Source organism: Hippopotamus amphibius, chromosome X, assembly GCF_030028045.1.
Source record: "Hippopotamus amphibius kiboko isolate mHipAmp2 chromosome X, mHipAmp2.hap2, whole genome shotgun sequence".
NCBI lineage: Eukaryota > Metazoa > Chordata > Mammalia > Artiodactyla > Hippopotamidae > Hippopotamus > Hippopotamus amphibius.
Window position 1 is genome coordinate 52,941,928 of NC_080203.1, and position 72,089 is coordinate 53,014,016.

The window sequence follows — 72,089 nt, forward strand, 5'->3', positions numbered from 1 at the left end:
ACAAAAATTTGATGGCAGTTAAGCATTGATCTTGTTGATTCCATTTTTTTTCCTAGGTAGGATAACTTTGATATATCCTAAGAATAACAGACAATTCCTTATTTGGCAAAACTATGAATAGAAACTGTTAAACTTCTTTTAAAAATGTTGGACTCAAAGAAAACTTAATTAGGGCCGCCATAATAGATGCTATTGCTGTTTTCAATACAAATATATTATCTGCATTTTTCTATCATTTAGGTCAATATGTGTTTAGTCGTGCAGCCAATATACAATGAGGCGGGTAAAAATAATTTAGACACTAGTAACCACCAATTGATTGAGAGACTGAGTGAATGTTTTCTAGCAAAACTAGGCTTGTGGTTCAGCCTAATATTGCCTTTAGTAAATCAAATTCAGCCTAATAGCATAGTTTACTTTTGCTCTTTAAACACTCTCATGCAGGGATTTTTTTTTCTTTAATTTTTTCTTTTTAGATCTATTTATTTACTTATTTACTTATTTTTGGCTGCGTTGGGTCTTCCTTGCTGCGTGAGCTTTCTCTAGTTGCGATGAGTGGGGGCTAGTCTTCGTTGTGGTGTGGGGGCTTCTCACTGCGGTGACTTCTCTTGTTGTGGAGCATGGGCTCTAGGCATGTGGACTTCAGTAGTTGCGGCACATGGGCTCTAGAGCGCAGGTTTGGCAGTTGTGGTGCACAGGCTTAGTTGCTCCACGGCATGTGGGATCTTCCTAGACCAGGGCTTGAACCTGTGTCCCCTGTATTGGCAGGTGAATTCTTAACTACTGAGCCACCAGGGAAGTCCCCTTTAATTTTTTTCTTATTAATTAATTAATTTATTTATGATAGGTAAGAAGTGGATTTATTTAGAGAGATATGCATTCCATAGACATAAAGCAGTCTGTCTCAAAAGGTGAGAATGACCATGGGAGAAACACACTCCACAGACACTGTGGGCCATTTGAGAAGGCAAAAGGCCCTAAAATATGGCATGGTTAGTTTTTATAGGCTGGGCAGTTTCATGGGCTAATGAGTTGCATCTGTTATGTTTGGTAAATTGGTGCAGCCACTGTGAAAAACAATATGTAGTTTCCCAAAAATATTAAAAATAAAATTACCATATGATTCAGCAATTCCACTTCTGGGTATATATCTGAACAGAATGAAAATCACTCTCTCAAAGAGATATCTGTACACTCATATTTATTATTACAGAATTATTTACAATAGCCAAGATATGGAAACAACCTAATAGTTGATTGATGGATGAATGACAAGGAAAATATCACACACACACACACACACACACACACATACACACACACACAGAATGGAATATTATTCAGCCATGAAACAAATCAAATGCTGCTATTTGCCACAACATGGATGAATTTTGAGGGCATTATGCTAAGTGAAATAAATACAGAGGTGAGAGGTGAGAGGTGAGCAAAATGGGTGAAGGTGGTCAGAAGGTACAAACTTCCAGTTATAAGATAAATAAGTTCTGGAGATGTAACGTACATCATGGTGAATATAGTTAACAATACTGTGCTGTACGTATATTTGAGAGTTGCTAAGAGAATAGATCTTAAAAGTTCTTATCACAAGAAAAAATATAACTATGTGGTGATGGATGTTAACTAAAATTACTGTGGTAATCATTTTGCAATATATACATGTATCAAATCATTATGTTGTACACCTTAAAGTAATACAGTGTTATATGCCAATTATATCTCAATAAAACTGGAAAAAATAATTGAATGTAATAAAGTAAAATATAGGAGTTTAAATTTTAAAAAATAAACAATGAGTCTGTTTAGAAAGAAAATCATGTCTTCTTCACATCACACTTTTCAAAATAGGATAGTGAACAAACTCTGGAGCAAACTTTGAGATACCAATTTGAGGCAGACACTATTACTTTTGTCTTCATTTAGGATACATTGGTAAATGTGAGGTTTGAGGGATTTTATTCTTGTTTTGATTTCCTCTTTAATTTCTTCAGTGATCTCTTGGTTATTTAGTAGTGCATTGTTTAGCCTCCATGTGTTTGTATTTTTACAGTTTTTTTTCCTGTAATTGATTTCATAGCATTGTGGTCGGAAAAGGTGCTTGATACGATTTCAATTTTCTTAAATTTACTAGGGCTTAATTTGTGACCCAAGATATGATCTCTCCTGGAGAATGTTCCATGTGCAATTGAGAAGAAAGTGTAACCTGCTGTTTTTGAATGGAATGTACTATAAATATCAATTAAATCTAGCTGGTCTATTGTGTCATTTAAAGCTTGTGTTTCCTTGTTAATTTTCTGTGTCGATGATCTGTCCATTGGTGTAAGTGGGGTGTAAAAGTCCCCCACTATTATTGTGTTACTGTTGATTTCCTCTTTCATAGTTGTTAGCAGTTGCTTATGTATTGAGGTGCTCCTATATTTTGTGCATATATGTTCATTATGGTTATATCCTCTTCTTGGATTGATCCCTTGATCATTATGTACTGTCCTTTTTTGTTTCTTGCAACATTCTTTATTTTAAAGTCTATTTCATCTGATATGAGTATTGCTACTCCAGCTATCTTTTGATTTCCATTTGCATGGAATATCTTCTTCAATCCCCCCACTTTCAGTCTGTATGTGTCCCTAGGTCTGAAGTGGATCTCTTCTAGACAGCATATATAAGGGTCTTGTTTTTGAATCCATTCAGCCAGCCTGTGTCTTTTGGTTGGAGCATTTAGTCCATTTACATTCAAGGTAATAATTGATATGTATGTTCCTATCGCCATTTTCTTAATTGTTTTGGGTTTGTTTTTGTAGGTATTTTTCTTCTCTTGTGTTTCCCACTTATAGAAGTTCCTCTAGCATTTACTGTAGGGCTGGTTTGGTGGTGCTATATTCTCTTAGCTTTTGCTTGTCTGTAAAGCTTTTTTTTTTTAAGTGTACGATTTGATTTTTTTTATTAGTAATGTATATATGGCAATCCCAATGTCCCAATTCATTCCCCCATTTGGTGTCCATATGTTTGTTCTCTACATCTGTGTCTCTATTTCAGCCTTGCAAACCAGTTGATTTGTACCATTTTTCTATATTCCGCATATATGTCTTAATATACGATATTTGTTTTTCTCTTCCTGACTCACTTCACTCTGTATGACAATCTCTAGGTCCATCCATGCCTCTACAAATGTCCCAGTTTCATTTCTTCTTATGGCTGAGTAATATTCCATTGTATATATGTACCACATCTTTTTTATCCATTCATCTGTTTATGGACCATTAGGTTGCTTCCACAACCTGGCTATTGTAAATAGTGCGGCAATGAACATTGGAGTGCATGTGTCTTTTCGAATTATGGTATTCTCTGGGTATATGTCCAGCAGTGGGATTGCTTGGTCATATGGTAACTCTATTTTGAGTTTTTCAAGGAACCTCCATACTGTTTTCCATAGTGGCTGTATCAATTTACACTCCCACCAACAGTGCAAGAGTATTCCCTTTTCTCCACACCCTCTCCAGCATTTACTGTTTGTAGATTTTCTCATGATGCCCATTCTAATCGGGGTGAGATGATACCTCATTGTAGTTTTGAGTTGCATTTCTCTAATAATTAGTGATGTTGAGCAGCTTTTCATGTGCCTTTTGACCATCCATATGTCTTCTTTGGAGAAATGCCTATTTAGGTCTTCTGCCCATTTTTTGATTGGGTTGTTTGTTTTTTTGATATTGAGCTGCATGTACTGTTTACATATTTTGGAGACAGATTAATCCTTTGTCTGTTGACTCATTTGCAAATATTTTTTCCCATTCTGAGGGCTGTCTTTTCGTCTTGCTTATTGTTTCCTTTGCTGTGCAGAAGCTTTGAAGTTTCATTTGGTCCCACTTATTTATTTTTGTTTTTATTTGCATTAGCCTAGAAGGTGGGTCAAAAAAGATCTTGCTGTGATTTATGTCGAAGAGTGTTCTTCCTATGTTTTTCTCCAGGAGTTTTATAGTGTCTGGTCTTACATTTAGGTCTTTAATTCATTTGGAGTTTATTTTTGTGTGTGGTGTTAAGGAGTGTTCTAATTTCATTCTTTTACATGTAACTGCCCAGTTTTCCCAGCACCACTTATTGAAGAGGCTGTCTTTTTTCCATTGTATATTCTTGCCTCATTTGTCATAGATTAGTTGACCATAGTTTATCTCTGGGCTTTCTATCCTGTTCCATTGATCTGTATTTCTGTTCTTGTGCCAGTACCATATTGTCTTGATCACTGTAGACTTGTAGTATAGGTTGAAGTCAGGAAGCCTGATTCCACCAACTCTCTTTCCTTCTCAAGATTGCATTGGCTATTCGGGGTCTTTTGCGTTTCCATACAAATCATAAAATTTCTTGTTCTAGTTCTGTGAAAAATGCCATTGGTAATTTGATGGTGATAGCATTGAATCTGTAAATTGCTTTGGGTAGTATAGTCATTTCCACAATGTTGATTCTTCCAATCCAAGAACATGGTATATCTCTCCATCTGTTTGTGTCATCCTTGATTTCTTTCATTAGTGTCTTATAGTTTTCTGAGAGCAGCTCTTTTATCTCCTTAGATAGGTTTATTGCTAGGTATTTTATTCTTTTTGTTGCAATGGTGAATGGGATTGTTTCCTTAATTTCTCTTTCTGATCTTTCATTGTTAGTGTATAGAAATGCAAGAGATTTCTTTGTGTTAATATTGTATCCTGCAACTTTACCAAATTCATTGATTAGCTCAAGTAGTTTTCTGGTGGCATCTTTAGGATTTTCTATGTATAGTATCATGTCATCTGCAAACAGTGACAATTTTACTTCTTTTCCACTTTGGATTCCTTTTATTTCTTTTTCTTCTCTGATTGTTATGGCAATGATTTCCAAAACTATGTTGATGATTAGTAGTGGTGAGAGTGCATATTCTTGTCTTGTTCTGTATCTTAGAGGGAATTCTTTCAGTTTTTTCACCTTTAAGAATGACGGTTGCTGTGAGTTTGTCATATATGGCCTTTGTTATGTTGAGGTAGATTCTCTCTATGCCCACCTTCTGGAGAGTTTTTATCATAAATGGGTGTTGAATTTTGTCAAAAGCTTTTTCTGCATCTATTGAGATGATCATGTGGTTTTTATGCATCAATTTATTAATATTCTGTATGACATTGATTTGCTTATATTGAATAATCCTTGTATTCCAGGGATAAACCCCACTTGATCATGGTGTATGATCCTTTTAATGTGTTGTTGGATTCTGTTGGTTAGTATTTTGTTGAGGATTTTGGCATCTAAATTCATCAGTGATATTGGTCTGTAATTTTCTTTTTTTGTAGTATCTTTGTCTGGTTTTGATATCAGGGTGATGATGGCCTCATAAAATATGTTTGGGAGTGTTCCTTCCTCTGCAATGTTTTGGAAGAGTTTGAGAAGGATGGGTGTTAGCTCTTCTCTAAATGTTTGATAAAATTCACCTGTGAAGCCATCTTATCCTGGACTGTTGTTTGTTGGAAGATTTTTAATCACAGTTTCAATTTCTTTACTTGTGATTGGTCTGTTCATATTTTCTATTTCTTCCTAATTCAATCTTGGAAGGTTAAATCTTTCTAAGAATCTGTCCATTTCATCCAGGTTGTCCATTTTGTTGGCATATAGATGCTTGTAGTAGTCTCCTATGGTGCTTTTTATTTCTATGTTGTCTGTTGTAACTTCTGTTTCATTTCTAATTTTATTGATTTGAGTCCTCTCCCTCTTTATCTTGATGAGTCTTGCTAGAGATTTATCAATTTTATTTATCTTCTCAAAGAACCAGCTTTAATTTTATTGATTTTTGCTACTGTTTTCTTTGTTTCTCTAAAACTTTTGATTTCTCCATTCAATCTGAATGAGATCCTTGCTGGGTAGGGTATTCTTGGTTGTAGGTTCTCTTCCCTTTCATCACTTATTTTGTCACTATATTTATATTGTGTCACTCCCTTCTGGCTTGCAGAGTTTCTGCTGAGAAATCAGCTGTTACCCTTATGGGAGTTCCCTTGTATGTTATTTGCCGTTTTTCCTTTGTTGCTTTTAATAATTTTTCTTTCTCTTTAATTTTTTGTCAATTTGACTACTGTGTGTCTTGGTGTGTTTCTCCTTGAGTTTATCCTGCCTGGGACTCTCTTTGCTTCCTGGACTTGGGTGGCTATTTCCTTTCCCATTTTAGGGAAGTTTTTAACTATAATCTCTTCCAATATTTTCTCAGGTCCTTTCTCTCTCTCTTCTCCTTCTGGGACCCCTCTAATGTGAATGTTGGTGTGTCTAATGTTGCTCCAGAGGTTTCTTAGGCTGTCTTCATTTCTTTTCACTCTTTTTTCATTATTCTTTTCCACATCAGTGATTTCCACCATTCCGTCTTCCAGGTCACTTATCCGTTCTTCTGCCTCAGTTATTCTGCTATTGGTTCCTTCTAGTGTATTTTTCATTTCTGTTATTGTATTGCTCATATCTGTTTATTTTTTCTTTAATTCTTCTAGGTCTTTATTAAACTTTGCTTGCATCTGTTCTATCTTTGCATCCAATCTTTTTTCGAAGTCCTGGATCATCTTCACTGTCATTATTCTGAATTCTTTTTCTGGAAGGGTGCCTATCTCCACTTCATTTAGTTGTTTTTATGGGGTTTTTTATTGTTCCTTCACCTGGTACAATGTCCTTTGCCTTTTCATTTTCTCTATCTTTCTGTGGCTGTGGTTTTCGTGCCACAGGCTGCAGGAGTATAGTAGTTCTTCTTGATACTGCTGTCTGCCCTCTGGTGGATGAGGCTCTCTAAGAGGCTTGTACACATTTCCTGATGGTAGGGACTGGTGGTGGGTAGGGCTGGGTGTTGCTTTGGTGGGTAGAGCTCAGTAAAACTTTAATCTGCTTGTCTACTGATGGGTGGGCCTGAGTTCCCACCCTGTTGGTTGTTTGGGCTGAGACAACCCAGCACTGGAGCTTTCAGGCTCTTTGGCGGGGCTAATCGTGGACTCTAGGATGGCTCATGCCAATGAGCACTTCCCAGAACCCTTGCTGCCAGCATTCCCATCCCCATGCAGTGAGCCACAGCTGCCCCCCACCTCTGCAGGCTACCATCCAACACCAGCAGGTAGGTCTGATTCAGTCTCCTATGGGGTCACTGCTCCTTCCCCCAGGTCCTGGTGCACACACTACTTTTTGTGTGCCCTCTAAGAGTGGTGTCCCTGTTTCCCCCAGTCCTGTGGACGTCCTGCAGTCAAGTCCCACTGGCCTTGAAAGTCTGATTTTCTGTGGATTCCTCCTCCCTTTGCCAGACCCCCAGGTTGGAAAACCTGACATGCAGCTCCGAAGCCTCACTCCAGTGGGTGGACCTCTGTGGTATAACTGCCCTCCAGTTTGTGAGTCACCCATGCAGCAGTTATGCAACTTGATTTTACCTTAATTGTGCCCCCTCTTCCATCTCACTGTGGCTTCTCCTTTGTATCTGGATGTGGGGTGTCTTATTTGTTAAGATCCAGTGTCTTACTGTCCATGATCCTTCAGCAGTTAGTTATGATTCCAGTGCTCTTGAAAGAGGGAGTGAGTGCATATCCTTCTACTCCACCATCTTGATTGTATTTTGTTCTTGTTTTGATTGTGTCTTTGTTACCTAATTGGTCACTGTGGATGGAATTTGCTCTAACAAGTAACTTATAACTAATCTATCAATTTATACTTGCCCATTCATTCCAAATACTACCCTTTCAGTATAATGGATTTTCCCATCATTACACCCTTGTTCCTAATTTACTTTTGGAAATCATAGTTTGCTGGGGGTGCAAGGAGCTCTGCTATTTTATCATTTCTTCAGTCTTATAGTGTCCAGCCAGCATGCATGTTTCCTTAAGCTATATGGCAAAAAAGAATTCTTTTGCTCTAATCAAGAGGTAGGTGGGAAATTGATGTTTTCCCCCCATTATTTTATCTTTCTTCTGATCTTTGTAGAGTTTTCTTAGTCCAATAATGCTTCATAAAAAAGTGCTTCTATAAAAATTCATCTCAAAATGCTTTTTGAAAGAATTACTTTAGACTAGGTATCTCATCAGTGAACTCTGTTTAACTTTCTTATGTTATAAGTGATATGTACCACTTTGGCTTTCAGAGTTACTCACCAAAATGTTCTGATAGATTTTCTTTTTCAGGTGAAATACTTTTTAGAAAAAAATTAATAGGTTTTGTTGGTGAAAAAAGTGGAGATAGTGGTTCTAGTTATTTGATCTTTGAACACAGATTCTGGCAGCAGAGTTTGGGAGTGTTCAGTCACAATTTAGAAAGTGCTTTTATATCCATTATTGTATTTGACATTACAGATACGTTGTTGAGGTAGGTATTAGTTTTCTACCAATTCTGCAAATAAGGAAGCTAAGACATAGATTAGTGATGTTGAGCACCTTTTCACGTATCTTTTGGCCATTTGTATGTTTTCTTCGGAAAAATGTCTATTCAGATACTTTGCCCATTTTTTATTGAAACTCACTGCTTATTAAGACCATGTCTGCTAATGAATTGGTGGAGATTATATATATATATATATATATATATATATATATATTTATATTTATATGGTTTTATATATGCTTATGTATTTTATATATATGTTTATATATATATATATATATATATATATATATACACATATATCAATTTCATTCTTTGGTCAATCTTCCAGGCATAATAATATTGAAAATATGGGCTAGAAGCTTTACCACTATTGCAGTTGCTTCTCAACCTTAACAGATAGGGAAAGAGGAAAGATAATATTTATTAAACTATTACAATATTCCAGGAATTACACTAAGTACTTTGCATTTTATCTCATTTAATCCTTAGAAAACGCTGAACATAGATTTTATCCAGAGCTTCTGATGAAGAAATTGAGTTTGATTATAGTCTTTCTCAAGACCACGTTGTAAAGATCATGTACACATCTTCTATCAACTTCCAACAAAGGAATTTAAATTTGTGGTAATTTATTACATAGTAATAGAAAACTGGTACAGCATTCTTCCTTGTGTGATCATGGTAGAGATAATAAATGTGTCTGATGAACTTATGGAGAAAGGGATAGGAAATACAGCTTCAGATGGCAGTGAGGAATTCACATTTTAGTCTATTCTTCTTATACGGACATGGTGAGCATATGGTACTGAACTCATTCAGAAAACAGAACAGAAAAAAAATAAAATTCCTGCTTATAATCTAAAATAATCAGCCACATAAATATAATATATATTTTATTAGATTTATGGAGAATTGTCTCTACATTGTAAAACAGTAAATAATCTGAGCTGTGCTGATTATTATGAACACAGCTTTCATGAGGTGACTATCTTTCAGTCATTTATTCTCATGTTTTCTTCCCTGCTTTATTTTTAGAAAGTAATCAAAATCCTGCTCTTATTAACAGACCAGTGACAGTCTTTTCCTTTCTATTACTATGGAGAGGAATCCTAGATAGTAAAAGTAAAGGAAGAAAGCAAGTGTCTTAAAGATCCCAGAGTGACTCATGATAAATATTCCATAAACATAATTGTCTCCATTTATTTTCAATTTTCATCTTTTTCAAAGTTGTTACTTTAATTTGAGCAGTTTGTAGTATTGACTGGACCTCTTATTCTGTTCATTGCATATTGACTAAATGATCAGTGCATATAGAACAGTTGCAAGGGTATCAGTATGAAAACTATTTCTACATTGTTCATAACATTGAACATTGTTCATTATAGTGGTTACAGTTTCTCATTTTTGGGACAAGTTTTCTCACAGATGTAGACACTCCAGGTAATATATGAGATGTATTTGCCACTGGCCTTTCAACTTCCATGAACATGTCACCCTCATTTTCAGGAAATGTTAAAGACCACTTAACTGTTCAAAGAGGGTATTTTGGCTTAGAATGTCCCATACTGAGCAAGAAAGTTGCCAAGGAAGGTGGTGAGGTATCAAATTATATCCTTATATGATAAACAATACTTTTATTGGAAAGAAAAGTAAATACAGAACCATGACTTCTGGCTGGGTGGCAGCTGCTGTATAAACAATCAACTAAAATGGCCACTGGCCATCCTCAGATAAAAATCCCAACAGCCATTAGGTCAAACTATGATCTTCTCAATTTTGCATGTGCAAACTTCAGCAATTTAAAATTAGTACTTTTTGGTAAAAGTGCAATTTATTAGTTTAGTAGGACAGGGTAAGAGGAAGTTACATTGTGTGTCTTCAATAAATGGTGTTGGGAAAACAGGACAGACACATGCAAAAATTGAAATTGAACCACTGTCTTACACCATGCACAAAAATCAACTCAAAGTGAATCAAAAGCTTGAACATAAGACTGGAAACCATAAAACTTGTAGATGAAAACATAGGAAAAAAGTTGCTTCGCATTGGTTTTGATAATAATTTTTTGTCTTTAACTCTAAAAGCAAAGGCGACAAAAGCAAAAGTAAACAAGTGTGACCACATCAAACTAAGGGGTTTTATTGAGGGGTTGATATCCAAAATATATACAGAACTCGTAGAACTCAATAGCCAAAAAAGCAATCAGGTTAAATATGGGCAAGGAAATTTAACAGAAAGCTTTTCAAAGACATACAAACAGACAACAAGTACATGAAAATGTACTCAACATCACTAATCATCAGGGAAATGCAAGACAAGAGTTAAGTGCTGGAGAAGGTGTGGAAAAAAGGGAACCCTTGCACACTGTTGGTGGGAATGTAAATTGCTGCAGACACTATGGAGGTTCCTCAAAAGATTAAAAATAAAACTACCATATGATCTAGCAATTCCACTTCTCGGTATATATCTGAAGAGAACATAATCACTATTCCAAGGAGATATCTGCATCTTTGTGTTCATTGCAGCATTATTTAAGATAACCAAGATATGGAGATAATCTAAACGTCCATTGACCGATGAATGGATCAAAAAAAGAGCTATATGTATTCACAACAGAATATGGTTTATCCATGAGAAAGAAGTTCTTTCTGCCATTTGCAACAATATGGATAAAATATGAAAGCATTAATGCTAAGTGAACTACTCGTAAGTCATACAGAGAGAGACAAATGCCGTATGATCTCACTAATATGTGGAATCTAAAATGAAACAAAACAAAACAAACAAAAACAACAACTAAACTCATAGATACAGAGAACAGATTAATAGTTGCCAGATGTGGAGGGCAGGGATAAGAGGTGGGCAAAATATTTCATTTTTTGTGATTTCCTTTGACAGAATAATTTTTACATCTTTTGAAATTCATATTCTTATTTAATGATTTACAAATGAAGTAAAATACACCTATATGAAACATTATTCCTTTGAATCCAGAATACCTCCCTTGTGTTAAATTTTAGAAAGCGAGACAACATACAAAAGTGACCTCTTCGTATTTCCTGGAATAAACAATGCAATAGAAAGAGAGCTTAGGATCCTTGGCTGAAGTCTTGGTCTTAAATCACTTGTTGAAGGGAATTTGTGTGCTTGAAGCATACTAGGAAAGCTCTTTACCCAAAATACATCCCCACCTGAAGTGGGATGCCATCCTTGACAATTCTTTGTATTAAACATTTTCTTCACCTGTCATTCTTATTTTAAAATTTAATATTCTTGGGATGATTCACACTCTAAACCATCAATATATTCCATTGAGTTTGTCAGCTCACTTTCTTTAAGAATAGTAATCAACCTTGTGAAATTATTAGACACCTGTGAAAAGGGATCTTGTACTTTGGAGGAGAATTATTCAAACAGAGAAGTAAGGAATGCTGAAAACAAGTTTTCCCTGCAATCAACCATGAATGGCTCTATATTTATTATTTCCTACATTAGAATGATTGATATAACTGGCATAAAGCTTATCTCTAGACTTTAAAAAAATTTGTTTCTATGCCTGGTTCTCTCTAAAACTATCTCGATTCAGATCTGTTGTCCTTGATTTTCTCATATTATTCTTTCTCCAATGTTTTCTTTTGGACTACAGGCCTTCTTAGAGATCCTTTACTTGAAATGAAAGAGTATTTCTGGGAAAGTTACAATCCAGAACATTTATAGAATTGTTTTTATCAACCACCTAATCCTAGCTATAGTAATTCACATTATCTACCAACAATACCACATTAATACTACTGATAATAACAATATTAATTATGTATAACAGTTATTGGGATTTATTATGTGTTAGACATTCTTCTGAGCATTTTGCATGGATTATTTTATATAGTTTTCAAAATAACTCTATGAGGTAGATATTATCTTCATTTTTATGGATGATGGAACCAAGGCAAAGAGAATTTCAAAAACTTTCCTAGGGTCACACAAACAATCTGCAATGACAGTGCCAGATTTTGAACTCATATCTTCTAAGAACAGGGCCTATTCACTTTTATACTGTATAATATATCTTATATAGAAAACATTTCAATACTTTTAGCATAGCAATAGTTCTATGAACACAGTGGCCTTGTGTTAATTAGCACATTTACAAAGCATAAATACTACTCAATATAACAGAAACCATTATTATTACAAATTTCCAGCATGCAAAGCTGATAATTCATCTATACACATTTCTTTTATTAAGAATCATTTTTTTCTGTATTAGAAAAATTTGAAATCAACTTACCATTCCAGATTTTCATGCTTAAGTATAAATTACATAATAATATGGTGTAAGTGGTTGGACTCTAACCAGCTTGTAATTTGCCACACGATAGCACAGGTAGTATCACATGAAACCAGCAAGAGAGCTAAAATCTTTGATACGTGTGGATTAGAATAATGAATCTTTTGTCTTGATTCATTTTCAGTACATTTTAATTAGGAGCAAAATGTTGATCACTAGCTTGACTGAATGTCTCTATGAGATCTTATAGTGGAGCAAAAGACAGACTATATGCTTCTTATCTAGATTAAGTGAATTATTCTTAATGGCAAATAATGAAAAGCTTATATCCATTGTTATTGATATGCACAAGATCTTTTTTCCTTGGGCTAGAAAATAATTTCCAGCTAGTAATAAGTTATTTCTGTCTGTCTACATCCCAGGGAGGATTATTTCCCATTAGTTTTGTAGACATGACACATTTCCCCCCAATAGAACACCTAGGCAGCCTTGAATATCTCCACATATGGAAAATGACACTGAAAAATGTTTTGGTATCCTAGGTTGGCTCAAGAATTTGCCAGATGATGAACATATGGCCAAGAAGATTAGAGTTTAATCCAAAGTATTTGAATTATTATAAAGGAGTATACATTACCATTTAAAGAACAGGAGAAATATTTTTTAAATACAATGGAAAATAGGATGTCTATCCTTCATGTCTATCATTCTAATGCAGCTGGAGGAACAATGTATAAAATAAATAACTGGTCATGTCAATCAATAAAACTCTTGGTGAATTGGTGTTCACATCACAAATTATACTAATTGGTACATCAGATTATCCAAAGACAGAATGAGCCATAGAAAGGGAACGCTTTTGTCACTATGAGTAGCAATCCAAATTGCCTCTCCCTGCTTACTTTATTTTTTGTTCTTTTCTCTCTCTGTCCCACTATTCCTTCAATGAAATTTTCCAAAAATATTTACAATTTCTAAAATATCTCAAATAAAGTATACTGAACAAAATATATAAGGACAATAAATTTTGTTGAATTAATATGTTGTTGTGCTGAACTATTGTATTATAAATACTCTATACCTCTATACCTCTTCCCCCAAATTTAAGAGGGGATAATTTTTTAAACTCAGAATTCAATACTTTGATATGCATATTGCCATTGTTATATAAGAGATGGTACAGTGAAACATGTGTTGCATAAATAAACAAAAATGATATCAGGGAAACAGGGAGGGGGAGAAAACTAACAGTGTTGTGGATATGAAGTCAGTAAAATCACATCATGGCAATTTTTTCTAATCACCATTGTATTTAACCTCTTTAGAATTAAGTTGGATGGGGCAATACAATATCATTTGTTCTGCAGAGGTAAATGCAAATGAAGTATAGTGCTTTTAGTAGAACCTAGATACAACCTTGAAGATCAGATGATTCATGCGAGATTGATGAATCGGAAATTTGCTAGGTGTATTAAGGCCCTGACCTTGTGTTTTTGAGAGGGAGACTGAAAGGTAAATCTCTTATTATGACATAAATTTTTAAAACTTTGTGTTCTACTTTTAATAAACTTCAGAGAAATAATGGAAATTAATCAAATGTTTTCTAGATCCATGTGTTTTAATACCCTCACAAAAAAGAAAATGTTATCACTGTACAGTTAGAGAAAAAATAAACACAATTTTTTAACCTAGATATTTAATCTAGATACTTTCAATACAGATTTTCAGAACATAGGTTTTTAGCTATGTTACTGTTATACTGCTTACCATGTTCTTTGGATTTGTCAAATGGATCTGACTGTAGTAAGATATTTTGGTCAAATAGTGAAGGGAGTCTGTATAGTTTTAATTACATAGTTTTCCTTTAGATGCCTGAACTAATTTTTATATTATCAGTTCTCCAAAGGGATACAAGGGATATTCATGGAGGAAGGAGATAAAGATTAGAGGATAGATCAACACAGGCAATGAGCCTGAGAACAGCTTGGATAATGTTAGAAACTGAATGGAAGGAAGGTGGGTAGCAGCAGAAGAAATAGCACCTGTGGCATAATTGGGATGAATTCCTACATGAACCATGTTGAGAATTTCTAATACCTAGGCTTCTGAGGAGTGGGGACAGGCTTGCTCAGGGAAGGGCTGAAGAGGACTGGCCGAGTGTCCTATGATGCTTTTGAAATTTGAATTTGGCAAATACAGGCATCAATGTCCAGGAAAATCTAATGTGCTGAGAAAGATGTGGCACTAGAAGTGCAAGAGACAGACATTACTTGAATGAGTAAACATACATTTACATTATGATCCCTTCAACTGACAAGGGAGATTAACAGTGCAATTGATGTTCATATCCCTTCCCTAGTGTATTTTAAAAAGCATTGTAAATGGTCTGGTAGACTAGGACTTCGTTCCTCTAGAATATTAGAGCACAGGTTAGGTTGAATTGAGGCAGAATCCCAGTTGTGCGGTCTGAACTGAGGTTTGTCTTTGTTTGGGCTGCTATAACAAAACAGTGTAGACTGAGTGACTTATAAACAACATAAATTTATTTCTCAAGTTCTTGTGGAGTCCAAGATCAAGATTCAGGCAAATCCAGTGTCTGGTGAGGTCCTTTTCCCTGGTCCACCTTCTTGCTGTGTTCTCCATGGTGGAAGTGGGGAGCGAGTTCTCTTGGTCCTGTTTCATAATGGCACTAACCTCATTCATGAGGGCTCAGCCCTTATGACCTAATTACCTCCCAAAGGCCATACCTCCTAATACCATCAACTTTAGGGGTTAGGATTTCAAAGTACAAATCTAGGGGTGTCAGCTTAAAGAAAAACACACAATGCAAGAAATGTGAATCTAAGTTTTATTCAGGGTCTTTCTGAGGACTATAGCCTGGGACAGCTACTTAGTTAGCTCTTAGGAAACCGCTGTGAAGAGGTAGGGAAGAAGCCAGTTTAGATATGATTTTTGGCTAGGTAATACATACAGTCAAGCATACATTGTGGTAAAGATTACTGGTAATCTCAAAGAACAGATATCTCAAGTTAATGATTTTAGTGCTTTTTCTATGTATGGGAGGATGCAAGAATCTGGGTTCATTAAAATTCTTCCTGTGATATACATCTAACTATCTAAAGGGCCTGCTTATCCAAAGCACAGAGCACCTCATCCTGTTACTGTCTTAATTTCCACTCAAAGGGCACTTTTGGTCAGTGAATGCAGTGGTTTATGACTTAACCCTTGTAGAACTGGGTGGTGAGCGATGCTCTTTGTTATTCTTTGTTCATGGGGTGGTGGTGGGGACACAAACATTCAGATTATAGTAAGGAAGGTGTATGTGTTTATGCCAGAGACACAAGAGCCCAGGTCTGTGGTAAGAAGGAAAATTCCACTATAAATTACATTGGATTTTCAGTTAAATGAGAGGGATTTCTGGGCTAGGTGGTAACCAAAGAACCAATGGTACAATCAGGCCTCTCTTAGCCACTGAGCAGCTGTAATGCTGTGTTATGAAACGACATTCACCAAAGCCAAAAAATTGTCATCTAAAGCAAAAACCAAGTTTAATCAATTAATGAGCCTAATACGAAAGTGATCCAGCTGGAAGGGGAATACTGTAGGCTGAAAACAGCAAAATCCAAATGAGTACCAGCCAAATAGTCAGTATAGTTAAAAGGTGGGAGAACTGGATAGTGGGTGTACATATTTCCTCAGCTTACGAACATCCAATTTTTATCCTTCATTATTATGGTTAGAGGTCATGGTATAGAACAAGTAAAATGGTCAGGTTTTGATTATTTTGGATTTTTCATCAAGCTTGCTGGTCATAGGCATCAGTGATTCAAGCTGAGACGGGCTGAACTACGTTCTTTGGAAATTGCGAAGAAACTAATAAGGCTTTCTTCCATTCTGTTTAGCATAGACTTCTCAACTCTCTGCATAAACACCCCCAAAAATAAAGTACAAGAAAATACTTTGGTTTTCATTTCAATTCTTTTTTTTTTAAACATGTCTTTCTTTTTAAAGTCTTTATTGAATTTGTAACAATATTGTTTCTGTTTTATGCTTTGTTTTGGCCATAAGGCATGTGGGATCTTAGCTCCCCAACCAGGGATCCAACCCGCATCCCTTGCATTGGTAGGCAAAGTCTTAACCACTGGACTGCCAGGGAAGTCCGCATTTCAATTCTTTTAGTATTGCATACCTTAGAAGTATTAACCACTTTAATAAAGGAAGAATTATGCAGAGCATTATCTTCTTGTGGGGGCTCAAAATGTTAAATAAGTATTACATAGAAGAATATCAGCTTCAGATATACATCACTATGTTTGATTTCTTGAGGTCATAGCTGAGTGTGTTGTATTAACAAAGAAGAGGTTCAGATAAAAGTAGGGTTGGATGTGGTGAATTGTCTCACTTATTTAAAGTTAACTAAAGGTAATATAAGAATTATGTCAGCTGGACAGTGGGTAGGTTTTAGAAGTAGAAAACAGAGAACACTTGACCATAGAGTTTTATTACAAAGGCACTATAAAAAGGGAGATATATTGTCCTATATTCTATGGAGCTATATGCATTTCTGAATAAGATACTCCTGAGGGCACTTAACATAATTTTATTTGGGATTAAATGCAGATTTAAAAAGAAAGTTTAAATCAAACATCTAGCTTAGTACTATAATATGGTTCACAGTAAAATATTCTATCCAAGTTAGGGCTTGGTTAAAGCCATAATTTTTAATTTTACAACTGGTAAAACTGAGTGGAGTTAATTTTTTTTAAAACCTCAGGAATTCAAACTTTTATCATCATCATGCAGATTGAAGTGCTTGAGGGAACCTGAAACCAGAGTCTTCTGAGGAATGCAAGATGAAGAGAATCATTTTGTTAAGTTGAAGCTTAAATTTCCAAGGTAACAACTAGTACTATGCATTTAATTGTACTCTCTCCTAATTCAAATACTCTTAGGAAGTAAGTTTCTCACTGCATATAATTATGTATGTTAACTACACCTTGGGAACATAACATTAATTCTCTGAACCAAAGTATAATTGTTTATCTTCACTAGTTGTATTTGATTCAAGCAAATGGTTGGACATTCTCAGCTTGTTTGCATAAGATTTATCACTCAATCTACATGCTCTCCAAAGAACTTATCAAATTACATAGTTTGAATTGTGGAATTATACAGGCACTTTACTTCAGTTATTTTATCATTGTCAAAATCCACCCTCTCAGAATAGTTTGGCTAAAGGAAGCCAATGATAATAAATTATTTTCCTTGAAATCTGAATGTTTTATTTCCACATTTGGTATTGGGGAGCAACAGGTCTTAATATAGGTCCATGGGCCTATTACCAACCTGGGTTCTTGGACTCTTTAATCAATAGAAATTGATAAGAGGAGAAATTCAGGCAAGGCTTTATTGGGACATGTGCTGCAGCAGCGGGGAGCAAAAATAAGCAACAGGTTCCCTTGCTTGTTCCCCGATGCATTGGGTGGCTAGCTGGTTCCTTAAATGGGGTGAAGGTGGGGGCAGATCAGTGAGTTGGGCCATAGGGGTGGCTTAGGTGGTCTGCCCACCCCCTTGGTGATGCTGTGTGCAGGGATCATGCATGGTACCCTGCTTTTGTTCCCTGCACCTCAGAAGTGGCAGCTGGGCTTTGACCTTTTTGTATCTTGTTGTTCATAATTTGCCCCAACTGTGCACCCGTGCAGTTATTTTTAGTCCCTTATAATTTCTTTGTATTCTGCTGCTGGAGGAGACATTTGTTCGGGTGCAAGCACTATAGTAAAGGGTCCCAGATCCCAGGTCCCAGGCTGTCTCAGACCTAATTGAATACAGGAGGTATTTATATTTGCATTCAATATTTTATGAATTTATGAAACTGTATGATCAAGAGAAAAGATTCAAAATTTTCATGAGATATTCAAAGAGGTCTGTGAACCAAAAATTAATAAGAACACCTTTTTTACAGCAAATGACAAATTTTCATCTCAAGTATTTCTTCAAACTGAAATTTAAGTAACAATATTCAAAGTATGAGTGAGTTAAAGAAATAAAGACTGCTTGGAGAGGGTTTCATTCATTTAAAAGTTCTCAGTAATCCTGCCTCAAGCATAATCCCCAAACAAGTGTCATTCTGAGAGAGAAGAAGAATATCAGGTACCCATGATAGCCTTGATTTGATCTCCGTCAGTTGAGGTGCCTAGTTTACTCCTTTGCATAGAAGTTCACCATCTGAGAGTATTCTTAGTTTTACAGCTGCTACTTGACTTTCATGTGGCAGCTATGGAGAGTTGCCATCCAGTTGTGTTGAGATGAAGGTTACAGTAATTTCTCTTGTGTCTTTCATAGCAACCTACACCATTTTGTCAGACAGGATAGCAGCAGAGTGACCCCATCCTCAAAGGCCACTTGATAGGTCCACCTGAGACAGCCTAAGAGCGTATGATTATGCCTTTTCTTTCTAGCACACACTTGTTTATTCATCGCTTTAAACAATAGTGTATGGATTTGAAGCTATTTCTGAGTACTCCTTTACATCTGCCTAGTAATTAGGATCAGCTGAGATGCCCCTGCTTCTGTTCCTCTGATTTTAATTGGAGGTAAACAAAGGTGGATGTATTCCTGTGAGAGCTGTGCTTTCAGGAGAGTACTTGCGGTTTCAAACTGACAGGAAATTAAGGCTGCATCTTTCAGTCTGTTTTATTCCAATGAGTAGAGTCTTTCTCGATTTCTTTTGCAAGTTTACTGTTACAATGTGCTCAATTTGTATAGTTTGAACTACATCTTATAAATGACCCTTTAATAATTTCTGCTTTAAAGGAAAATAGAGAAATCTTCAAGGGGTTAAATGAATTTTTGGAAGCTATTTTGGTTCAGCATTAAAAATCAGGAAGGATGCTTATTTCTCATTTCTCAAAATGAGTTTTACCAGTAGGACCGGTAGTGAGTGAATTGGGAGTAAGAGATTATCCATTTGCCCCATGAGAAAGAAGAAACAGAGAAAGGGGATAATATAGTGGTCACACTAGGGAAAAGAGATTGGGTCTTTGGGGACATGAGCTCTCTCTGATATATATGTATGGCTTTGTCTAAAAATAATGACATCTCAATGGGAATTAATTATTAATCAATATTCTGATCAGTTTGCATACATCATATCAAAGTATAAAGTTAAGTTTCCCCCTATACTCCCAGTTCTCTTTTCTCTTCACAAGGTGCTTTATCAATAAAAATTACCAGCACCAATACATATGATATTGAGTTTATATTTTATAAATCAGAGACACCTCACTGATTTTCTTTGGATTATATTTACAAATAGAAAAATATGTGCATGTATTAGAGAGGTGGTTTAAATGGGTTAAAATTTATTTGAACCTGATACTTTAGGATTAACACAGTTTTTCTTAGCAGCTGAGGAGGAATTCTGTCTGCTATTTTGGCTGTGTGGCAATCTATTTAGCTTATTCATTTTGAGATTTTTGATCATCAGGGTTTTTGTTTTTTGTTTTTTGTTTTTTGTTTTTTCGGAGTGGGAGTGGAATGTGGAGGAGAGTCACATAAACAGACATAAACATATTCTGACCTGCTGTGATCTATGGACATTTATAGGATACTTTGACTTTTGTATTCTCAAAAATGACAAAATATGAGTTTTCCTGAAAGTGTGACAAATGTTTGAAAACATTTTCTATGTATGGGAATGGGAAAATGGCTAAGGAAGAAAAGATGTGGAAAATCAAATCTATAAATATTTGCTTCTATGTTTTTCTGATTTGCTTAGTGAGTCAGTAATAGTTACAGTCTTTTCCATTCATTAAATTTCCAATGAAGACTAGAGACTAGATTTGAAACAAAACAATGACAAAACAGAACAAAGCAAAAAAAAAAAAAAAAAGAGATTTAAAAAGACTGAAATTGACAAAAACCAGAGTCCAACTCTGTTTTAAGTCCACAATTCTGTTCTAAGTCCACAAAGTAACTTAGAAAAAAAGAGTACAGGTACCCATGGAAAGGTTCCCACTTTGTACCTATCCTCTGTCTCTGAAAAAATCAATCCATTGCCTTCAAATGTGCCCCAATCTTTTTCTTTCTTCCTTGAGCAATAAATGTGTAATGAAAGAAATTATCTCCAACAATTGCACAAATAATATGCTGAAGTAATTAATCCCAATGAAGCTATTTTTGACCAGGTTAGGTTAAATACAATTTTCTGTTAATGGCTGAAGTCCAGAAGAAATAAATAATGAGAGAAGATATTTATTTTTTAATCATAAATCAGCATTAGGTCTGAAAAAATTCAATGTTCCTACAAATGGCAGTGTGGAAGGAAAGGGTAGTTATTTGAAGCACATGAAAAGGAAGTAAAGACTGGGTATCTATAAAGACAATGGCACCATTAATCTTTAGTCCTAAATTTGATTTTCATATTAATTAAAGTTGTGATATTTAGATTTTGTGTGTTTACATTTGCAGCATTGGAAATTCATGTTTGGGGTCAACATTGGTGGATGAATGTAGTTATACTTTCTGTTGACGTAACAGATTTTTAGTCTTGTGGTGTGATTGAGTGTACTACATATCAAATAAAATCTTTTCTATCTATTCCCCTGATAATAATAAAGTAAATCTTAAATAAAAGTTCTCTTTATTTAAGAGTTAAGTGCTTTGTCTCCTAGTATTTAACACATTTATAAAGCATTGTAGAATTTAATGTTTTTAACCACACTCACTATATAAAAATACACCAAACGTAATAAAACAGACTACTATAATTCTACTTTTCTGTGTGTGTGTGTGTGTGTGTGTGTGAGAGAGAGAGAGAGATTACAGGAATGTGCTTCTCTTTTGGAACTGTCCTTCTGGACAATGCAATCCATGAGGCCCTAATGGGAACCAAGGAACATCAATGATTTATGGCTTTATATCACTCTTAGGCATATACATCAATGTGAAACACCTACAAATTATATTGCATGTTGTACAAAGCCATAAATTGTCAATCTTCTTGTTAATTATAAACATTAAATATTTTGTACCTAACTGCAAGTGTGAGTTTCTATAGTTCCATTAATATTCTCTCATGAATAATTTCAGCATCTGTGGAATGGAGAACTGTAGATGTAGTGGCTGATTAGGCAGCACAATTGCCTCAAAGCTGCAAAGTCAGAGGTTAAACTACTTTCCAGTGAAAATATAACAAGCTACCAGCCAACAACTTTGTCAGTGGACATTTCTGAGTAACAATTAAACCGGGTTGCCCTTTTTCATTTATCTTGTTAATATTTGCATAATAGAAATCAATGAAAATTCATCTAAACACAGAATGTTAACTTCCAATCAATTAGACTGAGTCTTGGAGGAAAAGCTTGTAATTTTTCTATAGGTAATCATGTTCAAAATCAGTACATGCTTTTCAAACACATAAATGCTCTCTTTAGCCTTTGAACTATGATAGAAAATCTCTACTTGAAAACCTTTCACTTTCAAAATCTTTGTATCAGTATGACAGAATATAAATAAAAAATCATCCAGATTTTCAGATGCCTGGCCATAAATGGTCAGTGGTTTTTCAAAGGTTTATCTGGTTATATTTGCATTGAATAGTATCTTACAAAATGAAAACGAACAAGCAAACAAAAAAAAAACCTCGTGTACATCTTACCTTAAACTTCTCCAGAAAGCTAGTTTCTATTATTTAGGACTCACACTTAACATGAAACTTACCTTTAGCATATTTTTTCCTTTTTAATTCTACTATCAAATTCCTGTGTTTCTGGCAATCAAATATCACCAACATGAAAATTATAACAAGCATCATGGAAATTAAATTCAAATGGGTCAAAGAATTTATTTTTTACTTTTCTTTCTATGCTCTGTGTAAGATCAATCTTTCCCCTGAAGAGGGGTTCAGCATTGCTAGATTTAGCAAGGATTTGAAAGCTTTCTTGGTATTGCCACACCTTTTATTTTATGCTTTACTTTGGAGATTATCTTCTTTTGCCTTCTCAAATTTAGTATTTTAGAGCTACTTCTCCAAATATCTTGTTAATCTCTTTATCTTAAGCATGATAAAATGATTATGATAAAAATTAATGTTAACATCTTGCTAGTCATTTTTGTCGCATTCTAACAAAAGCGTCTTACATTGTTTCTAAAATGACTTCTGTATTTATGACTAAAGCTTGCCATCTAGTGGGAACACTGTAGCAAATAGTAGAAAACTGTTAGATTTATAAAACCAAGTTTTAAAGGATATGTCTATTTTCACTGGTTTAACCGGATTTATCAGTCAATTTCAATAGCATTTCAATAATTGAATCAACTATCAGATTTAGTCACACTGGCTGCTTTGTGGTTGTGTAGAAACAGCCTGAATGAATTACATATTTTTAAAAAATACTTTTGAAAACAATGGATTTGATTTAATTTGAGAACAGTGTATTTCAAATGTGAAAGTGATTTTATCTTCTCTATTGTGTAAATTTGGTCAGCTTTCAAGGTAATTGTTCACAGGAAGGTCCTTTCTCACTGCCTTCTTCAACAGATAGTTTTAATGAGGGTATATGCAAGGGAAAATTTCTGTGTATATATATATATATATATTTACACCATAAAAATCAACCAATTGAGGAAAAATAAAACTAGATTGTGGTTCTTCATGGTATACCCTAAAGGTCAAGCCATTTCTTTTTAAACAATTGTGGTTTTTAAAAATGATTATGTTATATAAACCAATCTATTCTGCCATATCATATGATGACTCTTCTTCAGGTCAATTGATTAAATGTAATGTGTTCATTAAAAAAGCAAAGTTGTCCTGTTTCTAGGGCTTTAACTACAGTTTTGCCTTAGTATTTTGAATAACAAGTCTGCAATTCTTATCCTTGGGGACTATTAAGAGATGCCATTAGTGATGGTGAGTTTTACAGTACCTGTTGGGGTCTATGGACTGATTGAGGAAGCAAAATAAAGCAGATGACAGGAAGTGGGAAAGTGGCTACAATACTGATCTGAGCACAGTGGTATTAAGGAGAAGAGATAAATTGTCAGGCAATTCTATGACAGTCTCAAGAAAAGGTGGCAAAGGACAAGAAATGTGGAGCGAAAAACTAACTATTCAATAGCGAAAGCAAAGGCAAGATAACATGTCCACATTTTTACTCATTCACACACTAGAGGGTGCTAGGGGGTGGAGGTGGGTTGAATAACATTTTATCTCTGTCTACAAATTCAAATATCAGTGGTACCATTTGGGATAGAAAGATCAGAGTACTTCTTTTTTTAATTAAGATTTTAATTTTTTTAAGTTTCACAGCAAAATTGAGGAGACAGTACAGAGAGTTCCCATATACCTCCTGCCTGCACACATACATAGCCTCCTCCAATAGCAACATCTCCCACCACAGTGGTACATTTGTTACAATTGATGAGTCTACAGTAACACATCATAACACACAAAATCCATAGTTTACAATACAGTATGTTAGGAATTATATATTCTATGGGTTTGGACAAATGTATAATGGCATGTTTTCATCATTATGATAATATATAGAGCATTTTTACTGCTCTAAAAGTCCTCTGTGCACTGCCTATGCATCTTCCCACCACAGGCCTGGAAACCATTGATCTTTTTACTTTCTCCATAGTTCGCCTTTTCAAGAATGTCCTATGGTTGAAATTCTACAGTATGTAGCATTTTCAGATTGGCTTCTTTCACTCAGTAGTATATATTTAAGGGGACTTCATGTCTTTTCATGGTTTGAAAGCTCATATTTTTAGCGTTAAATAATATTTCATTGTCTGGATTGCCACAGTGTATTTATCCATTCACCTTCTGAAGGACATCTTAGATGATTCTAAGGTTCGGCAATTAAACATTCGTGTGCAGATTTTTGTCTGGACATACGTTTTCAATTCCTTCAGGTAAATACTAAGGAGTGTATGGTAAGATTATGTTTAGTTTTATAAGAAAAAGCCAAACTGTCTTCCAAAGTGATTGTACCATCATACATTGCCACCAGTGATAAATTGTACAGTGAATGTACAATATGTATTCCTACCACCTAGTCTTGTTGCTCTACATCTTTACCAGAATTTGCTGTTTCAGAGTTCAGATTTTGGCCATTCTGAAAAATGTGTAGTGGTGTCTCATTGTTATTTTATTTTGCATTTCCTTGTTGACATATGATGTGGAGAATTTTTCGTATGATTTTTTTTGATCTCTATATCTTCTTTGGTGAGGTGTCTGTTAAGGTCTTTGCCCATTTTTAAATTGGGATGTTTGTTTTCTTAAAACTGAGTATTAACAGTCCTTTTTAGATTTTGGATAACTGGCCTTTATCAGATGTATCTTTTGTAAATATTTCCTCCCAGCCTGGGTCTTGTCTTCTAATTCTCTTGATATTATTTATTGCAGAGCCGAAGTTTTAAATTTTAATAAAGTCTAACTTATCCATTATTTCTTTCATGGATTGTGTCTTTGGTATTGTATCTAAAAAATCATGGCCATAATTTAGGTATTCTCCTATTTTATTTTCTAAAGTTTTATACTTTTGCTTTTTACCTATAGGTCTATGATTCATTTTGAGTTGTTATTAGTGAAAAGTAAAGATCTGTATTTAGATTCATTCTTTTGCCTGTGGATGTGCAGTTCTTCCAGCACCAATTGTTGAAAAGACTATCTTGGCTCCATTGTATTGCCTTTGTTCAAAGATCAGTTGACTATATTTACATGGGTTTGTTTCTAGGCTATTTGGTTCCATTGATCTACATGTCTATTCTTTCACCAATATCACATTATCTTATTTACTGCATCTTTACAGTGAAATCAAGTGGGGTCAGTCCTTCAGCTTTTTCTTCTTCAGTATTGTGTTGGACGTTCTGTGTCTTTTACCTCTCCATATACATTTTAGAATCAGTTTGTCCATACTTACAAATTAACTCCCTGGGATTTCAAATCAGATTGCATTGAATCTATAGATCAAGTTGGGAAGGATTGACATTTTGATAATATTGAGTATTTCTACCCATCTACATAGAATGTCTCTCCATTTATTTAGTTCTTATTTGACTTCATTCATCTGAGTTTGGTAGTGTTCCTCATATATACTACATACATTAAAAAATGATTTATACCTAAGTATTTCATTTTGGAGGTACTAATATAAATGGTATTTTGTTTTTAATTGTAAATTCTACTAGTTCATTGGCGGTAGGCGGTATATAAGAAAGTGATTGACTTTTGTATATTAACCTTCTATTCTGCAACCTTGCTTTAATCACTTCTTAATTCCAGGAAGTGTTTTTTTGTTGTTGTTGTTGATTCTTCAGACTTTCTAATAGATGATCATTTTGTCAGTCAATACAGGTAGTTTTATATCTTCCTTCCCAATATGTATTGATATATCTTTTATTTATTTTACTCCCCTTAATGCATTAGCTAGGACTTCCAGTACAATGTTGAAAAGGAGTGATGAGATGGGACAGCTTTACCTTGTCCTTGATCTTAGTGGGGATGCTTCTAGTCTCTCATTCTTAATTATGTTAGTTACAGGTTTTTTTGTAGATATTCTTTATCAAGTTGAGGAAGTTCATCCTCTATTTCTAGATTACTGATAATTTTTATCATGAATGGATATTAGATTTCATCAAAAGCTTTTTCTGAGTCTATCAGTATGATTATGTAATTTTTCTTCTTTAGCCTGTTAATGTGATGGATTACATTAATTGATTTTCAAATGTTGAACCAGACTTTCATATTGGGATAAATCCCAATTAGTTGTGGTGTATAATTCTTTTTGCATATTGTTGAATTTGATTTGATGATATTTTATTGAGGATTTTCACATCTATGTTAATGAGAAATATCTATAGTACTCTTCTCTTGTAACATCTTTTTCTGGCTTTGGTATTAGGGTAATGCTGGCCTCATAGAATGAGTTAGGAAGTGTAACCTCTGCTTTTATCCTCTGAAAGATATTGTAGAGGATTGGCATAATGTCTTCCTTAAATGTTTGGCAGAATTCACTGATTAATCCATGTGGACCTATAGTCCTCTTTGTTTTGAAAGGTTATTAATTATTGATTCAATTTCTTTGACAGATATAGGCCTATTCCAATTGTCTATTTTGTCTTCTGTGAACTTTGGCAAATTATGCCTTTCAAGGAATTGGCTGATTTCATCTAGGTTATCAAATTTGTGGGAATAGAGTTGTCACATAATTCCTTCATTACCCTTTCAATGGCCATAATAATGTCCCCTCTTTCATTTCTGATGTTAGTAATCTGTGTCCTTTCTCTTTTTTCTTATTAGCCTGTGTAGATACATATCAATTTTATTAATATTCTTAAATAACCAACTTGGATCACGGGAGCCCCAGGGCTAATGCCAAATGCTGAGGGATGTCAGCGGCCATGGGTATAGGAAATCTGGCCTTAGTGTGGTTCTTCACTGGTGTCTGTTGCAAGGGGCCTGATGGGCAGCCCTCAGAGGCTTTTTGTATTACTCTGAGACAAGCAGAGCTTCCTTTCTTGTTTGCCTGTAGGCGCTGGTGTGTGGGGAGAGAGAAGGTCCAATAGCGGCTCCTTCCTCTGCATGTGAGCCAGAAGTAGCACCCTGCCTGGGTCGAGGGAGCCCTGGCAGTGGCAGCAGTGCCAATTGCAGAGGGAAGCTGATGGGCTCAGTGTAAGTGGAATGTCTCCAGAGATGTTCCTCTCCATGGCCTTCTTCGGGCTCTCAGCAGCAGGCACACCAGGCCAGCCCCCCACCCCTCCTTGGGGGGATTTTTCTACCCCTTGTTGACTGCAACAGCCAGGCCCAGAGGGGGCCTCCCTTTGTTCATTGCAGGTGCCAAAAGAGAGGATACAACAGTGGCTCCTCCCCTCTGCTGTGAGTCAGCAGTAGCGCCCTGCCACCATGGCTGCCCAGCTTTCTGTGGTAGGCATTCTCCATTGCAGATTTCTTCCCTCCTCTCCCCTCAGTCCATCTCCCCACAGCCAACAGTATTTCTCACCCTGAACTAGCTCTCTGGTTCCCATGTTCTAGCTCCTAGACCCTCTGCACTGCTGTGAACCCACGTCTCAGTCCAGGAAATGCAGAGCTGTGGTACAGACCTTCCGTGTTTTGCTCACTCTTTCCTGTCTGCCACAGATTGGTCGCTTCACCCTCTTTGGACAGTCCCAAATGCCTCCCTTCTGACCCAATCGAATTCCACGTTCGAGAGGGGTTTTCCCCATCATATAAGTGTGTTTCCCTGAATTCAGCAATCTCTCTCTCCTCTGTTTCAGCTCCCCCCACCCCACGGTGTAGGATCCCTCCCTTTTCTTTCTTCTCCTATTCTTTCTTCTTTTATTTATTTATTTTTTCCCTCTGTCCTACCCAGCTATGTTGGGATCTTTGCAGTCCTTTTTGGTGTCCAAGGTCTTCTTCTAGCGTTTAGCTGGTTTTCTGTGGGAATTATTGCATCTTCTGATATATTCCTGATGCATCTGTGGAGAGAGATGCACTTCACGTTCTTCTACTTTACTGCCATCTTTTTCCTCCTCTCAGCAGTTTTTTCCTGAAGTTCCCAGAGAATTGAAACAGCTTTCTCTTTTCCTTTGTGCTTCATCAGGTTTCACTCGCTCAAAGGCTGCAGCATGCAGAAGCCTCTTATGGGGCACTTCAGAGCAGAGTTCCTCATGTTAAATGTCTGCACAGACACTTTAGCTCAGGGCCATCTGCAGAAGCACCAAGCATGACACAGAGATTCAAGATGGTGGCACGTGGAGACACTGCACCCAGCACTGCAACCTCGGGATTGTCAGCTCTTTCTGTAGAACTGACCCCTTTATTCTTATGCAATTCCTTTATTTCTCATTGATAATTTTCCTTGCTTTGTGTCTTCTCTGTCTGAAATTAATATACCTACTCCTGCTTTATTTGATAAATATTACCATGGTAAATTTTCTCCATCTATTTACTTTGATCTATGTGTCTTTATATTTAAAGTGGGTTTCCTATAGACAACCTATAGTTGGTTCTTGCTTTTTTATCCATTCTGACAATTGCTGTCCTTTAATTGTTGCATTTAGACCATTACTGTTTAAAGTGATTGTTGATATTGTTGGGTTAATATCTCCTATATTTGTTATTGTTTCCTATTTGTTGTTCCTGTTCGTTGTTCCTGTTCTTTGTTCCTGTTTTTGTCTCTACACTTTTTCAGCCTTTTGTGGTTTTAATTATTTTATCATTCCTATTTCTCTCCTTTCTTAGCATGTCAGTTATACTTATTTTTTTTAGTGGTTGTCCTAGAGTTTGCAATATATATTTACAGCTAATGCCAATCTACTTTCAAATAACATTATACCATTTCATGGTAGCATGAGTACCTTATAATAACAATATTTCCTGATTCCTCCCTCCTGTCCCTTGTATCATAGCTATCATTCATTTCACTTATATTTAAGTATACATGAGCATATACAAGCATACATAATTGAATAAATTGTTGGCATTATTATTTTGAGTGAAATGTTATCTATGTTAGTTAAAAATAAGAAAAATAAATGTTTTATTTTACCTTAACTTATTCCTTCTTTGATACTCTTCCTTACTTTATATACATCAGTTTCTGACCTACAATCACTTTCTCTCTAAAGATCTTCTTTTAACATTTCTTTAAAAGCAGATCTACTGGCAACAAATGGCCTAGGTTTTTGTTTGTCTAAGAAAGTCTTTATTTCTCTTTCCTTCTTGGAGGATAATTTCACAGACTACAGACTTCTAGGTTGGTGGGTTTTCTTGCTCTCAACACTTTAAATATTTCACTCAACTCCCTTCTTGCTTCCATGGTATAATTCTTAACTTTTTTTCCTCTATAGGTAAGCTGTGTTTTTCCTCAGTTTCTTTCAGGGTTTTACCTTTACCTTTGATTTTCTGTTGTTTGAAAATAATATGTCTAGATGTAGTTTTTTCGCATTTGTCCTGCCTGGTGTTCTGTGAGCTTCCTGCATCAGTGGTTGGTATCTGACATTAATTTGGGGAAATTCTCTGTCATTAGTATTTCAAATATTTCTTCTTTTCTTTCTCTCTTTCGTCTCCTTTGGGTATTCTCATTATGAGTATGCTATATCTTTTGTAGTTATCCCACACTCCTTGGACATTCTGTTCTGTTTTTTCAGTGTTTATTCTCTTTGCTTTTCAGTTTTTGAGGTTTCTCAAGCTCAGATATTCTTTCCTCAATTATGTTAAGTCTAATAATAAGCATATCAAAGGTACTCTTCATTTATGTTGCAGTGTTTTTGATCTCTAGCATTTCTTTTTGATTCTTTCTTAGGACTTCCATATTTCTGCTAATATTGCCTACCTGTTCTTACATGCTACTTTATCCATTAGAGCTCCTAGCATTTTAATAGGAGTTGTTTTAAATTCCCTGTCTGATAATTCCAACATCCTGATATGTCTGGTTATGATTCTTGCTATATTCCTTCAAATTGTGGGCTTTTTTCTTTGTTGTCTTTCTGTATGCCTCGTAACTTTTCTTGATAGCTGGACATAATACACTAGATAAAAGGAACTGCTATAAATAAACCTCAGTAATATATTGGTGTATGGGGGTAGATGAAGTATTCTGTAGTTCTCAATTTTTTCTTCCTCAATTAGGTGGGGCATTACATGGCTAGAGTGGGCTGGAGGTGGATATTTCCCTTCTGCTACTTGTAAGGATAGAGGTAGCAGGAATTGAGTGTTTCCCTTTCCTCAATTAGTCTCTGACAATACCCCAGAGGATTAGGCTCTTATTATCTCTTCTTCTCTGAGAGCAGGCATTGTTAATAAGGATAGAGTTTTCTGGTGTATTTCAAAAATGTTTCTCTTTCTCCTCCCCCTGCCAGAAGCAAAGGGGGATTTTTCTCCAATATTTAGTGTAGGGAACCTGGTCAAGCTCATAGGTAAATCTCATGCTATTGTAGGTGACCCCTTATGACTGAGCTGCCTTGGAAATTTTAGCTCTCTGAATTGTGAACACTGAGCCTCCAGAGATTCATGAATTACAGTTCAGGTTTTCCTACCCCAGCATGGGCTCCTGTGGTTGTTTCCACTTCTGAGTCTGCTCTGGTAAATGGTGGCTCCCTGTATTCACTTGTAGGTCCCTCCAATATTGGGGGTAGTGGCTTGCCCCGTGCCCTCCCTTGCCCTAGGGTCCAAGAATAATTGTTGATTTTTTTGGTCTGTTAAGCTTTTAACTTGTAGTTAGGGTGAAGTGGCCACTTCCAAGTTTCTTATATGGGGAACCAGAAACTGGGGCAGTGTACTCTTAACAGCCATTGTCTCTTCCATGAAAAGACAATAGTATCTCATTTTATTCTCCCAAATCCCATATATTTGCTTTTAAACTGTAAGCATTTATGTGAAAATACATATATCTGTGTGCACATCCATTTGTTATTGCCTTTGATCAATAACGTCTCATTCCGATCACTTTCTCATGTTCTTATGAGAATGTTTCTCTTGAGTTTCATCCAGACTTCCCAAGAAAACACCATATTCAAGGGGAAAAACACAGAAGCAAAAGAAATAAAAATTTTAAAAAGCCATTTAGGTCTTTTTATGTTAGTCAAATAGAGTAATATTTCTACTCCCAATCATAGTCAAAGTTATTTAGACAAAAATAGAAGCTCTAATTCTGGCACTACTATTGATGTTGAATTATTGGATGTAATTGTTCCTAGGGAGCAATTATTTTAAAGCCAAAAGTGAAATATACATGAAATGTTTGGATATTTCTGATTGACTGATTCTTAAGTACATACCATTTTGAAGTGTGCTTTTCCCAGCACATAGGCTGTAATATAAATATTGGATATTATTACTCAGGGTGGGAATATATGATTAGAAAACTGTATATTTGTTTAAGGATACTTATATTGATCATTCTTATCATGGATGGATAGATAGAGGTTGGATAACGTGCATCATAAAATGACATGTTAATACTATACACGAAATTCTTTCTCTCTCTCTCTCTCTCTCTCACACACACACACACACACACACACAATTGTACATGCTCATACACACTAAATGCTCTTTAGTTATAAGACAGGTAGCTGATCCTATAAGAAGAGAAGAAATGGTTGAGTCATTTTTAATTAGTTTTTCCTTTTGCATATTATTAGTTTGCTAATGGTTGCTTCTCTAAAATTTTCATTAAAGTTTGGTTTCAAAGCTAAGGCCCTTTTATGAAAAGCCTAGTCATTCAATGAATTCAAAAGCAAGCATTGTTAAAGTATACCTGGTGGTGTTAGTAGCCATCTGGCTAATCAAATTGGGTCCTCATCATAACACTTTTTCTGAATGAGCTTATGGTTTCTCTCCTGTATGAAGTGTTTAGGCTTGTGCTCTTCAGGGTGTGGAATCTGGATCAAAATCTGGATCCTATGAAAAAATCGTAGGATCAAAAAGATCTGGACTTAAATATGGTGTTCTGATTCATTAGCTGTGTGATATAAGATAAGCCACTAAACCTCTCTGAAATGTCTTATCAGCTGTGAAATATATTAACTTACAAGATTGTTATGAGGATGGAGTAAGATAAGAATGTGGAAGTAGTTTGTAAATAAAGTGCTATACAAATATGAAGTATTAGTTTTTCTTTGTTACATTGAGACATGAGATTAGTCTCTAAAGTTATATGTTTTTGAAATCTTATTAAAAATTTGAGCACTTTTTCAATTTCTCTTTATTGTTGTTATTTGTTTTACTGAGGACTAACATGCTTTATTTCTTAGCAGCCTTGTTTACTCAGTATATGAATTTAGGTTTCTGTATTCTGGAGGAAAGCTCATATATAATAAAAAGGCGGGGATCTTATTTACATGCAAAAATTCTACTATCATTTCTGTCACTCCTTCCTGCTTTGTAGATTCAGAAACATCTACTGAATCTTAGCTATGATTATATTGCTATGATTTAGCATATTTTTTTCTTTATGCTTTGTTGAATGATGCTGAGGTCAGGTTCACAGAGAAAGGCAGGCTTTAAAAGAGCAAATTATCAATTCATTTCCAAGTTGGTGGTAAAACAGGTGATTATAGAAAATGGCACAAAACTATGAGTTTGTATTATGCAGAATATCAGCATTAATATATTGATAGAAACACATTGTACATGCAAACCCTTTACAATTATTAAATCATTCAGTCTTTATGGAAGTAGAGAAATGCTGTCAAACCTATTTTCTCGATAATAACTTGTATCACAGGTAAGGTCCAAAGCAGTGATAGTGACAGAAACCTAAAATTTTTGCTTCTGCTGATTTTTTTCCTTGGCTGTGTTTTCTAACATTTTTCCATTTATTGAAAAAAGAATTCTCATTGCTGCAGGTGGCAAAAACCAAAACCAGTATCAGTAACTAAAGGGCATAATGTAAAAGTTCTGATTGAAGTGCAGTAAATATTTTTGTTAGCAGAATGTTGAGCTCACAGACTCCCAATTTTGGAATGTATGTAAAGTGAGTCATGTGTTGGCTAGGTTTTGAGGCATAGCATTTCCTTAATTATTGCAAAGTAAGATGTTAACAAAAGTGAATTGAAGACAGCATCAATTACTGATATTTTATTTTAGAGATTGTCTCTCAATAAGCATTTTCTTCCTGTGCTAGGCAATGTTGGGTGATATTAGAAGGCAAATCTTGCCTACCTATTATGGAACTAATACTCTCCTTTCTCCTCACATCTTTCTTGTGGACTGTAGCACACTTGTGTGAATCAGACACATATGTGAAGATTAAGAATAATAAAAAGCAAACATTTGTCTATCTACCATATAGGTTTAGAAACAATATCGTAATGGTTTCTTAGAAACAAAGTTCTTATGTGTTCTATTTACACTGCACTCCCTTTCTCCAGAATTAACCACTCCCTGATTTTTCTTATTAATCTTTATCTTGCTTTTTTATAGTTTAACCAATGATGTATTTATCTCTAAATAAAATATTTTTGTTATTGTCAATTCTTAAACTTTAAATAAGTTGAAGCATAATATATGAATGTATGTATTCTTTTGTGACTTGTTTCTTTCTCTGAATGTTTTTTCTTTTGTTTTAGTATCTGGTACTAAAATTGCTATCCAATGCTTTTAACCTTTTTACTGTGGTAAAATTTACCATTTTAAACATTTTTAAGTGTAAAATTTAGTAGCATTAAGTACATTCTCATTGTGCAACAATTACCACTATCCATCTCCAGAACATTTTCATCATCCCAACCTAAAACTCTCTACGCAGTAAGCAACTCCTCATTACTCCCTTCCTCCAACCCCTGGTACCAACTAGACTACTTTCTGTCTCTATGAATTTAACTATCTTTGGTGCATCATATAAGTGGAATCATACAATATTTGTTCTTTTGTGTCTGGCTTGGTTTACTTAGCAAAATGTCTTCAAATTTCATCCATGTTGTAGTATCTATCATAATTTTGTTCCTTTCTAAGGCTGAATAACATCATTTCATTCTGTGTAAGGGTCACATTGTGCACATCCATTCATCCTTGTCCCTGTCTCCTTGAGTTGGTGTCTGATTCCTTTCCTCAGGGCTGGACCTCGAGGAGGAGAGTGGAAGGGAAGGACCTTCTCTGAGAGGTAGCTCCCAGCCCAGTACATTGGGTACTACGAGGGCCGGTGGAGTGGGGTCCCTGCCCCACACAGCTCATGCCCTCCAATCCCCATCCAAGAGACCTTGGGGCCTGTGGTCTCTGATTAGCATGAGTCAATGGATATTTGGATTGTTTTCACCTTTTAGCTATTGTGAATAATGCTGTTGTGAACATTGGCATACAAATATCTGTTCAAGTCCCTACTTTCAATACATTTTGGTGTATACCTAGGATTGGAATTGCTGGATTATACTATTATTCTGTTTACTTCTTTGAAGTGCTATCATACTGTTTTCCAACACAATTTCGCCATTTTAGATTCCCACCAACAATATAAAAGAGTTCCAGTTTATCCACACGCTTGGCAACATTTATTTTCTTTTTTAATAGCCATCCTAATGGGTATACACGGGTGCTTTAGAAAGTCTTAATTTCACAGAGTCGCACTCCAGCTTTTCTCTCTTGATTTACCTGTTCTATTGGTATGTCTCCACCTATACTGTCATGCCTCAAGCATCTATGGGCATGTAGTTCTCCTGCAGCTTTCCCAAAAATGGGGCCCATTTTCCTGCCTGATATCCGAGAAGGGTGAGACATAAACGAGTCCTGCAGGCAGCACTCAAACAGGTTGGAATGTTCCAAAGAAGCTCTGTTATGCTCTCTCTGGGCTGAGGGATCAGAAACGGGGAGATTGCTGCCTCCAGACCAAGACCATTCGACACCACTGGGAAGGGTGTGGGGCAGGGGTGAATAAATATGCCATGAAAATTACTATCTTCTCCCATTCAGTAGGTTGCCTCTTCATATTGATGATGGTATGGGAAAAGATGTTTGCAAAACATGTATCTGTTAAGGGGTTCATCTCCAAAATATATAAAGAACTCAACAACAACAAAACAACCCAATTAAAAAATGGGCAGAGCATCTAAATAGACATTTTTACAAAGGAAACAAACAGATGGCCAACAGACACATGAAAAGATGTTCAACATCATTAATTATTAGAGAAATGCGAATAAAAACCACAATGAGATAGCACCTCACACCTGTCAGAATGGCTATTATCAGGTTGCCTTTTCACATTGATGATGGTTTTCTGCACTGTGCAGAAATTTTTTGTTTGATATGGTCCTATTTGATTATTTTTGCTTTTGTTTCCCTTGTTTTGAAGTCAGATCCATAAGAACATTTGCTAAGACTGATGCAAATGAGGTTATTGCTTATGTTTTCTTCTATGAATTTTATGGCTTCAGGCCTTACATTCAAGTCTTTAATTCATTTTGAGTTAATTTTTGTGTATGGTGTAAGTTAGTGGTTTAACTTCATTCTTTTACATGTGACTATTCAGTTTTCCCAACACCATTTATTGAAGAAACTGTTCTTTCTCCACTGTATGTGTTTTTCACTCCTTAGTTGTAAATTAATTAACCTTATAAGTGTGGGTTTATTTAAGGGCTCTCAATTCTGTTCCAAAGATTTATGTGTCTGTTTTTGTGCCAGTGCTATACTTTTTTGATTACTATAGCATTGTAGCATAGCTTAAAGTTAGACAATATGATATGTCCAGTTAATTTTTCTTTCTCAAGATTGTTTTGGCTATTTAGGATCTTTTGTGGTTTCATATAAATTTTTGAATTACTTGTTCTAGTTCTATAAAATATACCATTGGAATTTTTATAGGGATTTCATTGAACTTGTAGATTGCTTTGGGAAGTATGGACATTTAAACAATATTGACTCTTGTGACCTATGAGCACAGAATATCTTTCCATTTATTTGTGTCTTCTACAATTTCTTCTATCAGTGTCTCATAGCTTTTAGCATATAGGTCTTTAACCTCTTTGGTTACATTTATTCCTTGGTACTTTATTCTTTTTGCTGTAACTGTAAATGGGATTGTTTTTTCAATTTCTCTTGCTGATAGTTCAATATTAGTGTATAGAACTCCACAAATTTATATATTGATTTTGTATCCTGTGACCTTACCAAATTCATTTATTAGCTTTAACATCTTTTTGGTGGAGTCTAGGGTTTTCTAACAATAGTGTCATGTCATCTGCCAATAGTGACAGTTTCAATTCTTCCTTTCTGATTTGGATGTCTTTTATTTCCTTTTCTTGACTAATTGCTGTGGCTAGGACTTTCAATACTGTGTCAAATAGAAGTGATGACAGTGGGCATCCTTGTCTTGTTCCTGTTCTTAGAGGAAAAGCTTTAAGCTATTCACCTTTGAGAATGATGCTTCTTATGGGCTTGACATATATGGCCTTTATGCTAGGTATGTTCTTTCTATACCCACTTTGTTGAGAGTACTTATCATAAATGGATGTTGAGTTTTATCAAATGCTTTTTCTGCATCTATTGAGATGATCATATACTTTTTTAATTCTTCATTTTGTTAATATTCTGTATCATGTTGATTGATCTGCAGATGTTGAATCATCCCATCATCTTTGGAATAAGTCCCACTTGATCATGATGAATGATACTTTAATGTATTTTGGAAATTATTTGCTAATATTTTATTGATGATTTTTGCATGCATGTACATCAGGGATATTGGCCTATAGTTTTCTTCATTTGTGGTGTTCTTGTCTGGTTTTTGTATCAGTGTTATGCTGTCCTCATACAATGGGTTTGTAAAGGTTCCCTTCTCTTTAATTTTCTGGAAGCATTTGAGAAGACTATGTATTAAATCTTGAATATTTGGAAGACTTCACCAGTGAGGCCATCTGGTCCTGGACTTTTGTTTGTTGGGATATTTTTGTTAATGATTTAATATCCCTACTAATAATTGATTTATTCAAGTTTTCTATTTCTTGGGAGATTGTATGTTTTTAAGAATTTGTTCATTTCTTTCATATTCTCCAGTTTGTTGATGTACAATTGTTCATACTTTTTTCTTATGATTCTTTGTATTTCTGTGGTATCAGTTAGAACTTCTCTCTCTCTCTTTTATTTATTTGAGCCCTCTCACTTTTTTTTCTTAGTTAGTCTAGCTAACGACTTGCATGTTTTGTTTATATTCTCAAAGAACCAGCTTTTAATTGTATTGATAGTTTTATTTTCTTGTTAATCTCTATTTCATTTATTTAAGCTCTGATCTTATTATTTCCTTCTTTCTGCTAGCATTGGTATTAATTTGTTCTTCTTTTTCTAGTTCCCTTAGGTTTACAGTTAGATAGTTTGAGATTTTTCTTGTTTCTTGAAGTAGGCCTGTATTACTATGAACTTCCCTCTTAGAATTGCTTTTGCCACACCCCATAGATTTTGGTATGTCATGTTTCTGTTTTCATTTCTCTGTAGGTATTTTTTTATTTCTCCTCTGATTTCTTCAGTGACCCTTTGGTTATTCAGTAACATATTGTTTAATCTCCATATTTTTTTCCCCATTTTCTCTTATAATTGACTTCTAGTTTCATACCACCATGGTTGGAAAAGGTACTTGAGATATTTCAATATTTTTGAATTTATTGAGGATTTTTTTGTGGCTTCACATGTGATCTATCCTGGAAAATGTTCCATGTGCACTTGAGAAGAATATGTATTCTGCTATTTTTGGATGGCGTATTCTATCTATATCTATTAAGTCTATCTAGTCTAGTATGTTGCTTAAAGCTGATGTTTCCATATTGATTTTGAAATCTGAATAATCTATCTGTTGCTGTAAGTGGAGTGTTAAAGTCCCCTACTCTTATTGTATTGCTTTGACTTTCTCTCTTTAGATTGATTAATATTGATATTTGCTTTATATATTTCAATGTTCCTATATTGAGTACATATGTATTTATAAATATATCTTCTTGCTGGTTTGACCTCTTTATTGTTATGTAGTGCCCTTCTTTGCCTTTCATTACAGTCTTTGTTTGAAAATCTATTTTATATGATATGAGTATAGCTTCACCAGCTTTCTTTTTATCTCCATTTGCATGGAATATCTTTTTCCATTCCTTTACATTTAGTCTGTGTGTATCCTTACTTCTTTTCTTGTTTTTTTAAATAAATTTATTTATGTATTTATTTATGTATTTATTTATTTATTTATTTAATTTTTATTTGTTGGCTGCATTGTGTCTTCGTTGCTGCACATGGGCTTTCTGTACTTGGGGAGAGTGAGGGCTACTCTTCATTGTGGTGTGCAGGCTTCTCATTATGGTGGCTTCTCTTTGCGGACCATGGGCTCTAGGTGCGTGGGCTTCAGTAGTTCTGGAGCATGGGCTCAGCAGTTGTGGCTCACAGGCTTAGTTGCTCTGTGGCATGTGGGATCTTCCCAGACCAGGGATCCAACCTGTGTCCCCTGCATTGGCAGGTGGATTCTTAACCACTGTGCCACCAAGGAAGCCCTGTATCTATCCTTACTTCTGAAGTGAGTCTCTTGTTTTTTTAATCTATTCAGCCTCTCCATGTCTTTAGACTGGCAAATTAAGTTCATTTGCATTTAAAGTAATCATTGCTATGTTTATACTTATTCTCAATATGTAAGTTGTTTCTGGCTGATTTTGCAGTTCATCTCTGTTCCTTTTATCTTCTCTTTCTTCTCTTGTGGTTTCCAGGCTTTTTTTTTTTTTTATTGTTGTGTTATTCCTTTTTCATTTTCACTCATATTTACTACATGTTGTTTTTTTGTGGTTACCATGAAGTTCATGTATAATATGCTATGTATATGGTAGTCTCTTTTAAGTTGAGGGCAACTTAATTTTGAACACATTCCCAAACATTACATTTTTATCCCCCCCTTTATATTTTACATTTTTTGTTAAAAGTTTTACATCTTGTTAATGTATTCTATGCTTCCCTTAAATAAATATTTTAATTTCAGTTAATTTTACTACTTTTGTCTTTTAACCTTCACACTTGCTTTATAAGTGATTGATCCACTATCCTTGTTATATATTTACCTTTTCTAGTGAAAGTTTTACTTTTGTATGTTTTCTTTTTATTAACTAGTGCCTTTTCTTTTCATCTTAGAGAACTAAATTTAAATTTTAAAGATTTAAAGTAAATCTTTAAAATTTCTTGTAAGGCTGGTTTAATCACGATGAACTCCTTTAGCTTTTACTTATCTATAAAACTCTTAATCTATTCTTAAATTTTGAATAATAGTCTTGTTGGGTAGAGAATTCTTGATTGAATTTTTTTCCTTTCATTGCTTTGAATATGTCATGCCACTCACTTTTGTCTTATAAAGTTTCTCCTGAAAAATCTGCCAATAGCTTTATATGGTTTTCTTTGTACTTATACCCTTATATGTGATAAGTTGTTTTTCTTTTGCTGCTTTTCAGATTCTCTGTTTATCCTTAAAACTTTTATAATTTTAATTAAATATAATGTGTCTTGGCATGGTTCTCTTTGGGTTCATCTGGAACTCCCTGGACTTCCTGGACCTGTATGTTTGTTTCTCCAAATTTCAGACATTATTTCTTCACATAATTTTTCTGGCTCTTTCTTTCTCTCTTCTTCTTGGATCCCTATAATATGAATGTATTTTTCTTGATGTTATACCAGAGGTCCATTAAGGTATCTTCTCTTTTTTTAAATTCTCTTTTCATTTTATTGCTCTGTCTGGGTAATTTCCATTGCTCTGTCTTCCAGCTTACTGATACGTTTTTCTGCTTCATGAAGTCTGCTGTTGAACCCCTCGAATGTATTTTTTAGTTCAATTATAACTTCCATTTAGCACTTTCTTATTTTTCTTTCTGTTAAAGTTATCACTGTGTTCATCCATTCTTGTCCCAAGTTCAGTGGGCCTCTTTCATAATCATTACTTTGAAGTATTCCTCTGGTTGGTTGCTTATCTCCATTTCATTAAGGTCTTTTTCTGGGGATTTGTCTTGTTCTTTGGTTTGGAACATATTTTTCTGTCTCTTCATTTTGCCTCTGTGTTTGTCTATATATATTTGGTGAAACAACTATCTGTCTTAGACTTGAAGGAGTGTTCTTATGTAGGAGATGATCTGTGGGGCCCAGAAGCATAACCTCCCTTGGCCACCAGACACTTGCACTCAAAGGGTGTCCCTTGTTTGGGCTGCATGCATCCATTAGCTGTGATGGGGCTGCGGATGTTGCACAGGGAGGTCAGCGTATGATGACTTGCCCAGCTCTACTGTGGCATGGCTCATATAGCATGGGGTAGATGAGGATCAGGGTGTTTCCCAGCCTGGTTGCAGAATGGCTGTTCTGTTGAGAGGACAGGGCATGACAAAATTTACTGGCTTAGTTGTGGTACAGCTGCTGCTTTAGGGTGGGTAGGGCTCAGAGCAGTCTTATGACCTTGTGGCAGTGCAGCTGCTGTGCAGGGAGGGTGGGATGCAGTGTGCTCACACAACCTAGTTTTGGCATGGCTTCTGCAGTTGGTGGGCAGGGGCTCAGGTTGCTCATCTGTCCTGGTTACCAAGCAGCTTCTGTGCACAGAGGGCATGGCAGGTAAGCTTGCCCAGCCTGCTTGTGGTGCTGCTGCTATCCAGGATGGATAGGAACTCCAGGGACCTTCCTGTGCCAGTTGTGGCATGGCTGTTGTGTGGGGAGAGTGGGGCACATAGTGCTTGCCTGTGTTGTTGTGGTATGGCTGCTGCACAAGGTGGGTGGAGGTTGTGGGTGCTTGCCTAGCCAGGTTGTGGTGTGGAGTGGGCAAAAACACATTGACTGGTGTTAGTAGGCTAGTAGGAGGGCACCAAAAATGGTACTGGCCAGCTACACCAGCAAATTAGAATAGGATATAAAGATGGTGCCCACTAGTGCTTCCATCCATCCCTGGAGAAAGTTGAGAAAGTTCCAAGAGGTGCCTGCCTCTTTAGCAGCTGCTTTAAGTTTAGTGAGTGGGTCTCCCTCACTTATTGTCTGGGTGCTTTTAAACTGTTGCTTTAGCTCTGGATCTCAGGGTGAATGGGTCTGTGCATGAGCCATTTAAAAGCAGGTGCTCTGTTCCCTATGTTTCTGTGGTTCTCATGGACTCAATCCCCACTGATTTTCAAAATGAGAATATTTGGGGCCTCTCTTTCTGGTGCCAGATACAAGGGTCAGTGTGCTTGCTGTAGGGTTCAATCCCTTCACTCCTGGAGGGAAAGTTTTGTATTTTGGGAGATCCCTCCCTATCGTGGATCATTGCTTTTAGGGGAGGGGTTCCTGGGTGAGACTAAGTCTATGCCTCTCCTACTCATCTCAATGTGTCTCTTTTATCTTTTGTCATGGAGGCGCTGTTCATCTCGTTATTGGATCCTTTTCAGAGGAAAATTACTCCATATGTAGCTGTAAATTTGTTGTGTCCATGGGAGGATGTGAGTTCATGGTCTTCATACTGCCATCTTGAAGCAGTTTTCTGGGATTCTGTACTTTGAGTTGATACTGAATGAGATCAGACATTTGGGGACCTTAGGATGTGATGACTGTATTTTGCATTTGGTAAAGACGTGCACTTTTGGAGGCCAGAGGGAAGACTGTGGTAGGCAGAATGATCTCCCAAAGATGTCTGTGCTCTAAACCCTGAAGTCTCTAAATATGTATGTTCCATTGCAAAAGGGACTTTGCAGATATTCTCTGAGGTTTCAGACCTTAAAATAAGGAAATTACCCTGGATTAACTTGGTGGATCCACTCTAATGATGTAAGATATTAGAAGCACAGAAATTTCTCTGGCTGGAGTCAAAGGTAAGACAGGCTCCTGTGTAAGAGGGATTTGACTCCCTGTTGCTAGAGAGAGCACATGGAATTCTTGGGAATGAATGCAAATAGCTTCTAGGAACAAGACTGGCCCACAGCTATCAACTTGCCAGTATACAGGTTCAGTTCTACAACCACAAGGAACTGAAACCTGCCAACAGTATGAATGATCCTGGAAGTTCATTCTTCCCCATGTCCTTCGGAAAGGAACACAGTCTTACCAATACCTTGATTTCAGCACTGTGAGGCTCTGAGCTAAGGACCTATGTTCACTTACCCAGGCTTCTGACATATAGAAACTTTAAGATTTTAATTTATTTTGTTTTAAGTTATTAATATTTTGGTACTTTGTTATGGTAGTAACAGAAAACTTATACACTTTGTGTAGGTCACCACTTCCCACAGTGTGGTCTGGGGAGCCCTGGGTGTTACTGAGATTCTTTCAGGGCTCTGCAAGGTCAAAACAATATTCATAATAATATTAAGACACTATTTTACTTTTTACTTTCTACTGCGTTGACATTTGCACTGATAGTGCAATACTAATGTTGAATATAACTCTTTTTTTTTCCTTAGCAAAACACATTTATTTATTTATTTATTTATTTATTTATTTATTTATTTTATTTATTTATTATTTTTTGGGGGGTACACCAAGTTCAATCATCTGTTTTTATACACATATCCCCGTATTCCCTCCCTCCCTCGACTCCCCCCCCACCCTCCTGAATATAACTCTTGGTGGTCTAGGCAGTTAAGTATAACTCTTGGTGCCTTAGGGGGAAAAAAACCAAAAATAACAAATAGATTCACTTAAGAATTTCCTTGATTAAGAAGTAAAAAATATTAATTAAAAAAACTCAACCATAGAATACCTTTCTTTTTAATATTCTGTGTGACAAAATTAGAAGATTGTAAAACCCCTAGTTTTCAATATTGAAATTAGATAGTTGTTTTGAGGAAAAGTAATTATGCAATTGTTATTGTCATGAGCTTAACTAGTGACTTTCTCAAGGATCACTATTTTTACTTCAGCAACTGACAGAAAAACTATGCTTATTCAAACATGGGTATTTGACAGGCATTTTGTTAAAAATGAACAGAATAAACCTGTGGTTTTAAGAAAAGCAACTTAAATTATTTTTTCCAATGATAAAATTTGAGCTTTCAAGTGAAAATTAGACTTTTGGAAAATATATGCACCACTGTGAGATTGAAAGCTTCTAAATATATAAAGACTTTTCTTATGATATTGGTGATGGTGTGCCTGAATATGACTGGCAACTGCCAGCGCTGGATACCTCACACCAAACTACAAACAATACAGGAAAACAAACCCACCCATCAGTACACAGACTACCTAAAGCCATAGTAAGCACAGAGATACCCTAAAACACACCCCGTGACATGGCTCTGCTCATCAGAGGGAAAAGACTCAGATCCACACACCAGAAAACAGGCACCAAACCTTCCCATGAGGAAGCCTACTCAAGAAGCTGGATGAACCCCACCATAGGGGGCAGAGGAGAGAAACAAGAGGAATTACTATTAGGCAGCCTAGGGGAAGGAAACAACAAATACTATAAATTAGACAAAATGAGAAAACAAAGAAACAGTTTGCAGGCAAAGGAGCAATATAAAAATGCACAAGACCAAATAACTGAAGAGGAAATAGGCAAATTGCCTGAAAAAGAATTCACGGTAATGATAGTAAAGATGATCCAAAATCTCAAAGACAAAATAGACAAAATACAAGAAACATTTAATAAGGACCTAGAAGAACTAAAGAGCAAACAAACAGTAATGAACAACAGGATAATTGAAATTAAAAATACTCTAGATGGAATCAACAGCAGAATAACTGAGGCAGAAGACAGCGAGTTGGATGATAGAATGGTGGAAAAACTGCCACAGAGCAGGAAAAAGAATAAAGAATAAAAAGAATGGAAGACAGTCTCAGAGATCTCAGGGACAACATTAAGCTCACCAACATCTGAAGCATAGGCATTCCAGAAAAAAGCAGAGAAAAAGAAAAGGTCTGAGAAAATATTTGAAGATATTATAGTGGAAAGGAAATAGTTAAGTCCAAGAAGCACAGCGTGTCCCATACAGAAGAAACACAAAGAGAAACACACCAAGGCACATATTAATCAAACTAACAAAAATTAAACACAGAGAAAAATATTAAAAGCAGCAAGAGAAAAGCAAGAAATAACATATAAGTGACAATCCTTAAGTATAAAAGCTGATCTCTCTGCAGAAACTCTGCAGTCCAGAAGGGAGTGGCAGGAGATAATTAAAGTCTTGAAAGAAAAAAACATACAGCCAAGAATACTCTACGCAGCAAGAATCTCATTCAGATTTGAGGGAGAAATCAAAAGCTTTACAGACAAGCCTTACAACAGCACCACCAAACCAGCCTTACAACAATTGCTAAAGGAACTTCTCTAGGCAGGAAACATAAGAGAAGGAAAAGACCTGCAAAAACAAACTGAAAACAATTAAGAAAATGGTAATAGGAACACACATGTCAATAATTACTTTAAATGTAAATGGATTAAATGCTCCAACCAAAAGACACAGACTGGTTGAATGGATACAAAACCAAGATACTTATATATTCTGTCTACAAGAAAGCCACTTCAGACCTAGGGACACATATAGACTGAAAGTTAGTGGATGGAAAAAGATATTCCATGCAAATGGAAGTCAAAGGAAAGCTGGAGTAGCAATACTCATATCAGACAAATTAGACTTTAAAGTAAAAACTGTTACAAGAGACAAGGAAGGACACCACATAATGATCAAGGGATCAATCCAAGAAGAAGATAGAACAATTGTAAATATCAAGGCACCCAACATAAGAGCCCCTCAGTACATAAGGCAAATGCTAACAGCCATAAAAGGGGAAATCAACAGTAACACAATACTAGTAGGAGACTTTAATACCCACTTACACCAATGGACAGATCTTCCAAAAGGAAAACAAAAAAGGAAACACAAGCTTTAAATGACAGATTAGACCATGTCAACTTAATTGAAATTTATAGGACATTACATCCAAAAAGTACAGAATAAACATTCTTCTCAAGTGCCCACAGAACATTCTCCAGGGTAGATCACATCTTGCATTGCAATTCAAGCCTTGGTAAATTCAAGAAAATTGAAATCATATCAAACATCTTCTCCATACACAATGCCATGAGACTAGATATCAAATACAGGAAAAATTTATTTTAAAAAATACAAACACATGGAGGCTAAATCATACGCTATTAAACAACCAGGAAATCACTAAAGAAATCAAAGAGGAAATGAAAAAATACCTAGAAACAAATGACAGTGAAAACACAATGACCGAAAACCTATGGCACACAGCAAAAGCAGTTCTAAAAGGGAAGTTCACAGCAATATTATCCTAACTCAAGAAGCAAGAGAAATCTCAAATAAACAACATAACTTTACATCTAAAACAATTAGAGAGAAAAGAACAAAAAAACCCAAAATGAGCAAAAGGAAAGAAATCATAAAGATCAGATCAGAAATAAACAAAAAAGAAATGAAGGAAACAATAGCAAAGATGAATAAAACTAAAAGCTGGTTCTTTGAGAAGATAAACACAAATGATAAACCATTAGCCAGACTCATCAGGAAGAAAAGGGAGAAGACACAAATCAACAGAATTAGAAATGAAAAAGGAGAAGTAATAGCTGCAGAATACAAAAGATCATGAGAGACTACTACAAGCAACCATTTGTCAGTAAATTGGATAACCTTGAAGAAAAAGATAAATTCTTAGAAAAGTATAATCTTCCAAGACTGAACTAGGAAGAAATAGAAAATATGAACAGACCTATCACAAGTACTGAAATTGAGACTGTGATTAAATATCTCCCAACAAATAAAAGCCCAGGGCCAGCTGGCTTCACAGGTGAATTCTATCAAACATTTCAAGAAGAGCTACCACCTATCCTTCTCAAACCCTTCCAAAATATAGCAGAAGGAGGAATGAGAACACAAACTCATTCTACCAAGCCACCATCACCCTGATACCAAAACTAGACAAAGATGTAACAAAAAAAGAAAATTACATGCCAATATCACTGATGAATATAGATGCAAAAATCCTCAACAAAATACTAGCAAACAGAATCCAACAGCACATTAAAAAGATCATACACCATAATCAGGTGGCATTTATCCCTGGAATGCAAGGATTCTTCAATATATGCATCAGTCATTGTGATACATCATATTAAGAAAATGAAGGATAAAAACCATAAGATCATCTCAATAGATGCAGAAAAAGATTTGACAGAATTCAACATCCGTTTATGCTAAAAACTCTCCATTAAACGGGCATAGAAGGAAATCACCTCAACATAATAAAAGCCATATATGACAAACCAACAGCCAACATCGTTCTAAATGGTGAAAAACTGAAAGCATTCCCTCTAAGAAGAGGAAGATGACAAGGGTGTCCACTCTCACCAGTATTATTCAACATAGTTTTGGAAGGGTTAGCAACAGCAATCAGAGAAGAAAATGAAATAAAAGGAATTCAAATTGGAAAAGAAGTAAAATTGTCACTCTTTGCAGATGACATGATATTATATATAGAAAACCCTAAAGATGCCACCAGAAAACTGCTAGCACTAATTGATAAATGTAGTAAAGTAGCAGGATACGAAATTAATGCACAGAAATCTCTTGCATTCCTATACACTAACAACAAAAGAGAAGAAAGAGAAATTAAGGAAACAATCCCATTCATCATTGCAACCAAAAGAATAAAATACCTAGGAATAAACCTGCCTAAGGAGGCAAAAGACCTGTATGCAGAAAACGATAAGACACTGATGAAAGAAATCAAAGATGATACAAACAGATGGAGAGATACACCATGTTCTTGGATTGGAAGAATCAACATTGTGAAAATGACTATCCTACCCAAAGCAATTTACAGATTCAACACAATCCCTCTCAAATTACCAATGGTATTTTTCACAGAAATAATGCAAGAAATCTTACGATTTCTATAGAAACGCAAAAGACCCCAAATAGCCAAAGCAATGTTGAGAAGGAAAGACTGAGCTGGTGGAATCAGTCTCCCTGACTTCAAGCTATACTACAAGGCTGCAGTAAATAAGGCAGTATGGTACTGGCACAAAAACAGAAAGGAATATCAATGGAACAGAAAAGAGAGCCCAGAGATAAACCCACTCTCATATGGGCCCCTTATCTTTGACAAAGGTGGCAAAAATATACAATGGAAAGAAGACAGTCTCTTCCATAAGTGGTGCTGGGAAAATTGGGCAGCTGCATGTCAAAGAATGAAATTAGAACACTTCCTAACACCATACACAAAGATAAACTCAAAATGGATTAAAAACCTAAATGTAAGACTGGGCACTATAAAACTCTTAGAGGAAAACATAGGCAGAGCACTCTATGACAAAATCAAAGCAAGATCCTTTTTGACCCACCTCCTAGAATAATGGAAATAAAATAAAAAATAAACAAATGGGACCTAATGAAACTTAAAAGCTTTTGCACAGCAAAAGAAACCATCAGCAAGACAAGAAGACAACCCTGAGAATCAGAGAAAATATTTGCCAATGATGCAACTGACAAAGGATTAATCTCCAAAATATACAAGCAGCTCATGCAGCTCAACATCAAAAAAGCAAATAATCAAATCCACAATGGGCCGAAGACCTAAATAGTCATTTCTCCAAAGAAGATATGCAGATGGCTAACAAAGACATGAAAAGATGCTCAACACCACCAATCATTAGAGAAATGCAAGTCAAAGCCTCAGTGAGGTATCACCTCACTCTGATCAGAATGGCCATCTGCAAAAATCTAGGAACATTAAATACTGGAGAGGGTGTTGGGAAAAAGAAACCTCTTGCACTGTTGGTGGGAATGTACATCGGTACAGCCACTGTGGAAAACAGTATGAAGGTTCCTTAAAAAACTAAAAATAGGACTACCATATGATCCAGCAATCCCACTACTGGGCCTATACCCTGAGAAAACCATAATCCAAAAAGAAATATGTACCATAATGTTCATTGCAGCACTATTTACAATAGCCAGGATATGGAAGCAACCTAAATGCCCATCAACAAATGAATGGGTAAAGAAGATGTGGCACATATATACAATGAAATATTACTCATCCATAAAAAGGAATGAAATTGAGCTATGTATAGTAAGGTGGATGGACCTAGAGTCTGTCATACAGAGCGAAGTAAGTCAGAAATAGAAAAAAAAAATACCGTATGCTAACTCATATATATGGAATCTAAAAAAATGGTACTGATGAACCCAGTGATAGGGCAAGAATAAAGATGCAGATGTAGAGAAAGGACTTGAGAACACAGTGGGGAGGGGGCGAAGGGGAAGCTGGGACGAATTGAGAGAGTAACATTGACATATATACACTACCAAATGTAAAATAGATAGCTAGTTGGAAGATGCTGCATAACACAGGAAGATCAACTCAAGGTTGGATGAGGACTGAGAGGGCTGGGCAAGGGAGGGTGGGAGGGAGTCGTGGGAGGGAAGGGATATGGTGATATATGTATAAATACAGCTGATTCACTTTGGTGTACAGCAAAAACTGGCACAGCAGTATAAAGCAATCATATTCCAATAAAGAGCTTAAAAAAATGCTCCTTCTTTTTTTAAATAAAAATCTCTATGAGGTCATCTTTTCTACAGGTGCTTCAACCAAAGCAGCTAATCCAACAGAATGAATGAAGAAGCAAGTATAAATTCTAGGTAAATTCTATTAAGCCAGACATAAAGTATTTTGCAAAATATTTTTATAATGATAAATATAGTTTTTATAAAACATGTCCTTTATAAATTGGGTAATGGGTTTATTATTATTTTAAATGAACTAATAAATGTTTGCATTTTTAAATTAAGAATTTTTATTTCTAATATTACATATAGCAATAAGGAAATACTATGTAAACAAAGGCACTTTGAGTTCCTCAGTAATTTTAAGAGCTAAAAGGTTTGAGAATTATTGGTGTAGACTATAAATTGGGTGCTCAGGTTTCAATCCTAATTAGAATTTAACTAAATACACTAGTCATGTAGCCATTGGTGAATACTTAGATAACATTTGTGTTAAATGACCCCACAAGGGTTTTTAAAATCTCTTAGTTACTGCAAAGCTGGCTTCTACAGTTTCTTTAAGATTTACTTCTCAAGTGATTTGTAAAATGTGAACGTTAAAGACACCCAGATGCCTTGATTAAATGTATAGAAATGAAAATGTAACTAGCAAATTCATGCATAAATAACAGTTTCTTCTTGAATTGCTTTACCCAGAGATTCTTGCCTTAACTACTCATTGAATACCTTGTTTTTGACATATTCTAATTCTGCTGGAACCAATTGTATTAGAGATTAGCAGGCAGGGAGGAAATTTGAACTTCAGTCACTTGATGGTCTTTGTCTTTTTGGCCCATAATTTAACGCTTATGTTCCAGAATGGTGTTGCTAGTGTACCCTACTCTGAGAAGCCAGTGCAAGATACAGCAATGAGATTCTTACAGGAAATAAGGAGTTTGAGGCAGTTGGTTTCTGAAAGCTTCAGTGTACTAACTTAAAATAGAAACTAAGTGCTGAAATCATGAACTACCACTTTAATTCCTTTCCCTGAAATTTGTATTTGTACTTTTATCTGAGTCTGAAATGATGTGGGTGGCTTCTTAGTTCAGTTATTTGATGTGCTTTTTGGTGAATGTATTCTCTTTATTGTATTTAGGTTCAAAAGTTTAAGATGATTTGAACTTGATAATGTTTACCAATGTATAGCAACACATCAACACTTTCCAAAGAGAAGAAAATATTTACATATTCTCTGGTAGTTGTAACAGTATGACTGATTTACATGGGGAATTAATTTATGAATTATCTTGATGTAAGGAGTGATAAAATTGAAAATGAATGGCAAGGCAAATTATCTTTTTTACTGTAACCTTGTTTCTGGCTGTCACTACAATATAATATTTTCTTATTATAAACTATGAATGTTCAGATTCTAATAGGTTGAGTTATTCAATATGTATATCCTTCCCTGTCTTCCTTAGTCAGTTCTGAACTTCTTGCCCATGCAACTGTACTTCAATACATTATTATATTTATAGGAACTAAAGGCTGAAATTGAGACTTGCTCCTGTGTTTAATTCAGGCTGATATTAATATGAATTCTCTTTGTTCCTAAATGTTGCAGGGGCATATTATACAAATCTTGTTCATAATAAAGTAAGACTTAACTTCCTCTTTAGTAACTACCATTTCAATTATTCATGATATCTCTAATTCATATTCAGTCAGGAAAATAAGTAAGACTGTATTGTGTAGTTAAGAAAATTGTTTTACATTGTTCTTCATTCCATTGGCAATAACATTCTTACGTACTATGGTACCCACTGTTGCTTCTTAAGGACAATACACTATGGTACCCACTGTTGTCCTGTGAAGATGACATTATACTTGTTGCTGGCCTTAGGTTTCTAAGATGATTCTGAATGATCTAATTTGATTCCTGAGTGCAGAAAGTGGAATTTTCTATTAGTTCAAATGTACATAAATGCACATAAGTATTAACATGTATGCATATATGCATGTGATATACAAAGAAATGTTGAATTTTAGAATCTCAGTGAAATTTGCATTTCCAAGTTAGTTTACCTGGAGATGACAATTGAATTTAATTTGCATTCCTAAGAATATGAATGTTTTAAAAATGATGTTTTTGCATGTTTTATTGTAGTTATCTCTGGTTTGTCCTCATAATGAAGTAGAGTTTTACACATTGTTTCCTCTAAAATTTAGCTGCAGGTTTTTGGTGATCCATTATAAAGTGTACTGCTCTATTATCCTAACCAGTTATGAATTATTTTGAAGTGTATTTGGGGATTGTTAGGGGAATGTGTTATAGGTGTGAAATTATGATATTTAATATGCTTAGTGTTTTATAGACTCACATTAGGCAAATATCCCATCAGTTGAAGTTGTATAGCAGAAGTGAGGTTAGAAGAAAAAAGAAATTTGCATACTCTAATATACCTGGAGGCAGAATTGAGTTCTTTGTTTTAATTAAAGCAACGATTAATGCACAATAGATTTTCTTATGCTACATGATTTGACTGGTTGGCTTAACTAGATAGGAAATTATATGCTTCACTTACATACAGACTGGCTTTGCTTAAATGATGAAATGCTCCATGGTTTCTAAAAGGTCTTCTCTTGAAGATTTTTGGATTGACACAACATGGGGCTGAATAATCTTGACAGAAGTTTATCTTTTCCCTCCTATTTTGTGTCTGGTTCCCCTAAGAAGGCGGTGCTATATTCCATACTAGAAGGAACTCAGACTTTTGAGTCAAGCAGGTATAAGTTTGAATTCTAACTCTTTTTCATTCATTAATTTATCTATTCATTCAGTGAGTGCTTTTTGAACTGGCATTGGCCTCTCTACTCTGAAGGTAGTGAAGGGGAAGGCAAACATATCTCTTGCCCTCTTAGGATTTATAATTTATTGAGATAGACAGCCAAGAAATAAAATATTAAGGGTTTTAAATTGTGTCCTTCAAAAGAGACCCTGAGGTGTCAATATACATGCCTGAATTGGGGGGGGGGGTGCATATTCTCAGGATCAACACCTGTGAAGGAGAGAAGGCAGTAAGGTTGGGCAGAGATGAGATGAAGTGTAAACAAAGACCTCAGAAGGTCACTCTGAATGTTCTAGAGTTGAGATGACCTTCAGTTGTATCATTCTGAAGCAAGGACCCTGGACCTTTATACACCTGCATGTACCAGTCACTGGAGATGGCCTACTTCAAGGAAGGGAGTGTGACCTTAAGGTAAGGGCACACTCTTTGTTAAAGGGTGATTCTTTGTGAAGGGTAATTCTGGAAAAGGGACTCAGCTTAGAACCATCAGTTATCAATATTCTGAAGCAGCTGGGGTAATGAGAACCTCAGTTCTGAAAGAGAGCTGGCAGGCAGTTCAATACAGCATCCGTGACCCATTCTGATATGTGCTTTAGTAGGGGCTATGCAAGTATAATTTAAGATCACACAGAATTATTTAACCTCCATTGAGAAGGGTCAGGGAAGACCCTGTAATTATCTGTAAAATAATTACCTATAAAATGAAACCTGTAGAGTGAAGAGTTTGGGGAATGGATATCAGGAGCTTTCATAGGTAGTTTCAAATGCAAATGGTCAAGGAAAAAGAGACCATTGAGTATCGAGAAGACTCAAAAGAAAAATGTGGTTGGATTCAGAGTTAGGAAATGTGTGGGAGATGAGTACAAAGAGTAAACGGACTTGGTCATGTCTTCTCTACTATGTTGAGAACTTATTCCTAAGGACTATGTGACCTTGAGCAAATGACTTCACCTTACTATGTCTTACTTTCCTAATCTGTATAATATGAAGAAAATATTACCCACTTCCAAGGATTATGCTGAGGATTAAGTGAGGTAACATAATGATCCCAACATGGGGCCTAGCAAGTGGTAAGTACTCACCCTTCCATGTAGAAGTATACAAGGCAAGCTTTAACCTTAGGCAAAGAAATGATAGCTTAGATAGTTGCAATTTGGGTATACATCAGAGAGGCCTCATACCAAATATTCTCTCTCCTTCATTAATGACAAGAATTTTAGCACTCTTGCATATTATGCATCAGAATTTACCTCTCTAAAGATAGTAAGAAGACTGCAGTATAATGAGACAACTCAATTGATTTGGGGAAAATAGGGGATGTAATTCTGCATGCAGAAGAAAAAGTGGCAGAAAGAGGGATGATGGCATCATTAAAGACACAGAATGTTTTAGAATTTAACATCCCATCAGCACTGGAGGTGGATGATTTTGACAATATGTTTTATATATTTACACAAATAAGAAAGTAATCTTGTTTTTTCTTATCAGTTTGGCAGGAATGTAAATAATCATCTTACTCAGGATACGTTTTAGAGAGATGGGCCCTCTGCTCTTGGGCTGGTGGGAGTTTAAGCTGGGACAACATTTCTAGAGAGCTGTTTGGCAGTATATGTAAGGATCCAAAGATGTTTATACCCTTTGACCCATAAATCACATATAGAAATTCATGCTCAGGATATACACAATGGCATATTACTCAGCCACAAAAAGGAATGAAATTGAGATATTTGTAGTGAGGTGGATGGACCTAGAGTCTGTCATACAGAGCGAAGTAAGCCAGAAAGAGAAAAACAAATACCGTATGCTAACTCATATATATGGAATCTAAAAAGATGGTACTGATGAACCCAGTGACAGGGCAAGAATAAAGATGCAGATGTAGAAATTGGACTTGAGGACATGGCTGGGGGGGGGCGGGGAGGGGAAACTAGGACGAACTGAGAGAGTAGCATTGACATATATACACTACCAAATGTAAAATAATGAGTGGGAAGTTGCTGCATAACATAAGGAAACATTTTACTTTTATGCCAGTAAATCTCTTTCTCCCCCACCGTAGTAGGAGAAATTAAGTTGTCATAAACTCTCAGAGACTTGTATATTAGAGATAATTTTTTAGTACAGTCTGAAGAAATGCATGAGGCTATAGAAGGGAGACTATCACCCTTCTTGTCAGCTGGTCCCAATGGTTTGGATATTATGAACTGGGGCTGTGAAGTCTAGATAAGGAGGATTTATCTGGATCTGAGGAAGAACTGTGTAACATCTATCTAATAATGATGATGATGACAATGACATTTGAGTGCTTTACCATTTACGAAGCATTTTCATATGCATGGTCTGTTTCTATCCTCACAGCATATCTAAAAGGCAATTAGGGCAAATAAACTAGTCCCACCTTAGAGATAAGTAAACAGAGTGGGTCAATGATTTGTGCAAGGTCACAAAAGAATTGTAACTTTTGTCTGCCAAATTTATATCCAGTGTTGGAAGCAGGGAAACTTTTTTTTAATAAATTTATTTTTATTTACTTATTTAATTTATTTATTGGCTGTGTTGGGTCTTCGTTCCTGCACACAGGCTTTCTCTAGCTGTTGCGAGCGGGGGCTCTTCATTGCAGTGCACAGGCTCCTCACCGTAGTGGCTTCTCTTGTTGTGGAGCACAGGCCCTAGGCGCGTGGGCTTCAATAGTTGTGGCACATGGGCTCAGCAGTTGTGGCTCATGGGCTCCAGAGCACAGGCTCAATAGTTGTGGCACACAGGCCTAGTCACTCCATGGCACGTGGAATCTTCCCAGGGCAGGGCTCGAACCCATGTCCCCTGCATTGGCAGGCAGACTCCTCACCACTGCACCACCTAGGAAGTCTGGAAGCAGGGGATTTTTTAACAGAACTGTTCGTTATAAATATTTCAGCTAGACTCTAGGGGTTTAAAAGATATTTCACATATGGTTGGCAATGAGTTCAATCTAGTTCTGAACTTAAAGAGATCTGAGTTTGAATTACAGCACTGCTGACATAGTAGAATATCCTTGGCACATGATTTTACTTCTCTGAACTTCAGTTTCTCTATCTCTAAAGTGAACAAAATATTATCCATTTCTTGAAGTGTGATTGCGAGGATAAAATGAGATAAAATTTGTGAAAGTGCCTTGAAAAAAAAAATTAGTTCCATTTCCTTCCTCACTCAGTGAGAGGTGAGACTAGAAAGTTCAGATACAGATTGGCCATAGATTGAGCTCAGAGAATCATTCAGGTCTGGATGATTTTATCAGATCTCAGAGATGAGGTTCAAAGTTTAGGGACATCTGAGACAGGGGTGCTAAACAACAGGACACACTAATATAAGTGTGGCGCTAAGGGACAAGTGTTCTCAGCTCTGCCTTCTTTTATATACCCTCCTGCATTTGGGCACAGGAAAAAAATTGGCAGCAGAATGCTTAAAATGAGAGAGAAAATGCATATACTGCAGATGCAGAAAGATCCTGATCCATACAGGAAAAATGATGCCAGGTCTTCCTGTTTTCTAACAGTTTTGCCACAAAGAGTCAATGAATATGTACTCAGTAGCAGCCAACTAATACAGGATACTGCAATTTCAGAGTGTGAGCCAAGCGGGTTTTTCTCTGTCAATTCATGTTTGGTGCTCCTCTGCATCTGATAATGTGAGTTAAACTTAATACACTACATTGTTGCATGTATGTCAAATGTTCCTTTTAGAGTAAGCTCCTGAAAGGCAAGGACAAGGTATAGCATAGTTGTTTTATATACGATAGCATAGAAATAACAATTCATTAAATATTCTGATACATTAATTTTTTTTTTGGAGAGCTGTAGACCTGCAGACCTGTATCGTAGTACTAGATTTGGCTATGATTTTTTATACAAATATTTAATATTAGTTATTGGTTGCATATCAGGTATGTTGAGGCTGTTTTCTGGGAAACTAATAACTTTATTTTTTGTTGTTATGGTATATCTTTAATATTGGAATTCACAGAGGAGGTGCAAAGGCCAACATTATTACCACAAAGTGAGAGGCAGGGTGTATGGAGGACTATTTTCATAAATTCATCTACAAAAAGCAAGCTTTGGCATCATATAGAATAATAATATGGTTCTAAACAAAGCCTTCACCAGATTATCGATCTTTAGAAGAGAAATATCGCAAACCATATGCAGATTTAATAAAACCATGAAAATTTTGTACATATTGTGTTAATGCAATGTGTGAAAATAAATCATCATCATCATCATCATCATCATCATCATCATCATCATCACCCAGTACATTTTGCTTTGGTGTTCACATTTTGACACCCTGCTAACTTCTAGCTACTTTAACTTTCTACACCTCTGTCAAAAAGTAGCTCATTATGCAGGCTTCAAATACAGGATAAAAATGAGATTTATTTTTTATTAGGAATGGAAGGAGTCTTTATGCCATGTATGTCTCTGTTTTAGGAAAAGTGTGCAGTTAGGAATAGAAGAAAAGGGGTGACTGAAATTGTAATATCAAATGTGCAGTAATTTAGAGTTAACATATTTGATATAGATATCATTTAAAAGGGAAGGATAAAGCCTCATTGTTCCACATGAATTATTTTTTTTTCACTTATTTGTTTGGTGCTTCTATATGGAGACAGTTGAGTTTTGGTAAAGTCTTAGCCAGTGGCTCTAACTAAATATTGTGTTAAGTTATGGGACTTAGAAGAAAGAGGAGAAAGATTGACCAGAAAATATTTGTGCTTCAGACTAAGTAGAGTTGATGAGGGAGCCTAGAAAATTCAGCAGTAGTGGCAGTGAATAAACTTTTTTATCCTCTTACAGTTCACATGGATCAAGATGTATTATTGTCAATAATATATGTCAACAATGACCCATCTCATTTGCTCTTATCACTAGTAGATTTGTACCAAATGTCCAGCATTTTAGTCAGTTCAGGACTGTCAGTGAAAACCAAATGAACTGCATATAGGTGAAGATTTCACATTGCAGCATCATATTAACACTGCAATTATTCTTTGCTAAAATTCACATGCAATAGAAAGAATGGCTCTCAAATTCAAGTATGGAAAGATGCTTTTTAATGTTTGCCTTATTGTAGACTCTCTATATGACCCAGTTTTTCTGGAAAATGCCAAGTTGTTCAATAAAAAAGGATAACAGAAGAATGCTATTTATTTTTAACTGTAATTATAAATCTACAATAAAATCAACAAATTGTTAATCATTTTTACTATTTTTGTAAAGTTCCTACAGCTTTTGAAAAGCTGAGGAAGGCAACTAAATATAATGTAAACATAAAGTTTAAAACAAAGTTAAACATAAAGATTAAAAAGATTTAAACCTCAATGTTTATATAGAAAATTCAGAGTTCTAATATATATACTTGTGTATTCCAATGAAGAATGGAATTTATTTTGTCTACAAATGTTAACTTCATGGATATAGCATACAGCTTCAAAATGGACTTATGCAGAATGATAAAGGAAAAAAAAAAGCACATTGCCTACCTAATCAGGGAAGCCAATCAACTTTAGTGATTAAAACATTTAACTAAACTAACAAAAGAGAGTTTTAAGAATGATCTCAGTATTTCATAAAAATGTGTGCTGGAACTTCCTAGGTGGTGCAGTAGTTAGGAATCCACCTGCCAATGCAGGGGACATGGGTTCCATCCTTGCTCCAGGAAGATCCCACATGCCCTGGAGCAACTTAGCCTGTGCACCACAACTATTGAGCCTGCTCTCTAGAGCCCATGAGCGACAACAATTGAGCCTATGTGCCAACTACTGAAGCCCACGCACCTGGAGTCTGTGCTCCACAACAAGAGAAGCCACCACAATGAGGAGCCTGTGCACCACAATGAAGAGTAGCCTCCGCTTGCCACAACTAGAGAAAGCCTGTGTGCAGCAATGAAGACCCAATGCAGCCAATAAATAAATAAGTAAGTAAATAAATAAATAAATAAATAAATAAAATTTATAACAAAAATGTGTACCTAAGAAGCTAGATTTAAAATACTTTGTTTAAAATACTTTGTTGGCAGCTCCATGTGTCCATACTCATAAATCTTTTACTCATATATATCTTGAATGTTGAATGAATTATTTCTCAAAGCAGTATAATAAGTGGAATTACCTTTTTATCCAATATATGGTATTTAGACAAAGTGATTAAAAATTAATAGCAAAGCAAGAATTTTTGGCTATTGTTTAATATGCTCAATTTTTGCATAAGAAATTGTTCTTATGAATTATAATCAATCTGTGTGTGAATGTCCATATTACACTGTATATATTTTTTATTATATTCCTAGGACTTATTTAGTAACTGAAAGTTTATGCTTTTTGACAAAAACTTTCATCCATTTTACCCACCCCCAACTCACTGCCTCTGGCAACCACCAATCTGTTCTCTGTATCTCTCAGTTTTTAAAATTTTTTTCACATATAATTGAGATTATATGGTATTTGTCTTTTTCTGTCTGATTTATCTCACTTAGCAAAATGACCTCAAGATCCATTCATGTTGTCACAGATGGCAAGGTTTCATAGTTTTTTATGGCCGAGTAGTATTCCATTGTATTTCTATACCACATCTTCTTTATCCATTCATCCATTTATGGACAGTTAAATTGTTTCCATGTCTTGGGTTGTGTAAATAATGCTGTGATGAACATGGAGGTGTAAATACCTTTTCAATTAGTGTTTTTATTTCCTTTGGATAAATACACAGAATTGCTGGATCATATGGAAGTTCTATTTTTATTTTTTTGAGGAACCTCCGTACTGTTTTCCATAGTGATTGTAACAATTTACATTCCCACCAACAGTGCACAAGTGTTCCCTTTCCTCCACATCTTCACTAACACTTATTTCTTGTCTTTTTGATGACAGTGATTCTAACAGGTGTGAGGCGATAGTTCATCATGGTTTGATTTGCATGTCCCTGATAATTAATTTTGAGCATCTTTCCATGACATGTTGGCCATCTGCATGTCTTCTAGAAAAAAAATCTATTTTAGATCCTCTGCCCATTTTTTAATTTAATTGCTTATTTTCATATGAGTTCTTTATGTATGTTGGATATTAACCCTTTATCAGATATATGAATTGCAAATATTTTCTCTCATTTCATAGGTTGCTTTTTCATTTTGTTGATCATTTCCTTTGTTATGCAGAAGCTTTTTAGTTTGATGTGATCCACTTTTTTATTTTTGCTTTCATTTGCTTTGATTTTGGTGTTAAATCCAAATTATCACCAAGACCAATGGCAAGGAGCTTACTGCCTATATTTTCTTCTAGGAGTTTTAAGGTTTCAGGTCTTACATTCAAGTTTTTAATTTGAGTTGATTTTTGTGTATGGTGTAAGATATTGGTTCAGTTTCATTTCTTTATATGTGGTGGTCCATTTTTCCCATTGCCATTTATATCAATAATGAGTCTATAATTTCCCATTTGTATATTCTTGGCTCCTTTGGATCTTTATAAAATTTTCAAAAAAGGAGGAGAAAAAGTAACTGAACAAAACTGACTGGATCAGTTCATCTGAATTCAGGCTATAGATGAGAACCATCTGGGGAACCTAAGAAGCATTGCAACAGAGCATTCACAAATTTCAACATGTAGTGATTTTTCTAGTGATGGTCAAAAATATGCAAAGAACTCATACACGTCAACATCAAGAAGACAGATAACCCAATTAAAAATGAGCAGAGGACCTAAATAGACATTTCTCCAAAGAAGGCATACAAATGGCAAAGAAACACATGGAAAAATGTTCATTATCACTAACCATCAAGGAAATGCAAATCAAAACCACAGTGAGATATCACTTCACACCTGTAAGAATGTCTATCATCAAAAAGACAACAAATAACAAATGTTGACAAGGATTTGGAGAAACTCAGGGAGTCCTCACTTGCTGTTGGGAGATTGTAAATTGTTGCATCAACTACTGAAAACATTAATGAGGTTCCTCAAAATATTAAAAATAAAACTACCACATAATCCAGCCTTTCACCACCTGGGTATTCATCCAAAGAAAATGAAAACACTAATTCAAAAAGATATATGCACCTCTCTGTTCATTGCATAATTTACAATAGCCAAGGTATGGAAGCAATCTGTGTCCATTGATAGACGAATGGATAAAGATGAAATATTACTCACCCATAGAAAAAGAATGAAATATTCCCATTTACAACAACATGGATGGACCTGGGGGGTACTATGCTAAGTGAAACAAGTCAGACAGAGAAAGACAAATACTGCATGATTTCACTTATATGTGAAATCTAAAAATCAAAACAAATAAACAAACAAAAACAGACTCATAGATACAGAGAACAAATGGGTGGTTTCCAGAGGGTGTTGGAAGTGGGCATGAGAGAAATAGGTGAGGGAGATTAAGAGGTACAAACTTCATTTACAAAATAAAGGAATCACAGGTATGAAATTACAGTGTGGGGGATATAGTCATCAATAATGTAATATCATTGTATGGTAACAGGTGGAAACTAGAGATAACACAGTGATTATTTTGTAATGTATAGAAATATCAAATTACCATGTTGTGCACCAGGAACTAACATAGTGTTATAGGTCAATTATACTTTAAAGCAAACAGACAAAGTCATAGAAAAAGAAATCAGATTTGTGGTTACCAGAAGCGGGGGTTGGGGAAGGGGAAATTGAAGGTATTCAAAAGTTTAAACTTCTAATTATAAGATAAATAAGTACTAGGCATGTAATTTACAACATCTTAAATATAATGACCACTTCTATATGTAACATATGAAAGTTAAGGGAGTAAATCCTAAGAGTTCTAGTCACAAGAAAAGAGTCTTATTTCTTTGGTGTATACAGTAGATAGTGGATGTTCACTACACTTATTTTGATAATCATTTCATAACTTATGTAAGTCAAATTATTATGCTGTACACATTAAACTTACACAGTGCCATATGTCAAATATATCTCAAAAAACTGGAAAAATTAAATTTGAATGAGAACAAAGGTAAGCTTTTTAAATGTAGGGATGTCATAATATATTTGGAAGGGTAAAATAAACAAAATTCTAGGACTTCCCTGGTGGTGCAGTGGTTAGGAATCTGCCTGCCAATGCAAGGGACATGGGTTCAAGCCCTGCTCCGGGAAGATGCTACATGCCACAGAGAAGCTAAGCCCATGTGCCACAACTGCTGAGCCTGTGCTCTAGAGCCCACGTGCCACAACTAATGAAGCTCATGTGCCTAGAGTCCATGCTCTGCAACAAAAGAAGCCACTGCAATGAGAAGCCCATGCACCACAACCAAGAGTAGCCCCCGCTCGCTGTAACTAGAAAAAGGCCATGCAGCAACGAAGACCCAATGCAGCCAATAAATAAATAAATAAATAAATAAATTTAAAAAACATTTAAAAAAATTCTAAAGGATCTTAATACTAGAATGAAAAGCCCTACATCATAAGGTGCAATTAAATGGGAATAGCTATAAATCCTGCATTTATTTTCTAAAAGCATGGCAGACCATATTAATAATCATTCTCAAGGAAAGACCATTTCCTTTAATGTGCTTGTCTAACTAGAGTCAACCTAAGACATGAGGGCCATGGTAGGGAGAGTTAGTGTTATCATAGGCTGCATTAATAAAATATTCAATATTTATAATCAAAATAGTCAGAAAACCCTTGTGCTTCCTGCTTATCAATGGAGGAAAATTGAAAAAAGGATATGGGTGTTCTGCCTTGCAAAGATGATTGGAATAAAATGAAAATAACACTCAAATATTTTAAAAACACTCATGCAAAAAAGGCATTAGATTTGTTTGCATAGTTACAGAAATCATAACTAGAATCAGTGGATGATAATTAGAGAAAGAAAGGTAGATTTGGACTTGGTATATATGAATAATTTTCCAACAATTAAAACTACATAACAGTAGACTTGGCAATTCTAAATGAGTGTAGACATATTTAGAATATGAAAAGAGCCAATAGTTCTTTTCAAATATACAGATACATTCACAAAAAGCAAAGTTTTAAGTGTATTTAACAAGTATTGCATGAAGAGAAATTTATGGGATCTAAATGTTTAGATGGGACATGGTCAGGTCCTCATAAACCCACACCCTTTTAAAAGGATATAGTATATTGATTTTAGTAAGTTTCAATTAAGTGAAACCTAAGAGATTACTTTGGCTGTAATCACTGATTTACTGTAGCACATTTATTTCCAATAATTATCAGATATTTCTGGAGAAAATATGCTTTCAAATACAGAATCATCTACTAGATGGTGCTCATGTACAGACATTGTCTCTTAATGGTTACTAATAGGATGAATAAAGATTAGAAAGATGTTCAGAGTGGGCTGATAAAATCCACAATTGTTCATATTAATATCTAAGTAGGATTTATAGTTCTTAGAAAAGATTTATTTAAAAATTGACTTTGACTATCTTGAAATCACCCTATGTATTGTGAGCTTGGCCTTATTAAGGATCCTTTAATTTTGCTATTTAGAAGTGATTTGTTACTTCTCTACAGGAAAAAAATATATATATATGTATATATACACAAATGTTACAGATTTCATATATATGTAGATAGCTCAGAAAGCCTAGTATTTCATCTAGGAGTTTAAATCCAAGTCTTATGTTCATGTACTTAAAACCTATTATCACATTATATTGAATTAGTTCTGAATCAGCTGGATCTAGCATATACCAACAGTAAAGATTTGCCAAAAAAAAAAAAAGTGATCTGGGATATCACTAATGCAAGAAAAATTGGGAAGAATGTTGAGCCAACTTTTAAGAAACAGAAACTTCTGAGAAATAAACTGAGCTGAGCTGAGCAATAAAAGATAAATGAGTTCAGGAGCCAGAACCCAGGACTGGATGTTGGGTATGAAGCAGAAGTAAAAAACAAAAGAGGTCCAAGAGATACGCAGGGACAATAATTGGTCAGAACAACTTAGAAACTTATAACCTGTGGGCCTAGTATCCTTAGATCTGATGATGAGCTCAGATTTTCACTCAGCCCTTAGGATCTTAAAGGGGTTCTAATTTGTGTGAAAAGGGAATCCTAACACGTTTACAAAAAATCCCAGGGGTTTCTGGGTTTTGTTCCACATATAAGGAGTTTGGAGGTCACTGCTCTGTCCTAACAAGTTAAAAAACAGACTGAAAAATCAGCAATTCTTTTAGGATGCATAAGAGAGGGGAGAACACAGGGAAAACTGTTGTCTGCAAGATTGGAGAGATCAACAGGTGAATACACAGAACATCAGCTTACCATAGCAGAGACACATGAGTGAAAACTGCCATGGAAATTAGAGCTGGCATAGGGAAACCTGAATTGTAATTGACAAATTGCTGGAGGGTCAGGGTGGAAAAGTCTGAAAGTTAAAAAAATCCAGGATGACTCAGTCATGGGGTTCCCCACAATTTATGAGATATGCCTTCAGGAACTCAACCAGTTTCCCACAGTAAATATCAGAGAAAAATTCCCTTGTGCTTCTGGAAGCAGTGGGGTGGGGAAGAAGGAACCATTTTGAAACCCTCTAGAGCACACCATTCTTCATAACAAGGCCTGCTCTCAGAGAAAACTATTTAACTAGAGCCTAACCTACAGGGGTTTTTAATCAGAAATTAATTGACCTGTGCAAGGTAAATGCCCAATGCTGGTTTGCTCTAGCTTTCCACAGGAGAAGAAAAAACACCCAATTTCAGCCCATTCTAGCCATTCTCTTGCATTTATAGGGGGAAAACCTGAGAAAAACTTGGGAAGTTTATGGTACAGAGGCATAGGCTTACTAAAAGACCGAGTCCTAATCATAGGACTAGAAAATGCTCCCCTCCCGTCCCCTTTAATAATACTTTACCACCATATTATTAAAGGCCTATTTACAGCAGTTCAGCTGTTCTTTTTACCTGGTACATTGTTTCTCAAGAAAAACTTATAACACATACCAAAAGGCAAAAACAAAACAAAACAAAACAAAACAAAACAAAACAAAACACACCTACAATTTTAAGAAACAGAGCAAGATTAGAACCAGACATGGCAGGGATGTTAGAATTGACAGACCAGATATTTAAAACAACCGTGATTAATATGCTAGGAGCTCTAATGGATAAAGCAGACAGTATACAAGAACAGATGGGCAATGTAAGTAGAAAGATGGAAACCCTAAAAAAGAACCAAAAAGAAATGCTAGAGATCAAAAACACTAACAGAAATAAAGAATTTGTTTGATGGGCTTATTAGTAGACTGGACATGGCTGAAGAAAGAATCTCTGAGCTTAAAGATATGTCAATAAGAACCACCAAAACTCAAAAAAAGTGAATAAAGACAGGAAAAAAAGAACAGAATGTACAAGAACTGTGAGACGACTACAAGACAAATTGTGTTTTTTTGTTTTTTTGGGTTTTTTTTTTGTTTTGTTCTTTTGAGAGAAGTTCTTAGTGAGTAAGAAAGTAATTTAGGTCAGAAACTTACAGGTAAAAGACCTGGGATAGCCAACACAATATTGAAGAAGAACAAAGTTGGAGGACTTAAGTTATCAGACTTCAATAGTTACAGAAATCAAGACAGTGTTGTACTGGGGAAAGAATAGGTGAATAGAACAATGGGAAAGAATAGAGAGTCCAGTAATAGACCCCTAAAAATATGTCTATTGAACTTGGACAAAAGAGCAAAGACAGTACAATGGAACAAAGATAGTCTCTTAAACAAATGGTGCTTGAACAACTGATAGCCACAGGCAAAATAATGAGTATAGACTTAAGACTTTATGTCTTCACAAAAATTAACTAAAAGTGAATCATAGACCTAAACATAAAATGCGTAACTAGAAAACTCCTAGAAGATGACATAGGATAAAACCTAGATGACCTTACTATGGCAATGACATTTTTACATTTCAAGAGTAAGAAAACAAGCAACCAGATTAATCAATGGGTCAAAAACTTTAACAGACACCTCACCAAATAAGATAAACAGATGGTGAATAAGCATATTAAAGTGTTTACATCATATGTCTTCAGAGAAGTGCAAATTAAAGCAAAAATGAGCTACCACTAAACACATATTACAATATCCAAAATCCAGAGCACTGGCAACACCAAATCCTGGTGAGAGTGTGGAGTAATAGGAACTCTTGTACCCTGCTGATGGGAATGCAAAATGATACAGTCACTTTGGAAGACAGTTTGGCAGTTTTTTTTATCAAACAAAACATAATCTTACCATATCACACCTCTTGATATTTACCCAAAGGAGATGAAGACCTATGTCCACAAAATAACCTGCACACAATTATTTATAGAAGATTCATTCACTGTTGCCAAAACTTGGAAGCAACCAACATGTCTTTCAGTAGGTGAATGTATAAATAAATTGTGGTACATCCAGAAAAAGGAATATTATTCACTGCTAAGAAGAAATGATCTACCAAGCCATAAAAAAGATATGAAAGAAATTTAATTTCATATTTCCAACTAAAAGAAGTCAATCTACAAAGGCTCTGTACTGTGTGACTACAACTTTATAACATTCTGGAAAAGACAAAACTATGGAGACAGTAAAAAGATCTGTGGCTGCCAGTGTTTGGAGGAAGGGGGCCGGGATCAACAGGCAGAGGACAGAGGATTTTTAGGGCAGTGAAACTACTCTGTATTATACTATATTGGTGGATACAGGTCATTATACATTTTTCCAAACCCAAAGAATGTACATTGAGTGAACCATAATGTAAAATATGGACTTTGAGTGATTAAAGAGTGTCAATGTAGGTTCATCAATCATAACAAATATCCCACCCTGGTGGGGAATGTTGATAATGGAGGAGCCTATGCATGTATGGGTGTAGGAGTATATGGGAGATTTCTGTATCTTTCTCTCAATTTTTATTGTGAATCTAAAACTTAAAAAATAGTCTTTAAAAAAATACTAGAAAACAAACAAAAAATCGCAGTGTAAGTATTTTGACTTTGGTTCAAACTATGTATTTTTCTCCATGTTATCATGGTGGCTATTATTGTAATATCTCCAAATTCTATGTAAACTATGAGAGTTTACCATAATCATCTCTATCATTATTGTGTACACTAAATAGTCTAGTAGCTCCAATTGTTTCTTTCCACAACATATACTCTATATCCTTTTGTTTGTAAATGTCTCTTTCCCTCCATGCTCTTTTCAAAATCTCACTTCCATTGCTCTCCCATAGAAAATTAATATCATGTGTTTAATATATGTCAATGAAATTTTGTGTATCCTTGAAATATACATATATATTATATGGTTTATATGTGTCTGTACATGTTATGTGATATCTTTCTGCTTGTTTGCTCATTTGTAAATGATCTGATTTAAATCTGAAAGCTTTTAGAGGTTTTCTTTCTCTTTCATGTCTTCTATTTATCTGTTTAAGCATTAAATATATTTTTAATCTCTACTTTTTGAACTCTAAAGACACTTTTAATCTGAGGTTTCACATCTTTGTTTCTTTTATTCTTGGAAAATTTTTATTTTATTCAGTTCAATTATTTTATTTATCTCCCTTTATGACAACTATTATGGGAATAAATACTTTGTTTTTCTATCTCCCATATCTTTTAACTTGTCTATTTTCCATCTCTTCCTAATGCCTTCTGGGAGAATTTCTCACCCTTGTAACTCACTATTTCTTTTTTATTCCTGGCTTCGTCCATTCTGCTATTCAATTCTTCTATTAAATTCTTTATTCCCAACATATTTTTTTCATATGAAGTATTGTGTTGGCCAAAAAATGCCTTTCGTATTTAAGTAAAAAAAAAAAAAAAGAGAGACATCTTTCATTTTCACCAAGAACTTTATTGAACAACGTATTCACCATTTTGTTCCACTACCTTTTGTCATTTTTCAGGCAACTTCATAATTCCATCTTCCCAAAACTTTTTATCTTTTTGAGCAAAGAAATGTTCCAGGTGCCTTTTACAGTCTTCCAGGGAATTAAAATTTTTTCCATTAAGAAAATTTTGCAAAGACTTAAATAAATGGAAATCTGAAGGTGCAATGTCTGGTGAATATGGTGGTTGAATCAGAACTTCCCAGCCAAGCTGTAACAGTTTTTGCCTTGTCATCAAAGAAACATGCAGTCTTGCATTATCCTGATGGAAGATTATTCATTTTCTGTTGACTAACTCTGGACACTTTTCATCAAGTGCTGCTTTCAGTTAGTCTAATTGAGAGAAGTACTTGTTGGAATTAATCGTTTGGTTTTCTGGAAGGAGCTCATAATAAGAGGATTCCCTTAGAATCCCACCATATACACAACATCGCCTTCTTTGGATGAAGACCGGTCTTTGGTGTGGTTGGTGGCGGTTCATTTCACTTGCCCTGTGATCTCTTCCATTCCACATTGTTGTACAGTATCCACTTTTCATTGCCTGTCACAATTTGTATTGAAAATCAAATGTTTTCATTAGGTTTAAGAAGAGAATTGCATGCAGAAATTCTTGAAAAAGGTTTTTTCCAATCTCCAGCATGAAAATTCGCAAACCACTTTTGACACGTTTGATCAGTCACAGCACCTTGTCCATACACTGCAGAAATCAGTTTTTTTTTGTTTTTTTTGCATTTCAGTTGTGATTTCACCTATCTTGAAATAATAAAGTATAATACACCAAAATGTTGCTTTTTCATTCCATCTTCAATATTAAAATCGCTACACAAAAATTCACCAATTTTGATGTTTTAAAATGCACACTGATATGACAGCTATCACATACAATCTAACAAGATTGTTTTGAATGAAATTAAAGACAACTAAGTGCTACTAGAGCCATCGTACAGAAAAAAAAATGAATGAACATTTTGGTCAACTGAATAACTCCAGCTTGATTTTTTATAGACTTTGTTTCTTCTTTATCTTCTAATATTCTGGATTACCTTTATGGTACTGTTCATTACATAACTTGTTTTATGTTATTATAACCTCTGGCATATCAATTCCACTTCTTGTAGTATATTTTCAATTTGTTATTTTTTTATATGTTCTTAGAAATCCTATCCCATGGATGGAGGAAAGGGGAAGGCCAGGAAAATGCCTCAGAGCAGAGATTTTAGAGTGAGTGCTCATTGCTATATTATGGGCTATAACATACTTAGTTTTCCTTCCTCCATTCCCCAGTATATCTCTCTGAGAACCTTCTGATTCTCTGCCCTGACATTGTCCTTTTATAAGAGCTGTCTGTCTTGGTTGTAATTAATTAAATTTTGATATAGGGATCTGGGGGAAAGGTGGGGATGCCCATTTGCCTAACCCTTGTGCCAGAACATTCTGGTTATCTGTTTGCACATCCAGTCCACTTTCTGTGCTGGCCTTATGCAACCCCTCTGACTCCTGTGGATTCTTTACTGGTGTTGCTCTTTCTCTTCCCCAGAATGGTGGCACAACAGGGGGTAATCCACCTCTGACAAAGTTGCAGACAGAGAAGGAACAGTTCAAAAGCTCTACTCAGCCTCTTCTCTATGCTTATATCTATAGCCAAGAAAAAATTCTCTAAGCTGCCATTTCCTCACCCCCACCACTGTTTCTCACAGGTTTTGTGCTAGATTCTGAGATCCCTTTGCTTTACTCTTATTTCTGGAGGCATGTCCAGAGTTCAGTTCAGAAGTTGAGAGTTTTTGTTAGTTTGCAAATTTTTCAGCTTGCTTTAAAAAAAATTGTGATTATAAAAGTAGTACATATCCATTGTGAAAAATGCATAAAATAGAGAAAAGTATAATGAAGAAAATAAAAGTCATCTGTAATCTCACCATTCAAAAACAAATAACTGCAGGAGTTTAGCACATTTACATATAGATACAAACATATTTGATGTTATTGAGATTACATAGCACTACATATAGTTTTGTTTCTAGGCTTTTCAGTATAGGTATAGGTATTTTTCCATGTCATTCAAATTATTTATATACATTATTTTAAGTTACTGTATAATATCAACTTGGATTTATACTACCAATAACTGGTGGCTGCACAAGACAGGGAGATAAATATAACTTGTAACACAACATCAATAGAATAGTTTCTTTGGTATTGATGCCTTCAGTGACATGATAAAGTACTGCATTTTGTGACTTCTCCTACAAATGGCCATGAGTGATTATGCTCTTCTGGATATGGGTCTCTTAGAAACAGAGTCTTTAAGTTGGCCCATTTATGCCTTCCTTCCAATTATGGCTCAATTTGCTGATTTTCATCAGTAAGCCCTGATGGCTACCAGCTGGGTTTTATCCCAAATTCTTTCAAAGAACATTATTAAAAACATGGACATCCTTGATGAGATTATTTAAAGGTATCTCAAACATGATATATCCTTGTTGCTTAGAGACTTCTAGTAATATAGGCTTTAGAGTAAAGAAGGACAATAAAACTTTTTTTCATTGAATAGATGAGTTAACAGGTATAAGATCATCTGCTTTATGGTTACATTAAAACTTGTCTTCTGACTCCAACTTCAGTACTCTCCTTGCTATACTATGTTTATAGCAATGTAGCCCCTCTTAGAGGGCCTCATTATCTGGTGGGGAAGGGCAGAATTAGCAATCTGGCATTTCGCTTCACATTCTTACACCACATAAGTTTAAGGCATAGGTTCAGATAGACTTTCCTTCTGTAAACATTAGCAAATCCAAAGATGGTATATGCTTTATTTCAATGTAAAGTTTTTACTTTTTTAAAAAACAAAACAAAACAAAACAACTAAAACAAAATTAAAACAAACTTAACAACCACATTCCTGGAATTTTCTATTCTTATGTTAAAGTGTAACCTATTGAAATCACAGTTAAAGCTATATTTTTAATGGCTCAAATTAGGATTCAATGATAGTGTATTTTAGAACATCATTGTATTGCTGGGAATGTGGAAGGATAGTCCAATTATGCTGCACTTAATTTTCTCTTGGTTATCTTTTATTAAAAGATCTCTTTCATGGGTGGTTAATATTGTGAGGGAAAAAATAGCAGCCATTATGCACTTCATCTACAGATTATATTAAGAATAATGCATCATGATTTTTGGTGTGGATCAAGTGTTTGCTTCTAGTATTGTAGAAATATGGTTGATCATCTTCTGCATATGTCGGTGGTTTAGGTTAAATGGAAGAAAATGCAGTATGTTCTGAAAATTGAGGTCCTCAATTCAGAAGCATTTCCTGGGGTCCCTGAGGAGATATTGAAATTGTTTAACTGTATTAAATATGATAGAATTTTACTGAAAATGGCCCAAATTTTCTCTCCATTCCTGAACAAGCTAAATTAGTAATCAAGGCAAAAAGTTTGGCTACTCAATAAATTCTATATATATACTATTTTTTAACTATTGAAAAAGTTGTTTCTAATACAAAATCTGTTTTTCTGTAGAAGTACATTTTAGATACATTTCTATTTTCCATAAAGCCAGCATATATTAAAGTGGTGGGGGAATCATACAATGTTTTATTCTCTCAAAGCATTTCAATACCATCATCTCATTTGATACATCAATTCCATGAAGTAGGGCATACTTTATCTTCCTTGAATTATTGATTTAAAAATTAAAAAAAACACTGAGATATAGACAAGTTTTAAATGAGTTACCCAATGGCACACAGCAAATTAATGACAGCATCAAGGCTAGTATTCAAAATTTTAATCCAGTGCTTCATCCACAATACTATGCTGAGTTTTACGTATAGTAGCAGATACCTATTCTCTCATTATTATGCTAGCTTGATAAATCAACAAAATTAGAAGATTTGGAGGTGCAAGGATCAGGAAAAGAGGCTATTTATCACACTCCAGGAATTTTAGGACTCTCTGCCTTCCTCTTCCAGACATGGAATTACCTTGATTGTTGGTACTAGAGTTACCAATGAACTCCATATAAATTGCTTGATTTTTGCAGCATTTTATACCATTTTAAACTTAGTGGAGTGAGGTTAAGACAGCCCTGATGTCTTATGAGATCAATAAATTCATACTATCTAATTTTTAAAACCCAGTTGGGAGGAAAAATGTCAGGACCCCAATCACTCATAATAGTCTAATCCACAGTCTAGATTTTCTAGTAGATGACCTTCTTGCCCTGAGAGGTGATAGGGTGAGTGTGGCATGTTCAAAGAAGCATTGCTGCACTGAAATACTTTCAACAGAGGTGTGTTTTTTATCTTTGTATACTTTTGGTGTGCACTTTGTCTTTTTAACTCTCTGTCACGTTTCAGTCATAGTAGCCTATGCATATATCTCCTCCTTCAGTGCTCCCATTTTGCGTTTATGTTCTGTTCTTTCCAAGGGGATTTATTTTGTTTGCTTATTTTTTAGCTAATTAACCGAAGTGACTGAAGACTGAAGATAGCATGATTAATGATTCTATTCTTGAATTCTCTTTTCTATTTGCATTGTGACAGAGTAATGCCTCTGAAGAATTCTACCCCCCTCCATTTTTTCTAACACAACTGTCAGAGTTGAGGTTTGCTAACAATTCTAGCATTGAAAAAATGTATTAATCATGTACGTTAGTCTCCATATTCTAAGAGATCATATTTTAATTTTACTGCTTATTACAAATACTCCTTCCCCATGAAGTGTTCTGTTTTGGTGGGCTGAAATTTGGAAATAACCTTAATAAATACTGCAACATTCATGCACATTGGCTTTCACTGTTCTCCTATAATATTTTTGATGAGAGACTTGTGTCTGCAGTATTTTACATTGATATGAATGACTGCAAAGTGTTTTGAAATCAATGACCATAACAGATATAACTCCCTAGTGCAAGTGGTAGAGCTGGATAGAATAGATTAATGGCATTAGCAGCAGCTGTTCAATAGCCAGGTTCCCTATAAACACCGGTTCAAATCAAAGCAAGACTAACCTTTTGTACATCATACCTTAGGGGCTTGATTATGCACAACTTTGAATTGCCTTCAAATATCATATCTCATTTCTTCAGGAAGATCTAAATCCCTTTGAAGGCCTTACAAAAATGTGTTCTCTACTTCTTATGTCCATTCAGAATATTAAAGTCTGTGTCCGTTGATATTTATTGTTTGATACATAACCTTTCCAAAGATAAAAAGCAAACTTTTACAGGTTGTCAACTTTTAGAATAAGTAATACAAAATATTAATTGAACACATAATATGTGTCAGCACTGTCCTAAGTGTTTTATGCGTGTTAACCCATTTAAAGCTCATAAAACTCCAGGAGGTTGCAGTGACTTCCTATTCCAGAATAATGAAGTAAACACAATTCTATCTATCTCTCTTGCTATGTGCACTTAAAAACCATGGGTATTATAAACAAATATATGAAGATTCTGAAAAGTAGAGAGGAAAAAGAGACTAGGGTAGGGACCTTGGGACCTGAGGAACTGGCACAGTAGTTAGTTCCAGAGGTAGGGGTAGTCAAAAGGTACAAACTTCCAGTTATAAGATAAATACTCAGGATGTAATGTACAACATAATAAAAAATAATGAACACTGCTGTGTGTTATATACTGTGTGTTATATATGAAAGTTATTAAGAGAGAAAATCCTAAGCAGCTAGAGAAATGAAATTTTACTTATAGTTGAAAAACAATTCAAATAATAGCATGTTTCCCATCAGAAATCATGGAGACTAGAATGGGCACAATGT